Here is a 72,089-nt window from a genome sequence, read left to right as displayed (position 1 = left end):
TTGGTTTTGTTTTGTTGCTTCCCAACTGATGTATTTTTGTTGAACTGTGTTTGAAGATCCATATCCTGGAATTTTCAATGGGTGAAGTTTTGCCGTTAAGTTACCTTTCCTATTATTCCAAAGGGAAGTTTCTTTTTCACTGAATTAATCTCTTTATCTTTATTCAAATCAGCCTTTTCCTTCTTGTATTCTGCTTCAACTTCATTCTATCCCTCCCCACACTGCACTGTTCTCATGTTTTCTGCTGTACTTTCTTCTGCTTTGCGTTTTCCCCATCAGCTTCTCTGGAAGTTGTGTTCAATCACCACACCACAGTATGAACTGTATATTATACTGAGATTTCTGCCCCAAAAGGTCTGTGTCTGTTTCATGTGAACTTGGCCTTGCTCAGATTTCCAGTACACAAGCAGAATGCAGCAAAATTCACTGAAGGATAGAAGTGGCCTCAATCCAATTATAAGAAGCATCCTTATTTGCTTTGAAAGTTCCTGAGCATAGTCCTTACTGTCCACCTTTCTATCATCTGTCTGGCCTTCCACACTCTCACCACAATTGTTCATTAAGCTTTGATTATATCGTCAGGGCTTCTCTAACACACACTCTAAACTAGCTTAGCACATATTCCTCCCATATTCCAAGTCCCAAAGCCTACATGGTCAGTTAGGTAATCAAATAAACAACTTCACTTCTCAGAAACTGATGCTGATATAATTTCTCTAGTTATGACAAAAGGCCTTTCTGAAACAACTTAAGAGATGGAAGGTTTATTATTTTGGCTTACTGTTTCCATGGATGCAATCCATCACACCAGGGAGGTTCAGCACTAGGGGATTATGTTTTAGTGGTTGGTTAACACCTAGGCAGATTAGAAATCACATATCGAAGAGCAAATGAGCTTGATCCCAGCAACTCATCTCTTCCAGAAGGACCCATCTTTTAAATGTTCTACCATCTCTCAAAACTACCACCAGTCTTCATAAGCCAGAAGCTGACATTTGCATCGAAGCTATAAAACTTAGAAAAAAGTGTCCCGCAGGGCCCCCCGAATGGCCGGAAACTGGGGCCAAGTTAGGCAGGTCCTCCAGGGATGGCTGATGCCCAGGGGTGGGACCTAGCTAGGGGTGGTTGCCTCTCTGACTATAACCCCAGGCACTCACCTCTGGTCAAGATGGGAGTTCTGGGTAGGATGGAAGCTGGGGGCTTGTTTCTAAGTCTCCGGAAGTGGCTGTTGTCTGGGGCAGATGGGTGTGGGGGCAAGGCATGGAGGTTGTAGGGTTCACCAGAGTGTCTTGGAGAGGGGGAACCTTTCCGGTGGAGATGGGGGTACTGCCCTATGGCCAGAACCTGGGCCTAGTTGGGCAGGTCTTTCCTGGAGTGGCTGGTGCCCAGGGCTGGGACCCAGGTGCAGGCCTCTCTGGATGTGACCCCAGGCACTCATCTCTGGTCCAGGTGGGAATTGCAGCAATTTAAAACTTCCTTAAACATCCTAAATCCAGATAAATTTATTGCTGAGAATACAAATATTTAGAGCATCTATGATGTAAATCCTTTAGAAATCTCAGAGAGGAAATCTACTTCCCTAGGTATTTTATGCTGATACCTGTCCAACCAAGACTTCACAAGAACAGAAAAATAGATATGAGTATTATTGATTAATATAATTGGGAACATTTCTAGAAAATATTAACTACCAAAATAAAATAATATGTAAGAAAGTATTTGTACGATGAACCAGAGGGATTTATATCAGCTAAATTAGTCTGCTGCCATGTAAAGTAATTCCATATTTATTCTATATAACTTAAATAAAAACAAAACTGAATGCAGCCTGAAAAGGCTAACAAATTACAAAACGTTGTAGTGACAAATTTGCCAACAGAGAAGACTAAAAACTGGAAATTGCTATCAATGATTTGAAATGACATTTAAAAAAGCATGAGAGCATCTAATAAATAAAACTTGGGCTTCCAAGCCCACTTACATTAGCCTCAAGCCAGTTTCTTTTTTCTTTTTTCTTCTTTTTCTTTTTCAAGACAGGGTTTCTCTGTGCAGCTTTGGAGCCTGTCCAGAAACTCACTCTATGAATTCGGCTGTTCTTGAACTCACAGAGATCCACCTGCTTCTCTCTTGAGGGCTTAGATTAAAGGTGTGTGCCACCACCGTTGGGCTAATAAATAAAAGGTAGTAGATTTAACAAGATGATAAATCTTTTCCTCACTAAATGGACTGTTTCCCACCTGTTTATGATGCACTACATGTTCTACTTAATGAAAGGTGAGGAAAAAAATACGTTCAAAGGAAAAGAAGAAAGAAAAAACTGCGTGCGTGCATAGAGGTTATGATCTCATGAATAGAAAATCCTAAGACATACACAACCATTTACACAGCTACTTGAGCTAATAAGCTGGTTTCATTGTGTTCATATTATGAAATATTGAAATAATAACATAATCACATTTCATTATAGCAGCAATGGACCATTTGAAAATCCACTTTATCCACAATAACCCTCAACAAACAAAAGCAAAAGGATAAACTTAACATTGGAAGTAAAAGAATTATAGACTGAAAGCTACAGCACAGTATTGGCAGAAATTAAAACTGTCCCTAAAACAGAGAAACACCATATTTGTATGGGATTGGAATAGCGAATACTACTGCAGTGGCAATTCTCTCCATATTGATTTATGGAGACAACACGATCCACACCAAGTTCCAGCTACTCACTAAGGTGCATGTACAAAAGCAAAGGGAGCACAGTACTGTAATACAATATAAAAAAGAGACATAATAATTATCCATTTTAAATCTTGCTGTAAAACTACATTAACCACACAGTGTAGTTTACTAGAAGAGAGATATGAAAAGCACTAAAAGGAATAACAATACATAAGATAAATACATAAACACATAATACATCATTTGTAATTCAGAAAACTTGTATTTTTATGAAGTACAAGGGGCAAAGGAATACCTTCTAAGACATGAAGCTGGGGTAGCTGTGTGTCCACAAACACAAGGATAACACACATTTCTTCACATCAAATATAAAAGTTTAATCATGCCATTGTCTTATATGAATTACTGAAAACTGAAAAAAATAGGGAAAATATAGCAGTAATTCTTGAAGACTCACACTACACAATAATTTCATAAATATAGTACCAAAAACATGATCCATAGAAGAAAAGAGTTAAATTATCAATGCTTTTGATTATAAATAAGGTTAAAATGCACTGTAAATCATGTTATGTAATAATATAAAGTAGAAATATGTGCAAATGCTCTTACAACCTAATAATAATGACAAATAGAATAATTAAAGTGAGTAAAACTATTAATAAATGTTCCACAAAGAATATAGCAGAAAGCAAATTTTTAGAGAAATTCTTTCTGTGTTTCTGTACAGTTAGGCTTTCTGAACAATTCTATTGAGACTTGAGGCATGGGATAAAAACCACTTTGGAGAATTATTTGTGAATGGTCATACAATAAAAGACTCCAGAGTCTTGTGTCTATGCTAACTAAATGACTGTTTGATATGTATGTCCTGAGGGGGAATGTAGCCAATGAACTTAGGGGCTTTCCTAGGGTTCAAAACTAAAGACAGGGGCCTAGTCTATTATGGGAAGAGATTTATTTGTTTTCTAAAGTATGAGAGTAACAACTCAGGGTAATTTCTATTAAGGTTCCAGTGAGCCTTCCAAACAAGAACAAAAGTTTCCCTTCATTGTGTGTTGAGACCCGAATTCATCAGCATGGAGATCCTTCTCTCTAGTAGTCCTCTCTTTTAAAGGATGAGGCATTCCATCTCTCATCATGTCACTAAGTTTTGTGAATTGTTACAGATCAGAACACTTCAGTTATTGTCATATAAACATACTGAAAACATGTTGCAAACCAGAAATATAGTGTCTGCAATCAATATACATCACTAAGCTTAAAAATTAAGAATGTACCAATCTAAAAATGTTCATTATACACATAAAACTACTTAATATATTTAACATTCATTAAAACCATTAAGGAATATAATTATATTCCCTTATATATAAGTAATTATATAATTCTTATTCATCTACTACCATGATTGTAAGCTAAAAATCAAGAATAATAGATGGTCGGTGACAATCAAGAGAAACCAGAACCTTTACAATAGTGGTTAATGGTCTCTTAAACTATTGCAACCACTAAAATAGTAGTTGTCAAAAGTATACTACATTAATGTTACTGTGCATTCTAAAGTGTATGGCTCTAGGAATCTACACAAGTACACTAAAAACACACTAGTATAGTAGAATGAGTATGCTGCCTGCCAGAATCCGGAGGAAAACTTTCTTCTATTAACTCAGATTTCCAGTGCTGGATGATACTATTGAATTCTCTCTTTGTAGTATAACTATTAGACTTACGGTCTATGACAACTCACAAACTTTATGCACATAAAGGTATTGTAGCTCAGGACTTTCTAAACAACATATCTTAAACAGCATGGGGCAATTAATAAAACATATCTCCAAAATTCTATGTGTTAGTTAAATAAATATTTTTCTGTTACTGTTCTTTTTAAAAATGAGTTTCTAATTAGAGAAGATTTATGTCACTTTCATACTCTGTGTCTTCTCCTGTAGCCTCTCCTGTGCCTTTCCCACTATCAAACTGAAAGTCTCTTTTGCTTTACTGGAATAATTTTGTGTGAGTGTGTGTGTGTGTGTGTGTGTGTGTGTGTGTGTGTGTGTGTGCTTGTGTGTGTGTACACATGCACACATTTATAGATGCACACACAAATATATGTGTGTAGCTGTTCCAGCTTTCACCTTGAAGCAGCACCCCAGTGAGGCAGCCAGGAACTGCCATACCTACCTGGGGCATGGTCAGGACAGGAGCCCTTAAGACTGAGATCCAGACTTGCTGGACCTCTTGGTTCCTCGTGATGCTGGATGCTGGATGGCAGACTGAGTCAGAGTTCTTCAGAGAACCCTGCTGGACTGCACCCCACTTCTCCTGGATCCTGTAACCAACCCCTTTACTAGCTGTAAGTTAGCCCCAAATAAACCTCCTTTTAACTACGTAGAGTTGCCTTGCTTAATCCCCACATTACATGTGTACAACCTGTTGAGTCTGCTTCTGTTGTTTGTGTGTATATGATTTCAGAGATGACTACACTGTGACTGTTGTAAAACAATCTCTCCTAGAAATTGTTAATTAAACAAGACCTGAAAATGGCAATATCAATATGTGTAGTCACATTCCTAGAGAAAGAACTATGGGCAACAATGATTACCCTGAAAGGAGAAAAAATAGCCTCTCCCTGGGAAGCCCGTATCAGTCAACACTTTTACCTAAACATTTAAACATTTTAAGAAGTTATCATTAGCAATTTCTGCAATTTGGGTTTCTGTTTAGTACGTTTTTAATACTAATTTCGTAGATTAACACTAAGAATCAATTATCACTCCAAAGGAAAAAAATCAACAAAATGATACCAAATGATATTCTGCTATCCTCATAGGTTGCTCTTTTCTGTCATCATCAGAGAAGCTTCCTCTAGAGTCATATGAGAGGGTACATAGACCAGACAGTCAGACATCATGTGGAGAGAGAATCTAAACTGGAGTTCTCCATCACAGAGATTGGGGAACCCTGAAGAAGAGGAGGAAGGAAAGATTCTAAGAGTCATAGGGGATGGAGCATACCAGGAGAACATGGCCCACTGAATCAACTGAGCAGAGTTAGTTCACTTGGGCTACCAGAGACTGAAAAGGCAATCATGGGGCCTGCAAGGGTCTGCACCAGGTCCTGTGCACATATGTTATGTCTGGTAGCTTGGTGTTTCTGTGAGGCTCTTAACAGTGGGAGTAGGTGTGTTTCTGACTCTTTGGCCTGTTCTTGAGATTTATTTCCTCCTATAAGATTTCTTTGTCCAGCCTCTATATGAAGTGTTTTGTCCTGTATGGCTGTTGTCTCTTGGTGGTCTGCTCTTTTCTGAAGAAGTAATGAGGGTAGTGGATCTAGGGGACAGTAGAGATTGGGTGGAGCTAGGACAGATGGAGGGAGAGAAAAAAAATGTGCTGGGGATATGTTTTATGAGAGAAGAATCTTAGATCTTTTTATAAAGTTTTATTTAAATTTTTTCTTTCCTTTTACATATCAACCCCTGTCCCCTCTCCCTTCTCTTCTCTTGTTCTCCCTCACCAACTCCATCCCACTCTCATACCATCCTCATAGAGGGTAAGGCCTCCCATGGCAGTCAACACAGGCTGGCAAACCAAGTTGGTGCCAGAAGTTGCCCTCCCCTGTAGCTGAAGTTTTCCTGTGTCCACCTGGCTCCTGCAGCCAGCCTGCAGTTAAAACAAATCTCTGCCACTCGTGTCCCCCAAGTAAACACACACAGAAGCTTATATTACTTATAAACTGAATGGCCAAGGCAGGCTCCTTGCTATCTAGTTCGTATATCTTAACCCATTTCTATTAATCTATAAGTTGCCATCTGGCTTGTGGCTTACAGGTACTTTTACATCTTGCTTCCTCTGTGTCTGGCTGGCAACTCCTGACTCAGCCTTCCTGTTCCCAGAATTCTCCGTTCTCTTTGTCCTGCCTATACTTCCTGACTGGCACCTGGCCAATCAATACTTTATTTATTAACCAATCAGAGCAAAACATTCACAGCATACAGAGCAATATCCACAGCACTCTCCACTACATTAAGCCTGAGTAAGACATCACACCATAGGGAATGGGGTCTAAAAAGACAGTTAATGTACCTAAGAAAAGTCCTGGTCCCATTGCCAGGAGATTCACAAACACATCAAACCATGCAATTTTTCACCCACATTCAGAGGGCCCAGTATGGTTCCATGCAGGGTCCCCAGCTGTCAGTCCAGAGTCCATGAGTTCCCACTGCCTTGGATCAGCTATTTCTATGGGTTTTCCCATCATGACCCTGACCCCCCTGGCTCTTCAACTGAACTCCAGGATCTTGGACAAGTGCTTGGCTGTGGGTCTTTGCATTTGCTTCCATCAGTCACTGGATGTAGGTTCTATGATGGCAATTAGAGTAGACACCAATTTGAGTGCATGGAAAGGCAAGTTCAATCACTCTCTCCACCATTGCTATGAGTCTTAGCTAGGGACAATCATCTGAGTTCCTGAGGTCTTCCCTAACTGCAGATTTCTCCCCATCCCCTTAATGGTACATTCTGTCAAGATAGCTCTTTCCTTGCTCTCCTTCCACTTCTCTCCATGTTCCTACCTCCTATTCCCTCCCATCCCCTCCCCTCTACATCTCCCTCCCAGTTTACCCAAGAGATCTTAACCCTTTCCTCTTCCTGTTATGATCTATGTGTGTCCCACTTAATGAACTCCTCTTTACCTGGCTTCTCTGGGGTTGTGGATTGTAGCCTGATTATCCTTTGTTTTGAGTCTAATATTCACTTATGAGTGAGTACATACCATGTTTGTTATTCTGGGTCTGAGTTACCTCACTCAGGATTAATTTTCCTAGTCCTATCTATTTGCCTACAAATTTCATTATGTCATTGTTTTTTACTGCTGTGCAATACTCCATTGTGTAAATGTACCATATTTTCCTTATCCATTCTTCTGTTCAAGGGCATTTGGTTGTTTCTAGGTTCTGGCTATTACAAATAATGCTGCTATTAACATAGTTAAACAAATATCCTTGTGGTGTCGTTGAGCATCTTTTGGGTATATGCCCAGAAGTGGTATTGCAGGGGCTTGAGGTAGATTAATTCCCAATTTTATGAGATAATGCCATAGCAATTTGCAGAGTGGCTATACAAGATTGCATTCCCACCAACAGTGGAGGAGTGTTCCCCTTTCTCCACATCTTCTCAATCAAAAGCTCTCATCTATGTTTTTGATCTCAACCATTCTTACAGGCATAAGGTGGTATCTCCGAGTCATTTTGATTTGCATTTACACTGATGGCTAAAGATGTTGAACATTTCCTTAAAGGTTTTTTTTCCCCTTTTGAGATTCTTCTATTGAGAATTCTCTGGCTAGCTTTGTAGCTGATTTTTTAATTGGATTATTTGATATTTTGCTCTCTAGTTTCTTGAGTTCTTTTTATACTGTGAAGATATATCAGCCCTCTATCAGATGTATGGTTGGTAAAGATGTTTTCCTATTCTGTAGGCTACCTTTTCCCTTATTTACTGTGTCCTTCACCTTATAGAAGCTTCTCAGTTTCAGGAGGTACCATTTATTAGTTGTTGCTCTCAGTGTCTGTGCTACTGGTATCATATTTAGGAAATTGTCTCCTGTGCCAATGTGTTCAAGGCTACTTCCCACTTTCTCTTCTATGAGGTTTAGAGAAACTGGATTTAGTTTGAGGTCTTTGATACATTTGGGCTTGAGATTTGTTCATGGTGATACATATGGATCTATTTGCATTCTTCTACATGTAGATACCCAGTTATGCTAGCACCATTTGTTGAAGATGCTTTCTTTTTTCCATTGTATAATTTTGGATTCTTTGTCAAAAATCAGGTCTTTGCATGTGTATGGATTAATTTCAAGGTCTTTGATTTGATTCCGTTGATCAACATGTCTGTTTTTATGCCAATACCAAGCTGTTTTTATTATTATAGCTTTATATTACAGTTTAAAAGCAGGGGTGGTAATGCCTCCAGAAGTTTCTTTATTGTATAGGATTTTTTTGGCTATCCTGAGTTTTTTGTTTTTCCACATGAAGTTGAGTATTGTTCTTTCGAGGTCTGTTGTTGCTGGATCCTAATGGCTCCCTCAGAGAAGGAGGTAAGAAGGTTTGATGTCAATGGCACAAACACCAGGAGTCAGTTGAAGGCAAATAATAAATTCATTCATTCAATAACAGGGAAGGCCTTAAATATCCTCCTTCTAGCATTCAGTCTGTGTGGTTGTCCCTCATTGGCTGGGCACAATCGGGAACTCTGACAATGACTTTGCTAGGCCCTTAGCAGAGTCCAGATTGGCCCATAAGGAGTAAGTTATGTGCATGCCTTGGCAACTGGTCTGAGCCAATTTTCTCAACCGTATGGGCCTGTCCTACTACAGTCTATGAATAATTGCATTGGGATTTTGATGGGGATTGCATTGAATCTATAGATTGTTTTTTTTGTTTGTTTGTTTGTTAAGATTGCTATTTTTACTATGCTGAACCTACCTATCCAAGAACATGGGAGATCTTTCCATTTTTTGATATCTTCTTCAATTTCTTTCTTCAAAGACTTAAAATTCTTATCACACAGGTCTTTCACTTTTTTGGTTAGAGCTACCCCCAAGATATTCTATGTTATTTGTGGCTATTGTAAAGGGTGATATTTCTCTAACTTCTTTCTCATCCCATTTATTATTTGTATATAGAAGGGCTACCAATTTTTTTGAGTTAATCTTGTATCCTTCCCGGTTATACATGGCCAGTTTAGGCTCTATGTAACCATTGCTATAATGAGCCTTTATTAGGATTATTCTCCTAGCCATGGAGTTTCCCTTGCACTAAACTTCTACCTTTTCCCCCAAGATAACCGTCACATACAGTTGTTTCCTCTAATATTTTCTCCCTCCCTGCACTCCCACCTGATACTTCTTGTTCCCAACCCCACCTACCTTCAATCCACAAGTGAAATCTCTTCTATTTCTGATTGCCAGGAAGATCCTTGTATTCTTCTCTTAAGCCCTCCTTGATACTTAGGCTCTCTGGTTCTCAGGATTATAGCATGATTATCCTTCACTTTTAAGATAATATTCACTTATAAGTGATTACATACCATGCCACAAATCTAGCCCTACAAAAGTTACTGGAAGGAAAACTCTAATACAAGGAAGTTAATTATACCCACAAAAATACAGTCAATAAATAATCTCACACCCACAAAACCCAAAGAATGGAAACACACACACACACACACACACACACACACACACACACTGCTGCCACCACTACCACCACCAACAAAATAACAGGAATTAACAATATTTGGTCATTAATACCTCTCATATCAATGGACTCAATTCCCCAATAAATAGACACATGTTAACAGAATGGATAAAAAAATAGAATCCATCCTTCTGCTGTATATGAGAAACACACCTCAACATCAATGACACATTACCTCAGAACAAAGGGATAGAAAACAAGTTTTCCAAGCAAATGGACCCAAGAATGAAACTAGTGTAGACATTGCAATAGCTAACCAAATATACTTCAGAAAAAATTAATCAAAAGAGATGTAGAGTGACATTTCACACTCTCAAAGGAAAAGTCCACCAAGAGTATGTTTCAATTATTTCTATTCAATTATTTATTTATTTATTTTACATCCTGGCCACAGTTTTCCCTCCCTCTTTTCTTTGCAGTCAGTTCCCCTAATCCCTTTTATTCCTGTACCCAAATATATTCCTCCTCCATTTTTATTCAGAAAAAGGCAGCTCTGCTGTAGGTATCAACAAAACATGGCATACCAAGTTGCAGTAAGACTAAGCATCTCCCCACGCTTTAAGTCTGGGTGTGTTGACTCGGGTTGAGGAGTAGAATACCAAAACCTAGTAAAAAGATTCAGAGACAGCCCCTACTCCCACTGTTAGGGCTCCCACAAGAGGATCAAGTGACAGAACAGTAACATACATGCAGAGGGCCTAGGTCAGACCCATACAGGCTCCTGGTTGTTAATTCAGCCCCTGTGAGCCCCTATGAGCCCAGGTTGGTTGATTTTGTGGGTTTTCTTGTGGTGTTCTTGACCTATAGGGCTCCTATAATCCTTTCTTCCTGTATTCTGCAGGACTCTTTGAGCTCTGCCTAATGTTTTGGCTGTGGGTCTACATATGGGATGAAGCCTCTCTGATGACAATTGGGCTACGTACCAATCTATGAGTATAGCATAATATTATTAGGCATCATTACATTGACATTTTTCCCTCTAGTGGTGATTGGTTCTATCCTAGGCCTCTGGCTTATCTATCTATTGTTACTGGTACTCCAAGCAGTGTCAGAGGTGGTCTTACAATCTTGGTATGGGTTATAGGCTAGACCAGTCATTGGTTGTCCTCTCCCTCAGCCTCTAGGCCACACTTACCCAAGCACAACTGTAGGCCAAATGTTATATGCCTGGGTTAGTTTCCCCACTTCCTCCACTTGAAGTCTAGCCTGGTCACAGGAGATGGCCAGTTCAGGCTATATATCTGCTATTGCTAAGAGTCTTAGCTGGGCTCATCCATGTAGATTCTTATGTGCCAGGTTACTAAAAGACTCTGAAATGTTCCCTTTTCCAGTAGTCTCATTCACTACTCCCTTCCCACAATCCCACAAGATCTCTCATATTCCCCAATTTTTCAAATCTATTTCCCCAAATGCCAAGGCACTCACATTTGTAAAAGAATCATTACTAACGCTTAAATCACACATCAATCTTCACACATTAATAGTGGGGAACTTCAATACCCCAATTTCCCCAATGGGTAGGTCATCCAGATAAAAACTAAATAGAGAAATAATGGAGCTAATAGTGGCTATGACTCAAATAGACCTACCTAGCAGATAACTATGGAACATTTCACCCAAATATGAAAGAATATACATTCTTCTCAGCATGTTATGGAATGCTCTCCCAAACTGACTACATACTTGTTCACAAAGCAAGTCTGAACAGATACAAGAAAATTGAAATAACTCCCTGTATTCGGTCATACAACCACAGATTAAAGCTAGGCTTCAACAACAATAGAAACAAAAAAGCCCATAAACAAACGAAAATTGAACAACTCCCTACTAAACAACTACTGGTCAAGGCACAAATAAAGAGAGAAGTTAAAAGACTTCCAAGAATTCAATGAAAATCAGTGCACAACATTCCTAAACTTACAGGGCACAATGAAGGTGATGCAGAGGAAAGTTCATTTGGACTAAGTGGCCTCATAAAGAAATTGGAGAGATATCATACTAGCAACTTAACACACCTTGAAGCTCTAGAACAAAAAGAAGCAAGCTCACCCAAGAAGAGTAGAAGACAGGAAATTAAACTGAGTGCTGAAATCAATAAAATAGAGCAATATAAAGAATCAATGCAATAGTTAGTTTTTGAGAAAATCAACAAGATAGAACAACCCTTATCCCAACTAACTAAAAGACAGAAAGATAATATACAAATTAAAAGAAATCAGAAAGGAAGAGAGGGGTATAGCAATAGAAACCAAAGAAAACCAAAGGATCATTAGGTCATAATTCAAAAACCTGTACTTCACAAAACTGGAAAATCTAAAAGAAGTGGAAAATTTTCTTGATATATATTGCTTACTGCCAAAGTCAAATCAATATCACACAAGCATTTTAAACTGACCTCTAGCCCCTAACAAAAGAAATAGAAGTAGTCATTAAAAGTCCCCCAACCAAAACTGCCCAGGGCCAGATAGTTTTAGCACAGAAGTCTACCAGACTTTCAAAGAGAGCTAATACCAATATTCCTCAAATTATTTCAAAATAGGAACATATGGAGCACTGCCAAATTTATTTTATGAGGCTACAGTCACTTTAATACCCAAACAACACAGAACTTCAACAAAAAAGGCAATTACAGAACAATTTCTCTCATGAACATTGAGGCAAAAAGTACTCAATAAAATTTGCATAGTCCAAATCAAAGAACACATCAAAAAAATCATCCACCATGACCAAGTAGGCTTCATCCGAGAAATGCAGGGATGATTCAGCATACTAAAATCTGTCAATTAAATCCACCATATAAACAAACTGAACAATAAAATGGTCATACCATTAGATGCTGAAAAAGCCTTGACAAAATTCAACACCTTTTTATGATAAAACTCTTAGAGACATCCAAGATACAAGGGACATACCTAAACATAACAAAGGCAATTTATAGCAAGTCTATAACCAACATCTAATTAAATGCAGTGATACTCAAAGTAATTTCACTCAAATTAGTTGAATTTTTAAAGTAATAATTTTTGGTCTAGAGAGTAGCTGTATTTAATATTCTAAGATATATTTGAAATCATTTGTTGCATTTGTGGGGAGTGTAAAGAATAAGAAAAGTATCTATTTCTCTTTGGCTCCATGGTACAAATGCAATAACTTTTATAAAATTTTTATGTGTATGGTTCAATCTAGGAACTATAAGACTTTTATTTTATTTTATTTCATTTTATTGGTGAAGCCATGTTAACACTTAACTGTTGAGTCAACACTTACAAAGTACACAGGTATAGGCTAATGTAACCCTAGAGTTGTGCTCTGTGATATGTTCATGCGCCTGGAGAAGTTCTAAAGCATTGTATTCAGTTGTGTTTTCTTTTACTATGCTTTATTATAGCATAATCCAGGATTAAAATATTTTGGCTTGAAAAGTCCACATATATGCAACTCTTTACCTTCTAACTGGAACATAAAATATGAGTTAAAATATATGTTTGTAATATATGTCATAGAGATCAATTCATCAATCAATAATTTGTGGCTCTGTAATGCAGACTTTGACTGATAATGTAGAAAGCTTTTTAAATGTCACAAAACTTCACAGTAATATTGGGTTATGACATGTTTATTTAAAATACTGTATTAAAATGCTGTCAGGTGTGGTAGTACAACCCTGTACGACCCAGCACTTAGTAGGTGAGGAACAGGATTCCCATGAATTCAGTCCTTCCTTGAGCTCCATAGAAAATGCCAAATCATCCAAAGATACATGCCAAAACTCTGTCTCAAAAAACAAACAGAAAAAGCCAAATAGATATAAGTTTTACCATGAATACTATTTATCCTTCATAGAAACAAAATCTAGAGTGATTGCTATCTTATATCTCAATTAAAAAACACTTTGAAATATACCTAAACATGACATTACAGTTGAAGATTCATTGAAAATTATATCAATAGTAATTAATTAGTGAAAAGTTAAAATTTTTCTCTCTTTTCTTTTATTGTTCAGACCCTTTTCCCTCTCATGTAATATATCCTGATTATGGTTTCTCATCTCTTTAATCCTCCCAACTCCTCCCCATCTTTTCTCCCATCAAGATCCACCCTCTTTCTGTCCTCTCAATACAAAAGAAACAGACTTCTGTGAGATAATAAAATACAGTAAGTTTAAAAAGAATGAATTAGTATAAATATTTAAATAGGATGTGATAATTAGTGGCCTATTAGAGGAAATAATTGGTCAGTTGGTGAGACATCGATAAGTTTTAATCTGATACATACGTTCTGTGTTTGGAAATATGATGATATATCACAGCTTTGCTTCAAAAAGCAAATGAAATTATAATGAAACTCCCACCCTAAGAGATGAGCAATGTTTGAAGAAACAAATATAGTTAGTCTGCTTTCAACATACAATGCAGGAGTCAAAGTGTTACCGATTACCCTATTAGTAGCTGAAAAATTACATTTATTAGCTGAGACTCATTTTAATGAATAATACTCAAGCAGAAAATAATAATAATATTGAAATTTATCTATGGTAATCCTCTTTTCCACAGAACCATTATCATTCAGTATTTTATAACTCAAGGTTATCCAGGTCTTCAAGTTAATATACAGGCACTGCTTTTCTGTACCATATAGCTTAAAAACATTTGAAATATGCATGTTGTTATTTACTAGTTAAAGATAATATAAGTACATTAAATGCTACTCCCTGAACAAATCACTGTTAATGCTCTCAGGAAAAAAATGTCATACTGACAGAATTCTTAGGAAAAGTTACAATGCATCTCCTCCCAACTAAGATTAGGGAAAATTCTGGTGCCCCTTGAATCACTTCTACTCATGGCTGAGATGCAGAATCATTAATTAAAATTTCCTATCAAAGCAAAACCACTACAAGGATTTACTGATGAGTTCAAGAAAATATGTAAAGGACATCCAGTATGAGGGCAGGGGATATTCACTGATTGATGGAAACCTAGCATATATAAGAGCTTCACTCTAGCCCACCAAACAATTTGGAGATAAGGTGTAGCATAAATAATTTGATGAAAAGTGGCTCTATACCAAACAATATTAAGAATATTTTGAAAAGGAAAGGAAAGAAATTACCAGGGTCCAGGTCAATATCCCTGATGACCATGATTGCAAAAGAAAACCATATATTAGCAAAACAAATCCAAGAGATAAACCAAAAAGTATTCATGTGAACAAGTGAGATTAATGCCTGGAAGGCAAAGGACTGCCTCACAAATGCCAGTCCAAGCATGTGATATACCATCTCAACAGAGTTAAGGCAACAATTGATCTTACGCTTACATACATACATACATACATACATACATACATACATAACAACAGACATACATATATACATACAGAACTACATACATACATACATACATACATACATACTTACATATATGTGTATGTATTCAGAAAAATAATAAAATCAAAGTGATGACTGGAGGTATAGACACAATAGACTACAGTTGAATTATACCCATTCAACATCATGGGTATAATTGCAGCTAATCATAATAACCCAGTTACAGAGAAGCAAATGTCACATAAACTCACTTATATAGAGAATATGAGAAAGTTGATCTCATATTAGCTGAAAGTAAAACATCTGTTGCTGGGGAAAGGGGTGCAGAGATAAGGATGGGGAGAAGCAGATCAATAGGCCCCACATTACAGTTCACACCGAGAAGCATTGATACACCTTTGAGCAGTACAGCGCTGCAAGTAATAACCCTGTACTGCATTTCTTATGGGAATAGGACAAAGAGCTTTACTATTTTAAAAATAAAGATATGGTCACTATTTACGACAGAGATGGATATAATGTGACTTTTACCATTATACAATTTCTGCATCTACTACATCACTATATATATATTTTTTCTGTATCTAATTATAATTTTCATTTAAGCAGAGTATTATGATTTATGTCTTTAATGCCAGCACTCTGGAGGATGAGGCAAGAGCTTTAGCTCTGGGGAAGTCTGGGACACATAGTGTGATCCTGCGTAATGTGAAATCCAAAATTTGTCATTGTATCTTCATGAAATATCTCCATCTTGTTGTTGAATTTCTACTCAGCTGATTGTCAGAAATCATCTGTCTATTAGAGAATCTGTTACAATTGTGCCATGATGTTTTTAAGGATATCATTTGAGAATGCTATTAAGTCTATTATTTCTAGTATATTATTTGACAATTCCTGCAAAAAATATTTGCAAAGAAAGTCATAGAAGTAATTTCTTATATCTTAATATTAGTCCTTATGTTTTTCCTTAAAAAAATGCAGCTGAAGTTTCCCACTTTACTTCTATAACAGATCATTTGGGATACAGTATATCAGCTGTATTTTATGTGAGCTATTGTCCCCCGTCTTGATATTATTGAACTAACATGCAGTTAAACTGCACCCAATACACATAATGCTTTTCTTGTTCCATTTTAATTTTTTCAAATGATCTACTCTTTTCGTGTAATGTAGGAGTCTGTATGTAAAGGAAGAAACTGAAGAACATTAATTTGAAGCAATTGGGAAATAAACAGAAACACATAGTGGCTCACCTAGAAAGTGTTCCTGGGCATTGTGAGAGGAGGTAAGAGTTGATGGCGACATTTAGATTGTTTTTGCTAAAAACACCTGAACAATGAATGTTCCTTAGTAGAGTATGTTAAAAAGTTTCCAAAAGGATTCTACAGCTTGAGGCAGGTGGATCACACATTCCAACCATGTCTCCACCACAAGCTGCTAACTCACAAAATATTAAGGATGCAAGCAATGACTTTGAAGAACTATAATTCATCTCTTTTAATACTGTTCCATGAGAGACAAATTAGTACTTATTTTCAAGAAAACACAGTTTAAAGGGGTTTTATATTTTTATTGACTTGCTTAAATAAAAATTTTAGCATATACCCATACATATGCTGAGCCATATGCTTTAAGTAAACACATATGCTGAGACATATGTTTTGACTGAATTGACTCATTTTATTTTCACTGTAAGATTCTAAGGTTATACACATTTCACTAGGTCAAAGTGAAAGAATTTGTTGTCATCTTTTTACTATTGAACTCATATGTCACAAGTATTCAATCCAGAAGCTAACTGAAAAAAGTAAAGTGTACTGTCTTTATCAAATTTATTAATGTTTTAAAGGTTTAGTAAGCTAGTCTGCTTAATGACACAAGCTGAATATACAATTGACAGTTACTTTATAACAGGCACAGTCATGTTCTCTCCTCTCTCCCCCTTCCCTAAAATAAAAAGTAAGAAAGAAAATGAAAAACCCAAATTGAAGAGTCATTATAGTCCTCCAATATGTAAAATGATTATTCATTTTATAATATGCACCCTTATTCTGTGTGTTCCATTATGTTGCTTATCACATTCTAGCTTATTCTTGTCAAATAATATAATCTTCCATTTGACAGTGCTTTTTTTTTTTTTACAATGTATTCCTTAAAATAACTTCAAAAATGTATATTACTTTATATTAAAGGAAGCCTCTGCATTTTTTTTATGATCTGGCCACTGGAGGCACTGCACACATACACATACATATACATTTACACACATAAATAAATAATAAATTACAAAACATTCAAAATAAAAGGAAAAGAAAAATCACAATTATGCACATTGATAAAATGTAACAATACTTTAAATGTATGATCACTACATTTCCTAACACAAATCATGTTAAATTACTAGAAGAAAAACAGAGTCAGAGAAGTTAAGGGAAGTAGAGAAGAAACGTGTTTTGTGAGGAGTCATTGTTGTGGGAATCAGTGACTTATTTGTGCTGAGACAGTTTTGAGAAACTAGAATATACACTGTAATTACCTCACTGCAAAGCAAGAAATACTACTTATGTCTTTTCCTCATGGGTACAAAGGTCCTTTCAGCAGCAGTAATTTCAGTTCATTTTCTTCCATGATTTCTCCAGGCTTTTATAGATATAGGAAAGTTTAAGAGAGAAACAAGAGAGGGGAAAATTTAGGAAAGGCACAAAGCCTGGAGTGCAGCCACCAACTGTTCCCTGGGATGGTCCAAAGGCTGGGTAAGATCTCAATGATTCAGCAAATAATTCATATGAAAGCATAGAAATCCAATTAAGTTCTAAAATTATACAAAGTGTTTTATTTTATTGTTGTTTAAGACAGCATCTCAACATGCAGCTCTGATTGACCTGCAATTCAAAAATATAGACCAAGCTGGTTTCAATTCACAGAAATCCTCTTGCCTCCATCTCCCAAGTATTGGGATTATAATTAGGTGTGCGGCACCGTATATGACTGAAAGCTTAATTCCTATGGTAAAATTATAGTATTCAACTAAAATTATTACTCATTAAGAAAAAAAATAAAATTTAAAAGGTTGTTAAACTATAAGGATAAACCTATTGCATGTGACTTCATTTTTAAAAAAGGATTTATTTATTATTTATTATGTATACATTGTTCTGCCTGCATGACAGAAGAGGACACCAGATCTCATCACAGATGATTGTGAGCCACCATATGGTTCCTGGGAATTGAACTAAGGACTTCTGGAAGAGGAGCCAGTGCTCTTAACCTCTGAGCCATTTCTCCAGTTCTGAATGTGACTTCTTAATTGAATATCTATAACCTGTATTTTTAATAGAAGTGACTGAATTCTTACATCTTGCTGGAAAGAAATTAGTTCAAGGCCTTTCATGGTTTTAGAGTTCAGAAATTTAAATAATAATAAGTCACCCACACACATATATAAATAGATATAAGCAGAAAGGTCTGTTTTGGCATCTGAGTAGTGTTTAAACTTCTGAGTAAGGAATCAAAATTGCATACTCATTAACAGAAGTTCTCTAATAACTTCATGATCATTGTTTATCTTCCAATATTATTGACATACAAGTATTACAAACTGCCAACTTAGAAAAATACGTAGTATATCATCCTCAGAGACAGCCATTATCATAGCAAAAGGATTCAATAGGATTTATCAATGGAATTCTAATTAGAGATGCTATGTTTTCCTAAGGCACTTGGTTAGTACGACACGGGCTTTCAATGCTACATTCATTAACACATGACGATTTTGAATCTATAAATATGTCGCCTGTCTGGCACGGGAATTCTTACTTTCACAATTCTCGCCTTCTTTCTCCAGATCACCGCTTTTCTGATTTTAGTTTCACTGATTAAAACCTCAAAATATGTGCAGGAGACTGGAGAGTTACAGGAAAGTTTTGCTTAATGTATGTCACACATATAAACATACAGTAATTGCAAAGCTTTAATCATCTGCCTGGTTGTTTTCTAACGTGGAATGATGATGACATTGGGGTAATGTGATCATTGGGTCCTAAATTATAGGACCCATTGTTAAGGAATGTCAAGTCTCGGTGGGCTGTTTCATAGTAGTATGGTAATGTACTTTGCATTTCAAAGAGATGAAAGAAGGATTTAAATGTTTTATCCTAAAGAGGTGTCTTACATATTCGAGGGGGTATTTATTCTAATATAATTATTATACAATATACATATGTGTTAAAATAGTACATGAGTATGCATCAGTATAACTTTTTGTTTTCTGTATAAGCTGTATATTTTACATATCAGTAAAAGTAAATGTAATTTAAATAGTGAATGCATTAATATTTTCCACTTTTGAAAGTGGAGTGTGTTTTAAAAAGTGCATGTGTACATATTTCTCAGTGGTTTTTGAATGTATGCTTAATACTCTATTTTAATGCAGAACTTCTCTCAAAACATCTGATCTTGAACATATTTTGAAGACAAAAAACTCATTTAATGTAAGACCATTTATCACACACTTCTCCGCTAAAAAGCATAAATATTTTAATTAGCATAATTTCCCTTCAGAATACTTTATTGCTCATTGGCATAAAAAATGAGGAATGATGTAACAGAGTAGTGTGGAGAGCTACTCTGAAGGTTCCAGACATTTGCTCCTTTCTGGTCTCTTAGTAGTACCATCTCTGGCACATGAGCAGCAGGAATCCTCTTTAGTATAAAATGGAGCATGTAATATAATATCATATACATATACATGTAATATAATATCAACACATGTAAAGACAAGTCCTTGGAACAGAGCACACCAATGGCAGACAGCTAAAAGTATTAACTACTACACTACACTTTGAACTAAATGACTGATTTAGTTGAAAAATTTGTGCTTCAGTTGAATTACAGATAGTTGGGACATTTTAGTTTGCAGGGATAAAACCTATTGTGACTTCACAAACTTCACTGTGGACAAAGATTTCTCTTAACATAAAAAAGATCTGATAACATTTCTGTTTTGTAAATATGTATTACTATGAATACTTTTTTAAAGAATAAAATATTCCCCAACTTAGTTAAATGATACCATACTGTAGTTATTTCTTCATTCATTAAATATTTCATTTGATCTTAAAAATTGGAGTTCACATTATAAGAGGCAAAGGGAAGAAAAAATAAATAAAAGGAAGGAGAACACTGTGTAGTGCCCTGACCTGGAGACTGTCTGGAAGAAGAGCATCCTTGAGTTTGACACTGGGAACCTGACTACAACAACTCAAAGAGCAGGGCCCTTTGATGAGCTCAGCAGATTGGTCGGGTGGTACACAGGAGGCCACTGTTTGCCATCCACAGTCAGTTGTTAGTTGGGACTGCTGAGCTGGCTTATTCTGGAATTTACTTTAAACCCAGGAGGTTCACAGGACTGCTATTATTGCATTAGTTTGGGCACAAAGAGGCTTGCTTTTGCTTTTCATTATTCATAAGCTAAAACCCTTGAGCCTCAAGGCAGCAGCCAGGACCTTTGAGATAACTATTTATAGGCAGTCATGGTCCCTGTTTTCTAAGCAGAAATTGAAGTGAGTGTAAGGGGAGAGGAACAATGTATTAAATATAGATTATCTTCTCTCTTTGTCCTGTCATAAAGGAGCTTTCTTGGTGTCATAAAAATAACAAAATATAAAATACCAAACATATTATGTAATAGAACTTTTTAAAAATTTAATTTAAAATAAATTTAGACTTACAGAACAGTGGCAAAAATAATACAAAAATTTCTGCCTTCCCCTTTACCTAACTTTCCTTTTAATGTTTTGAATGCCAATTTTACAATGATCAGTACAAGGATTACTGATACCTGTCCCTGTGAGTGTCAACTTTCTACTGGGCATAGCCTAGAATCATCTGGAACAAATATGTAAGTTAAGGAATTAACTGTATCAGATGGGCCTGTGGACAAGTTTGTGGGAATTTTTTTTCTATGTTAATTGGTATAAGAAGGCCCAGCCTACTCTTGGTGCCACCATTCCCTAGTCAGGTAGTCCTGAAAAGTATAAGAAAGCTAACTGCGAATAAACATCCCTGTCAGGCAACAAGGAGCATCTTCCATGGTTCTGGTTGCACTTCCTTGGCTGAGCGAAATGTGGTCCTTGGTCAGAAGTAATACTGTGTAGAATAGCATGCTGGACTGCTTTCAACTTCTTTTTGAGTTACCAGCTCAACTTCACTCAATGAACGACTATAATTGGGAATTGTATGCCACATAAACTTATTCCTGGGCATTTTATCATATGAACAAAGTGACATCACAAGAGTATTACACAATTTATTAGACTACAGAGTCTATTTACATGTGTCCTTTCTTTTCATCATCATTGAACTATTACATAGTAAGAGGCCAAGTTTTTAGCATGGTTATATAGATACATGATAACTTTGAAGATAACATATATTTACCAACTGGACTGTCAAAGAATGTTCTATGTATTGTCTTTATTATATTATCTTAATTAGTAGGTAAAAGTTCTCTTCAGATGTTTTCTCATCATTTGTGCTTTTTAACATAGTGATATTATTTCTATGATTTATTTCACAAACTTATTTCTTTCCACTGTGTTCATTAGTGATTGAATTTGCTAAATGAAGACTTGTAGACTTCTGTCACATAGGTGTTTCATTTTCATACACTCACAAATCTGTTATTTTCTTTTTATTTATAGCCTACTTTCACCAGATGAATTTCATTTTGGCTTTTGATGCTGCTATTTTAGCCTGTTAAAATTTCAAATCCTTTCTATCTTACGGGTTTGAGGCCAGATTGAGGAATATTTTTTACGATTTTTCTTCTAATAATTTGTTGGAGTGTGGCCATGCATGGGAACCCATGTAGAGATGAGAGGACAGCCTATGCAAGTCAGTTTTCTCCTTCTACCCTATTAGTACCATGGATTCAACTTAGGACATGAGGCTTGGAGCAAGTGCCTTAGCCTGCTAAGAAAGCTCACATTTATTTATATGTAAATATTTTTCTTAGCAATATTTGTCATTCCTCATTATACATATTAGTTTACTAATACTATTTTTCCAAAATATAATTTATTTTTGGTATTGTATAAAGGGAAATATTATCTAAATTTAGTTTTCAGAGTAGTGACTGTTATATACATATGAAATGTAAAATCTTTTCATCTTAATATGGTGTCTATTTAAAACTCTACCATAGATGAAAAGGATTTTAAATTGGAAAGTATAGTGATTAGTACTCATATACATATTTACATAGTATACTAAAATATATGAATTAGAATATAAATAATTTAATCTGGTGCATGGCTTTTGATATTTTTAATGTCTAGTAGATTATACAATTCTTTGTAGGTTCTGTATGGTTTACAGTATCCATGGTTCTGGACTGGATAATACAGGAGCATACCATTACCAATGCCATAGCCAACTCTAAATCCTGTATTATGCTGAGTGCTACCTAAAAGATACCATCATATTCTGATAAATTACTCAGCTCACTTTACCTTGATGTCCAAGCTTGTGTCCCCCAAACAGTATGTTTCATTTATATAAGTGCCTTACCCAAATTCTGACAGGCAAGAAACCTGGTAAATTACTTGCATTGCACAGAGAACTTGGTATATGCACTAAAGGTGCTACATTTTACTGGAGATGACCTTTGAAATGAAACTTGTCTATACTTAAATACTAATGTGTTGTATATAAGGGGGACATTTTGATCCTTTTATTATAAAGATAATAAAGACTGAGAGTGTGGCTTCAAATTTTAATTAAGGATAAATATCAATTTGATATGAGGTACTTTAATATGTAGACATAATTAAGATCATGTAGTTGAATTGAAAAGTTAGAATAGAAATTCCATCTATCATATTATACTCATGGTTATCAAGGAAGTTTTAAGAGTTCTGCTGGTGTTTATTAGTTGATTAAGTAGAAAAACTAATTACAAAGAAATCTCTGTTCTGTTGGAAAACTATAAGTTTTAAGTGTCAGACAGATGTGCAAAGCTTCCTCTTATAAAGGCCTATAGAAAAGTGTAATTTGCTTACAATATTTAATTAGTATTTCACTTAGACTAACTATGATGGGATATTTGAACTTGGCAAGTGACTTATCTAGGCACAGATGAAACAGTTCTTCAACATTCTTGATATAGCTCTATTTTTCTTTAGAAACCATGTTGACAACTTTGTGTTACATCCTTTAGTCATTAGTAGCCTTCTCAAAATGCGATGCTCAAAATGAAATATAATCTCAAAGAGTTTCTAGTGGAGCACATGTAGTGCTTTGTCAAAGCAATAACCACACTATTTGTTGATATTAATTTATTTGCTTATGGTTCCTTATTTGATTAGAAGTTTCTTGTTGATATAAACTTTATCTTAGTTTCTCCTGTATGGTGAATTAGAAACCAAGGAGTGCTACATTCTTCATATAACATCAAACTGTGTGTCCATATTTCATTCTGGTATTGATTTTGGAAGACTAAGATTTTGATACTTTTTCAATAAGGCAATATAAAATCATTCTTGCTATGTTAGTACCATATTGATTGTTTATCTCTTTTTCACAATTGTGCACAGACTTACTTGATTCTGAATGTTAAAATTACTGCTGTACCAAGCTGTTCACGATTGAAACACATGAATGGAGATGATAATTTCCCTGGGAGACTTCATCCTTGCATAAATTCGATCAAAATGTTTAATCATAGTTTTACTTTCCTGATCAATTTGAAAAACCAAGTTCATCGGAATTGTCTGAACATTCTGATTGCTCAGTGTTTCAGACCACATAAGTGTGATCTCCATAAGCTTAATAAACATAGTCTTTGTAGATAAATCAAACTTTATAGTTCATATTTTATTTAAGTTTATTTTCAGTCTAAGATGTTTGCTGAACCTACATGATTTGGATAAACCTACTAATTATTTGTCATCCCTGCACTTCTGGATCTTTTTAAAAAATATAAGATTGTACAATTTGTGTGTACTGCCCAGGCTCTGTTGACTTCGTTGTGTCTCTTTTATTTTCCTGATTCCATTTTACTTGTTTTTGTTTTTTACTTTGTTATATTTTAAATTTTATTTATATTTTTATTACTGAAAGCAATTTTATATTTAAATATAATTTGGTTATATTTTCCCCTCCCCCAAGTCCTTCCAGATCCTTTTCCTCTCCTTACCCATCTAACTCTGTTAGTTCTCAAAAGACAAAAACAAACCAATATAAAAACAACCCCAATACACAAAATACCCACGCCCTCAAATAATACCATACTCTAACCAAATAAAAGCACACAAAACAACAATGGAGTTCCTTTATATGTTGGTCAACTACCCCTGAACATAAGGCCTGCCCAGGAATGGTTGATATACCCAGTGTCACTCTACTTCAGAAAACTGATTTTCCTATTACAGCATATATAAATGTTGGTTTAGTTGTTAACTTTTATCCCAGTGGTTACGTTTTTCATTCATTCATTAACTCATTCATCCATTTTCTAAAACTATAGCAAAATAAAATGTAATAAGATAAAGAACTTGGAAATCAATATGATGCTTTCTTAGAAAATTGGGAATCAATCTCCCTCAAGGCCCAGTTATACCACTCTTGGGCATATACCCATGGAATGCTCAAACATACCACAAGGACATTTGCTCAGCTATGTTCATAGCAGCATTATTTGTAATAGCCAGAACCTGGAAACAACCTAGATGACCTTCAACTGAAAAATGGATAAAGAAAATGTGGTACATATACACAAATAAGTACTACTCAACAGAGAAAAACAATGACATCATGAGGTTTGCAGGCAAATGGATGGAACTAGGAAATATCCTCAGAGAGGTAACCCAGATTAAGAAAGACAAAAATGGTATGTACTCACTCATAGGAGGATACTAGATGTAAAACAAAGGATAACCAGACTGCAACTCACAACTCCAGGGAGGCTACCCAGTAAAGAGGTCCCTAAGAAAAACACAGGGATCACCCAATGACATTAAAATAGATGAGATCTACATAAGCAACCTGGACATGAGAGGGAGCAATAATGGAGGGCAAGAGTTGGAGGAAAGAGAGCTTAGGGAAGCAGGAGGTCCTAGCTAGATCTGGAACAGAGTGGGAGAACAATGAAAGAGATACCATGATAAATGAAGACCCCATGGGAATAGAAAGAAGCAGAATGCTAGAGAAGTCCCCGAAACCCACAAAGATACCTCCACAATAGACTACAGGCAATGGTTGAGAGAAAGCCTGAGTTGACCTACTCTGGTGATCTGATGGCCAAACACTCTGTCATGATAGAATCCTCATCCAGTGACTGATGGAAGCAGATGAAGAAATGCACAGCCAAACCCCAGGTGGAGCTCCAGGAGTCCAATTGGTGAGAGAGAGGAGGGATTATGGGAGCAAGAGATATTGAGACCATGATTGGAAAAAGTACCGGGACAAATAGCCAAACTAATGGAAACACATGAATTATGAACCAATAGCTGAGGAGCCCCCATGGATCTGGATCAGGCCCTCCAGATAAGTGAGGCAGTTGATTAGCTTGAACTATTGAAGAGGCCCCCCAGGCAGTGGGGCTGGGACCTGTTCTTAGTGCATGAGCTGGCTTTCTGGAACCTAGGGCCTATGCTGGGACATTTGCTCAGCCTTGGTGTCAAGAGAAGGGGACTGAACTGCCTCAACTGAATCTACCAGGCTGAGCTGAATCCCCAGGGGAGACCTTGCCTTGGAGGAGGTGGGAATGGGGGGACAATTGGGAGAGAAAGCTGGAGGGTGGGAAGAGGGAGGGCAGGGGAATCTGTGGCTGATATGTAAAATTAAATTAATTATAAAATTAAAAAAAATTAAAAAAGAAAATAACAAACAGAATTTTTTTTAAAAAGATAAAACAGACCTGTCCTTAGTGCATGAGCTGGCTGTTTGGAACCTTGGGCTTACACAGGGACACTTTGCTCAGCCTGGAAGGAAGCGACTGGACCTGCCTGTACTGAATCCACTAGGTTTAAATGAATCCCCAGGGGAGTCTTGGCTCTGGAGGAGATGGGAATGGAGGGGAGGGGCTGGGGGGAGGTGGGTGTGGGTGTGGGAGGGGGGAGGACAGGGGAACCCATGGCTGATGTGTAAAATTAAAACACAAATATAATAAATAAAAAAGGAGAAAAAATAAGAAAAAATGATTAAAAAAACTACCACATTAAAGTTTGATAAGACAAAGACATAGAAGGAAACAGAACAAGAGCAGGCATAAGAATCAGAGACACACTCATGCTCACACACAAGATTCCCATAAAAAGACTTAACTGGAAGCCATATTATAAGTAGAGAGGACTTGGTGCAGACCTGTGCAGGCCCTGTGCATAATGCTTCAGTCTCAGTGTGTTCATATGAGCTTTGCTCATGCTGATTTAGAGGTTCTTGTTTCCTTGGTGTCCTCCATTCCTTCTGACTCTTACACACTTACTGCTTCCTTTTATGCAGAGTTCCCTGAGCTCTGAGGAGAGGAATTTGATGGAGACATCCCATTATGTATGAAGGCTTCAAGGTCTCTCATTCTTTGTGTAATGTCTAATTATGGTTCCCTGTATTTGTTCCCATCAGTTGCAGGAGGAGGCTTCTTAGTAAACTGTTCATTACATAGTCTTGGATCTAATATTGACAACTGTCCAAGATTATAATCTCACTCTTTTACACATTCTACTTTTATTTGTTCTTATTAGAACTTAGAGAACTCTCTATCATGTCCACCTCACATTCCTACCCCAACTCCTTCCAGGTCCAACCCATACTCTATTTGTATCCTCTATCTACTTATTTTGTTTTAAACTATCTTGCAAGAGAGTCCTGGTTCTGTGGCTCTTACAACCTTTCCAACCCCTCTTCCATGATGTTCCCTGAGATTGAACTTTGGAGATTGTGTAAAAGAATGAATTGATTAATTGAGAGAGCATCTCAGAGTCTGCTGATCTCTGCATTTTAACAAGTTGTAGCCTTCTGTAATGATCTCTGTCTGCTGCAAAAAGAAGATTCTTTGGTGAGGGTGGCATGCTATATTAATTTCTGAATATAAAGATAACTGTGTACAATAGGGATACAGATTTTACTGGTTTAGGAAAGTGACAGGGTCGGTTATTCTCTAGGTTCCATGACTAACCAGCCATAGATTTGCTGTATTTATTATTCCAGGAATTTCCATTAAGTAGACCTTAGGAATAATTATGCATATGTTATTTACTTCTAAGATATAATGTAACTCTTGATGCTTTCAGAATATGTAACCCTGTGGGTACTAATATGAATCATTAGGATTGCAGATGGATAGGACTATTGACTGCTTTTCTCCATGGGCAGCTTTCATGGCTTCTAATGAACCTATGAGAGGCAGTCTTTGGCAACAAGGCTTCCAGGTCAGATCCATTTTGATTTATTAAATCCTGTCTCTAAAGTGCATGATGTCTTCAGCAGTGGGGGTCTCATCTTTTCTTGAAGCCACCAAGGACATCAGAAATATCATATATTGTTTTGGGGGTATCTTGGATACCCTGACAAACAACTACAATGAAGTCCCCTATATATGACCCTAGCATTGAAACTTTTGTTATATATTATATAATAATTAAAATATTATCACCCCAGTATTTAAATATTTTGTCCCATTTTCTCCCTATTCTCTTTAATTTAATGTTCTCTCTCTGTCTCTCTTTCTGTCTGTCTCTCTCTCTCTCTTTCTCTCTCTCTCTCTGTTGAATCACCTGGCATGTGAAAATTTTTTTCGTTTTTTCTCCTTTTTTATTTATTATATTTGTGTTTTGATTTTACACATAATCCATGGGTTCCCCTTGATCCACATGAAATAGCAATATTTATCAAAAAATTCAGTTAACAACTCAGTAAATCCTAATTTATCTGTGAGTGTATATATATTATTGTTTATAAACTTATTATACTGGAACAATTGTTTAAAATGTTTCTAGATTATAAATTCAATTTTGATTTTATGCAATATAAGATTAGTAGGAACGATATGATATACTCATAGAGAATATCCTTAATTTATAAATAAATCTTTGGATAATAATTATATATAATTGGTCAAATCCTGTGCATTTATTAGGAATACCCAACTGATAAAAATAAAAACTGATAAACACCTATGGTTGTTTAGTTCTTTGATATTTGATTTTATGGATTTTTTTGGATTCTTTTTCATTTTGTTCAAAATATTAGTATTTTTTTTACCCTCCAGAAGCAAGTCTCTGAGGATGTTTCTGCAGCTACAAAACCCAGACACGGTTTTCATTAAAGACAGCATCCAAACCCCTGAGTGGAAAATTCCATCTAGTCAATTTCTCGCATGATTTGTACTTAGCTTACTCAGGAGGTTTTAAGGGGGCACAAAAACCTTTGAAACAATAATTCTTGAAAAATGCATTATGTATTATTTGTTCTGCCCTCAATAAGTGACTTCACTCACTATAATATTTGTGAAACTACTTTATTTCCTTAAAGTTTCTCTTACTCTGCAATGTCTTGAAGTATATAAACTTTTCTTCACAAACACAGGCACAAATACAAAGCCAACCACATAAAAATTAACAAACATCTTTATATTTACAGTGTCGTGAAATGTAGAATTCTTACTAATGTTATTGACCTAAATAAATAAAATGAAAAGGGCTTTCTTAGATTCTATTCCACTGAGCTTAATTATAATACCACAAATGGATCATAAGTAACATGGTTTCAGATAAGCCTCTTATTATTTTATAGCAGTATATCCACAATGAAATTGCTCAGTATACAATAAATCTCAAAAATTTTTGTAAAATATGTATTAAATCAAACCTTTGGAACATTGGGTTTATTTTGCACATTTATTTAAAGCACATCGCAACCCAGAGGATTCACCTGGGGCTGATGGCTCCTACATCAACAACACATTAGAATACATCTGAAAACAATAATTAAACTTCTTAATTATTGTTTTTCAAAAAGTAACTATAGTTATAGTGAAGGAAAATTTGTCCTGGGGTTTGGAAGCAAGTTATTTACCTTTTTAATGAAGCAAATGAGAAACATATCAGAGATTTTTGAAAGGACATGCTATCATATGCTCGATATATTTGAGGAACAACCATCTGAGAGTCAGAACCATTTAGTAAGTGTCATTAATGCCTTCCTATTGAAAATAGGTACCACTTCAGATTAATGGACATGTATAATGTTGTGGTGGTGGCACTTGAAGGGAGCAACTGAAAATGTAGAAAGAAATCATTGCAATTTAGCAGGGAGGGATCTGGAGAGACTGTTCAGCGGATAAGTGCACATGTTGCCTTTTCAGGGCACAATCATGTTTTGATTCCCAGCACCCACATAGTGATTTACAACCATCCTTAACTCCAGTTCCAGGAGATTCAGTTCTCTCTTCTGATAACAGCAGGTAACAAGCAGGCAATAAGTATGCACATAATGCGCATAATTGTATGCATTTAAAAGACAAAATAAAACAAAAATCTAATAAAAAATGTAAAAAGTAATAATTTGGCTGAGAACAACATCATGGTGTGGATATCACTCTTTATGCTGTGAATGTGTTGCTCTGATTGGTTAATAAATAAAGTACTGATTGGCCAGTAGCCAGGCAGGAAGTATAGGCAGGACAAAGGGAGGGGAGAATGCTGGGAACAGGAAGGCTGAGTAAGGAGTCACCAACCAGAGACAGAGGAAGCAAGATGTAAAAGTACCAGTAAGCCACAACCAGGTGGCAACTTATAGATTAGTAGAAATGGGTTAATTTAAGATATAAGGACTAGCTAGCAAGAATCCTGCCACAGCCATACAGTTTAAAAGTAATATAAGTCTCTGTGTGTTTACTTGGGTCTGAGCAGCTGCAGGAGCCAGGTGGACACAGGAAAACTCCAGCTACACATCATAGCAAAAGAAATCCAGTTTGAAAAGAAACAGAAGATATTTGAAAGCATCAGATATTTTACTTGGATGTATTGGTATACAAATAAAATACAGATAGACTCTTATGAAATACTCATTAACTTGTGCTAAAAATCTAGCTGCCCACATCCTCTCTTCCCCAGAGATTTCCAGTATTTAAATAGATATATGAGAAACCAGATGTCCATGAAAGCCCAAATCCTTCTCCCTTTCCTCCCTATTTCCCACAAATGTTTCCTTCCCCAAACCCCTGGATCATCTTCTGAGGATGACATGTCCTGATGAAGAGCTGATCATGTCTGATGTGCTAAGTGATCATTTTATCTTCAATCCCTCAATTTCAGTTTTCAGTTCTATAGGTCTCTTTTCTTCTTTTGGCAGAGCTGTTAAGGATTCACTCAATCTAATGGTGTTTCACCAGGAAGAAGGATTTCCTTTCAATCTTGGGTCTAGAAAATTGACAAATTTTCAAGGAAATAATAATTCACAATTACCATGGTTTTGTGACCTCCTCTTGTGCATATCACTCATTGTTATTTATACCAGAGTTGCTAGACATTTAGGAGGTTAATGCCTTAGAAACAAGATCCCTCTTCCTAGTGGCCCTTGGTTTCTCACAGGGACTGTTAAAGGCTCTCCAACTTGCCCTTGCACTGGAAATCCTAAACAAACCAGATTTCCCCCAGCATCTGCAACCTTCTGTCTAGATTGATGCCATGGGCAGGAGCTATCCCAGAACCACTATGACACCATTCCTTGACATAGTTGTTTAATAGTCAAGTATATTTTCTTTCTCTAGCCTAAAGATTATTGTGCCATAGGAAGTACTAGTCACCCATGAATTAATATTAGCAATATTCATATCCAACTGATGCAGTTCCTAGTTCCTCAGTTGCATTCCAAAACCCTGGTGGCATGTTGTGATGATTTATTCAATAAAAATACAAGGACAGAGGGCTTTTCAATGTTGCTGATGCTGTTCCTAAATTGGCTGAATTGCTGTTAGTCCCTAATCATGCTGCTCTGAGCTTTCTTTCAAATACTCATGAGTGCCCACAGGGAGAGCACTCCTTCTGCTTCAGAGTCTAAAGCAGACCCTGGTGTAGATTCTGATGAATATGTATTAAACACAAGTCTTCATGCTGTTATTTAGCCTTTGGAAGTGAGAAAGTGGCATGATCCTTTACAGTGAACTATGTTTTTCAAGATTTTAATTGCTAGAGCAGTTTAGTTTCACAAAAAAACATTGCTAGTAGAATACAAACACTTTGTTGCTAAGTGCAGCACTGGCCCACACAGTCATGGCTGCATATTATTTATGTTTGCCTCCAAAGTTGTTCATTTGACAAACCTGCTCTGATACATCAATACTACCAAAAGTCAGTAGTCTTTATCAGGGATCATTCTTGGTGTTTCTTACTCCATGGATTTGGAAAAGTATACAGAGATACACAATCAACAATATACTGCTATAAACAGCAGTCCAAAAAGCTCGAAGAAACATAGATTTTAATCTCTTTATTATAAGCTCATATAGTTGAATGCTTTGTCATCATGGAGCATCACTACTTGAGAAGGATTAAGAGGTGTGGCTTTTGAAGGAAGTTTGTCAGTGAGGGATAGGCTTTGAGATTTCAAAGCATAAGGCAGGCCTTTATAATCTCTCTCTCTCTCTCTCTCTCTCTCTCTCTCTCTCTCTCTCTCTCTCTCTCTCTCTTCTTTCTCTCCACAGATCAAGATGTAGCTCCTCATCTGCCTACCTGTTACCATAATCCCCACCATGATGATAATGTTCTAAACCTCTGAAACTGCTATTTTTTTCTTTAATCAAAGTTGCCACGTTCATAGTGTCTCTTTACAGCAATATACCATTAATTAGAATGAGTATCTACTAAGTACTGAAGTTTTTATCTTGTTTATATAATGAATTGTAAATTAATTTTTTAGTCATGTGTATGCTTGTGTGTGTGCCTGCATAAGTTTATAAGCTCCATTAAGGTCAGAGAGCATCAGATCACCCTGAAACTGGAGTTAGAGTGTAGTTATTGGCAGTTGTTAACCATCTGATGTGGGTGCTAGGAACTGAGCCTACATGGTCTGCAAGAGCAGTCAGTGCTCTTAACTGCTGAATCATCTTTCCAGCCTCTAGATCAGCAGTTCTCGACCTTCCTAATTCTACTATGGTTAATTCTTTAATACAGTCCCTCATGGTGTGGTGATTCCCAACCATAAAATTGTTTTCCTTGCTATTTTATAGCTGTAATTTGCTACTGTTATGTATCTAATGTGAAATGCAGGATGATCTTAGGTGACCCCTGTGAAAGGGTCATTTGACCACCATAGGAGTTGTAACCTTCAGGTTGAGAACAGTGTACTACTCTAGCTAATGAATATTTAAAATTAAAAAAAATTAGCAAACAGAATTCTTCTATGAAATAATACGGCCTAAGAAATGAATTCTTTTACAGGTTTTAGTAAATTATCGTAATAAATGGAAATTATCTGCTATGTTGTTAGGATTACTGTACAAATAAGAAGACACATGTTCATGAAAGTCCAAAGAATAAGTCAGAACTTGTTTCTCAAATTTGTTGGCTCCTCTATTTTCTCCTTCTCTGCCTCCTCCAACTCTTCCTCTTCCCTCTCCTTCTTCCTCTACCACCTTCTGTGCAATACCTAGGGGTTCACTATGCTGGTTTTGTATGTCCTCTTGTGAAACACAGTGTAACTTTTCCTGTTTCTAATAAAAAAAAATCCAGCAGGAGTGATATCTATATATCTTCCTCTTTGTTTAGCTCAGATGTAGTAGTGATGGAGCTAAGTCTTTGAGAATATAATTCACATGTTTTGCTCTCATCTTTCTACTTGAAATCTGCTATAAGATTACACTGGTATCCAGAGTATTGAAAGAAGAACACCCAGCCCTCCCAGTGAAGAGGAGACAAGCTCCTGAAACCCAACCCCTCCCTCAAAAAAGAAAAAATAAAGGAAAGAAGAAAGAGAGATGGGGGATGAGGGAGAGAGGAAGGAAAGAAGTAAGGAAGGAAAGAGAAGAGTTCAGATGAGATTTGTTCCTCATACTGCTCCAGAAGGCTGGGCCTGTGTTTTTCGTGAAATCCCTCAGTAGTCCCAGAGCCAATCCCTGAATGCACCAGCCTAAGCTCAATAGTGTGCACTAAAGTTCTAGGTTTCAAATCTGACGTCTCAGGGATTTTGAGAAGAAATAAGTTGTCATAAATTTTAAGATGACCTCAAAATGGACATATGAAAGCAAAATTCCATTTTGAACTGTGGTGACATTTTGAAGGTGCTGCTGTTAGCCTCTCCCATCAGCCTCACAGGTATTATGCTTCATGACAAAGAAAACGTGTAGATTTCTCCATTTCAATTTTCATAGGTTTGTCTGAAATATTACATTTTATTTATTTATTTGTATGGTTAAAATTAAATAATCCATGCATATTGATCATCTAAATGAAAGATAACTAAACTTAAATGTTGATAAACTTTCTGAGTGAACAAATTATTAGTACTAAATTGATGACAAATAGCTTTCGTGCATGGAAGAACACACCACAATCAACCTAAAAGTTAGGAACGATTTATTTTTGCTTCACAGTTTCAGAAGTTTTACTCTATAACTCCTGACTCTTGATTCTTGGACAATGATAAGAGAAACATCATGTTCGCAGAGCATATCTATACCACAACTCTACCAGGAACCAGAAATTACAAGATGAGAATGGGAAGAGGGACAGGTTAACCTTTAAAGAAAATTTTCAGGTACATATTTCTTCTTTGAACCCCACTTTCTGAAGTTCCCATCACTTTCTAAAAGACCTGGAATAACTTTTTTTTAATTTATTATATTTGTGTTTCAATTTTACACATCAGCCATGGGTTCCCCTGTCATCCCCACTCCGGCCCCATCCCACCCTCCCCCCCAACCCCTCCCCTCCATTCCCATCTCCTCCAGGGCCAAGACTCCCCTGGGGATTCATTTAAACCTGGTGGATTCAGTATAGGCAGCTCCAGTCCCCTCCTTCCAGGCTGAGCAAAGTGTCCCTATGTAAGCCCAAGGTTCCAAACAGCCAGCTCATGCACTAAGGACAGGTTCGGGTCCCACAGTCTGGGTGCCTCCCAAACAGTTCAAGCTATTCAATTATCTCACTTATCCAGAGGGCCTGCCTGGAATAACTTTTTTAAGAGATCAAATTCTTGCTAGGAGGCAGTGCCACAGCACTCAGAAGCAGAGCCAGGCAGATCTCTGTGAGTTCCAGGCCAACCTAGTCTACAGAGCGAGATCCAGGAAGGACACTGAAACGACACAGAGAAACCCTGTCTTGAAAGAGAGAGAGAGAGAGAGAGAGAGAGAGAGAGAGAGAGAGAGAGAGAGAGAGAGAGAGAGATATCAAATTCTCAATACCTAAGCCCAAAGGAGACATTGAAATTGAGTGCATAACAATATTCAATCAATTAAGTGTTTCTTCAATATTGAAAATCAACAGACTATTAATGCATGAAACAACAACGTTAAATCTCAGATGCATTGGGATAAATATGAAATCCACATATAAGTTCTTCATAATTCCAAAGGTATATTATTATTTACAAGGAAATCATCAAAGTCAGAATCAATCAAAACTGATGAATGACTGAAGGATTACTGGTGAGTGTATGGGTGTGATGATTTGGATGATCACCAGGATGTAGAGGTGTTTGGGAAGGATTAAGAGGTATGGCTTTGCTAAAGGAAGCCTGTCACTGGAGGCAGGCTTCTCTGAGGAATTAGAAGCCTTGTGTCATTCCAAGTGTGCTCTTTGCTTCTTTGATTTTGGTTCTCAGTTGGAACTCCGGTTTTCATGCCTGCATCTTCCTATGCTTCTGTTGCTATGATGGTGATGCCTTTTGGAACTCTAAGCACTGAATAAACCCTTCTCTTACTTACCTTGTCTATAGTGCTTTATCACAGCAATAAACAAAAACAACCAACGCAATGTATTATAAGAGACAGGGGAGAAAGTTCAATAGTTTGAAATGATGGAGCTATTATATATTCTTATTGGTATTAGTTACAAAACATAATGCATTTATTTCCCCAAACTCAAAGATCTACAATGCAAAGGTAATATGCTTCAGTAAAATAAATATTTTCTCTAACTTATAGCACTTTTTTGAAAATCTCCCTTTAATAATTAAAACAGGAAACCGGATTAAAATGTTTCCTTGATACATCATAAAGATGTGCTTACATGGCCTGCTATTTTAAAAGACAGTTTAATATTTTAGTGTGTGTAGGAAATTGTGCCAGCTATGTAAAAATTGATGTGATCATTATAGTGAGAAAGACAACTGTTCCTTTAGAGTCAATGAGGAAACTGATTGGTAAAGATGTTTTAACATAACAAGAAGCTACATACAACTTGTCATCAATTTCTACATGTGCTTTCTAGTGAATATCTTGGGAATAAATAAATAAATAAATAAATAAATAAATAAAGTGGTACAATGCTTACTCAAAATAGTATTTGTACTGTAGTTTGTTTAAAAATAACAAAAATGCTTAGTCTAAAGATTATTTTCAAATTAATTAGTTGTAATATATGTATCTAAATGCATAAAATTGTACATATTAAGTAAATACAATTTTAATAGTCAAATATACAACAAAAATGCAAGTTCTTATTTCTTCTTCCAAAATAAATTGGAAGGTTTTGATTCCAGGATTAAGCATTGGATCAAGAATAGTAATTTAACTAAAAATAAGAACATATTAATAATGAAAAAGAAATAAGGATTCTTAGTCCTAAGAACTTTTTTCCTAGAACTTCCATTTAGGATCATTGCTACTTATTAAAAGTCATTAAATTCAGGAAATTCTGAATTATTTTATTGTAACATGTGCTTTCTTTCAGACTCTAAGAAACTGCTTCTTTTCATTCACAATGAGATAAAACTGATTTAAGAAATAGATAATTAGTCCAATGTTGTACTTTTGAAACATCTAGGTAAGGTGAAATGTTGGAAAAAATCAAAAATAATAGAAATAAGAATAACATTGAAACCACTCAGAGCAGACACTGCTCTTTGAGACAGTGGAAACCATCATTTTGCTAGCTTTTCATCATATGGACATAGTTTCTATCTATCTATGTATGTATCTATGTATCTATAAATCTATGCATCCATGTATCTATCCATCTATCTATACATCATCTGTTTACAACTGTCCATTTCTTTTTCTGTCATCTCTACTATCTATGTATCTTTTTATCATGTGTCTACATCTATCTATTTATCTATCATCTATCTACCTACCATCTACTTACCACTTATCTCTCTATCTATTTGCCTTCCTATTATAGCAGCTGCTATGTGAAGAATGGTTTTTGAGGGTGAAGACAAGAATCAGAAAGGTTGCTTGTGAGACCAATGCAATAACTGTAACAATTCTAGATAGGTTATAATTGATATCTTGACCAAGTAACTGAGGAAAATCTAGAATAAAACAATTGTAAATGGAGAAGCCTTGGAATGGTCTGTGTGGAATAAATGCATTCAAAAAAGAGAGAATGTAGGTATAATATAGAAAAAGAGTAAATTAATGGCTATGAAGATAGAGGAATTGAAATACACAATACTTGCCCAGATAAATTAAAATTGGAGAATAGGGAGCTAGACACATGGGATTACTACAATTCTAAAAGGGAGTCAAAGTGGGCAAAATATATTTCAGAGTGATTACTGCTTCAGGAAACCAATTATCTTGATTACATTGGTCAGACACTCTTGCCCAGAAATGTGGCTCCTGTCAAGTTCATCTGTGATGGTCACATGAGTTCCCTCAAAGTGACCAGTTTCATGGTCCATGGATGCCATCCAAAAGTGGCTTGCAATATCATTCTGAAAATATAGCAACTTATCCCTAAAAACAGTAACAAAGGACGTTTTTCCCAAAAGTGTCTCTAAGTGAGTTTTGCAAAAACTTTTGAATTTTGTGAAAATATAGTGAAGAGCATAGTTCGCTTTTTTTCTTGAACTTTTCAAACCCCTTGGGACCTGTAGGAATTACTAACAAGCCCTTAACTGTCTCCACAGCACCATATCATTTTTAGAAAGGCCAATTTGTCACCATTCTGGGCAAGGTGCTATACACAAACATTTCTACTTTATGTTTCTTTTCTAATTTGTCTCTGCACAGCCTGTGAACTCTAAGTTCTCAGACCAGCATCAGGCAGACATAGACGGGGAGAAGCCTTTCTATTTCTAGCAGAGTGCAAACAGTTCCAATCATCTTCAAGGGCTTTCATTCTCATTTTTGGAAGTTTTTATTGGAAAGTGAAGACTAGTCACAACTTTAAATGACCCACCTGCTGTAGACACTTGTGGTTAACATAAAGGGTTAGAAGTAGCATTACTGGATCATTCAATAGACCTGTTTTTAATGTTTTGATGACCAGCACACTGTTTTCCCTTGTGGCCTTACTAATTTAAATGCCCACCTAAAGTATATGAGTTCCTCTGACTCCACATTATCACTCATGTTTGCTCTTTCTTGCTTTTGAAATAATATTGATTCTAAATGGATATGAGATAGCATGTCATCATAGATTTTTTTGCACTTCTTTCATAACTATAGTATATAATTATTGAAATTAGAACAAGTTTTAAAATATTTTCATGAAACTGAAAAATGAAAAAAGCATTCTACTGCCTTGATCCACTTTGTTTAGACTTATTAGGAGTTACATGGTAACACAGTTATTATAATGCTGTCATCCTGATAGTTCTCTTTTACATTGACATCTTAAAACACTTTATTTTTCTATGCATTCTACATGCCTATCATATTAAATTACTATGAAGAAGTTCATAATGTCACTGTGTATAATTTAACACTCTAGCTGTGATAATAATATGATTTTAAATTTTACTTCCTGTATAATGTTAAGTGATATATCAGTGACACCATACCTTTTTGTCTAATTTATTTAGAAATGTAAAATTCATATTTTTTATTATTTATATACTATGTTAACTGTCTCATAACTTACATTATAGAAAATCTATTGTTCTTCAAACTCTGTGCATCTATCTGTTCACAAATTTGGTTAGATTCAACCATCCATGCAGCAATAGGTGAAAACCAGATGTTGACATCAGGATATCGTCATTTACCACTTCTCCATATTAATATTTTTAAACAAGATCTCTCACTGACCGTGGAACTCTTGAATTTTATAAACTGGATATCCAGAAATCCCCCATAATCTTTCTGTCTCCAATGCTGAGATGACAGATATGAGCCAAAATATCTTTCTTCTACTAAGAATCCAAATTTAGGCGCTCATGGTTGCACAGCAAACATCTTAGACATCAAGTCATTTCACCCACCCCCTGCTTGAGTAGTTTTGTATAGTTGGCAGATGCCCCTCTAAACGAATACTTAATAGTTTCCATTGCACTAATTTCCAAATTAGATACCATTTATAAAATTTCAGTCTCGTCAACATAAAAACCCTTAGACTTATTTTCACTTTTTTGATTAACAATGTTACTAACATTAGTGCTACTTATCTTTTCTAATTTAGAATGGATAAGAAATTTTCAGCTGTTTATTGTTGCTGGTAGACAACTTAAATACTAACTTGTTTAATTTATAATTATCTGTATTTTCATGACACAAATTACTAAAACAAAGACAAGTAAACAAAAACAGTGACAATTCTATTATGAAAATATCTTTTATTCTTTAAGCACTTAGTGAATTTTAGTTTCTTGGTTGTCTGACATTAAATTATTACTTATCATATCAAAGAGTATTATGTAGCTTTGGAGTAGGATTCTCTAAAGAGTATGACACTTTAATGAGCATGACTTATGATTCCTTACAAGTTTGATATTTAGCAGATCAAGGTAAATTAAATATGAAAGAGACGGGTACCATATGGTAAGCTCCCTAGGAGAAATTACAGTACACTGCTGCTATTATGATAATGATTTCTTATGTTCATTTTTATACAAAAGAAGAGGAAATGAGGAATCATTATGAGCAAAGTAGAAAGCATGGTACAGAATAATATTAGAGTTAACTAAACCTATCTTCTTGTACTTACCCAATTTAAGCACTTGTGAAGAACTAATACACTGGATTATAGCAAAATCATATATAATTTAAAGAACTTTTTTTCTTATACCTACAGGATTTCCAGCTCATTGCTGCCAAAATTATATTATTGCCTATTAAAGAAACTGGCTTCAAAAAATGCATGTAAAAATTCTTGTCTAGATTTAGGTAGCCTTACTTATCTAAATTTATTCAGATCTTCACTTCTGCTCCCCATGTATCAGAATTAGATTGTGAAACTCAAAACAATTCAAACATAGCTTCCTTTTCTGGACAAGCCACATGTCAATTCTTTCCATTTTTCAAATTCTATTTTAAGATACTGTTTCCTTATGTATTCATATATTACTGCTACTGAACTATCACAAATTCAGTGACTAAAATTATCAGTAATTATTTTATTGATTTTTATGCCACAAATATATGAAATTTTATTGATATAAAATAGTTTAAGATAAACAGAACTCAACTATGTTATATTTATTATAAGATATGTGGTCAACAAAAACTACAAAAATATGATGTAATGATTAGCAATTAACATGGCATAGAAATATCATACACAATACACTTAATTTCAAGTTGCAGTGGGGTTAAAATAATTTCTTTTGTTCATTCTATGTCTAAGCTATAACACTATCATATAAAGGCATCTTATGTTTTATTTTCCCCCTTGAGGTTGTATCTCCCTATGCAACTAGATTTGGAGTCCAATTACTATTTCGTCAGCCCCTAGTTCCCTATTTCTAGGCCTGCAGATGTGGACCATCAAACCCAGCCCTCAGCCCCCATTTGTACTTCTGTGTAATGGAACGTGTTTTGACTTTTGTTTTTGTTTGTTTGTTTGTTTGTTTGTTTGTTTATTTGGAGACAGGTTATACTGGGTCTCGCTCTGTAGACCAGGCTGGTCTCAAACTCACAAAGATCCACCTGGCTCTGTCTCCAGTGTGCTGGGATTAAAGGCATGCACCACCACCGCCCAGCTGTGTTTTGACTCTTAAAACTCCTAAAGTAATTGGACTGTTGGGCATTTTGATGTCTAATTTCTTCAGTTCTTTATATGTTCTGGATATCAGCCCTCTGTCAAATGTGGAGTTGGTGAAGACATTTTCCAATTCTGTAGGCTGTCACTTTGTCTTGTTGACTGTGTTCTTTGCTCTACAAAAGCTTCTCAGTTTCAACAGGTCCCATTGATGGCTTGTTTGTCTCAGTGTCTGTGCTACTGGTGTTATATTTAGGAAGTGATCTCCTGAGCCAATGTGTTCAAGAGTACTTCCTACTTTCTCTTCTATCAGGTTCAGAGTAGCTGGATTTATGTTGAGGTCTTTGATCCACTTGGATTTAAGTTTTTTGCACGGTGAAAGATATGGATCTTTTTGCAGCCTTCTACACATTGACATCCAGTTATGCCAGCACCATTTGTTGAAGATGCTTTCTTTTTTCCACTGTACAGTTTGGGCTTCTTTGTCAAAAATTATATGTTCATAGGTGTGTGGGTTAATGTCAGGGTCTTCAATTCGATTCCATTGGTCCACATGTCGGTTTTTATGCCAGTATCAAGCTGTTTTTATTACTGTAGCTCTATAGTAGAGCTTGAGGTGGGAGATCATGATGCCTCCAGAGGTTGTTTTATTGTACAGGATTCTTTTGGCTATCCTGGGTTTTTTGTTTTTCCATATGAAGTTGAGTATTATTCTTTCCAGGTCTGTGAAGAATTGTGTTGGTAATTTGATGGGGATTGCATTGAATCTGTAGATTGCTTTTGGTAAGATTGCCATTTTTACTCCGTTAATCCTGCCTAACCATAAGCATGGGAGAGCTTTCAATTTTCTGACATGTTCTTCAATTTCTTTTTTCAGGGACTTAAAGTTCTTCTCATATAGGTCCTTCACATGATTACTTAGAGTAACCCCAAGATATTTTATATCATTTGTGGCTATTGTAAAGGGTGATGTATCTCTGATTTCCTTCTCAGCCTGTTTGTCTATTGTATATAGGAGGGCTACTGATTTTTTTGAGTTGATCTTGTATCCTGCTATGTTGCTGAAAGTGTTTATAAGCTGTATCAGTTCCTTGGTTGAATTTTTAGGGTCACTCATGTATACTACCATGTCATCTGCAAATAGGGAAAGCTTGACTTCTTCCTTTCCAATTTGTATCCCCTTAATCTCTTTATGTTTTCTTATAGCTCTGGCTAGAACTTCAAGTACTATATCGAATAAGAATGGGGAGAGGGGACAGCCTTGCCTTGTTCCTGATTTTAGTGGTATTGGTTTGTGTTTCTCTCCATTTAATTTGATGTTGGCTGTTGGCTTGCTGTAAATTGCCTTTATTATGTTTAGGTATGTTCCCTGTATTCCTGATCACTCCAAGACCTTTATCATAAAGGGGTGTTAGATTTTGTCAAATGCCTTTCTGCTTCCAGTGAGATGATTATGTGTTTTTTGTTTTTTGTTTTTTTGTTTTTGTTTTTTTAGTTTGTTTATATGGTGTATTACATTGACGGACTTTCATATGTTGAACCACCCTTGCATCCCTGGGATGAAACCTACTTGATCATGGTGGATAATTGTTTTGATGTTCTTGGAGTCTGTTTGAGAGTATTTTATTGAGTATTTTTGCATCAATGTTCATGAGGGAGATCGGTCTATAGTTCTCTTTCTTTGTTGCATCTTTGTTTGGTTTAGGAATCAGGGTAATTGTAGCCTCATAGAAGGAGTTTGGTAATATTCCTTCTGCTTCTATTGTGTGGAACAATCTAAAGAGTATTGGTATTAAGTCTTCTTTGAAGATCTGGTAAAAGTCTGCACTGAAACCATCTGGTCCAGGGATTTTTTTGGTTGGGAGACTTTTAATGACTGATTCTATTTCCTTAGGGGTTATTGGACTATTTAAATGGTTTACCTGGTCTTGATTTAACTTAGGTATGTGGTACCTATCCAGAAAATTATCCATTTCTTTTAGATTTTCCAGTTTTATGGAGTAGAGATTTTTGAAGGATGACCTGATGATTCTCTGGATTTCCTCATTGTCTGGTGTTATGTCCCCCGTTTCATTTCTGATTTTGTTAATTTGGATGCTCTTTCTCTGTCTTTTGGTTAGTTTGATTACCAGCTTGTCTATCTTGTTGATTTTCTCAAAGAACCAACTCTTTGTTTCATTAATTTTTTGTATTTTTCTCTTTATTTCTATTTTATTGATTTTAGCTCTCAATTTGATAATTTCCTGGTGTCTGTTCTTCCTGGGAGACTTTGGTTCCTCTTGTTGTAGTTCAGGTGTGCTGTTAAGTCACTAATGTGAGATTTCCCCAACTTCTTTATGTGGACATTTAGTGCTATGAATTTTCCTCTTAGCACTGCTTTCATAGTGTTACATAAGTTTGGGTATGTAATGGATTCATTTTCATTGATCTCTAGAGGTCTTTAATTTCTTCCTTAACCTATTGGTGATTCAGTTGAGCATTATTCAGTTTCCATGAAATTGTAGGTTTTCTGTAGTTTTAGTTGTTGTTTTCATAGTTCTTGTTGTTGTTGTTGTTGCTGAAATCTAACATTAAACAATGGTGGTCTGATAGAACACAGGAGGTTATTCCAATTGTTTTGTATCTGTTTAGATTTGCTTTGTGGCCAAGTATTTTAGAGAAGGTTCCATGGGGTGCTGAGAAGAAGGTATATTCTTTTTTGTTCAGGTGGAGTGTTCTGTAGATATCAATTAAGTCCATTTGAGTCATAACATCAGTTAAGTCCGTTATGTCTCTCTTAAGTTTCAATTTGGCAGATCTGTCCAGAGGTGAAAGTGGGGTGTTGAAGTCTCCCACTATTAATGTGTGGGTTTCTATATGTGATTTAAGCTTTAGCAATGTTTCTTTTACTTATGTGGGTGCCCTTGTGTTTGGGGCATAAATGTTCAGAATTGAAACTTCATCTTGGTGGATCTTTCCTGTGATGAGTATGTAGGTTCCTTCATGAACTCTTTTGATTGATTTTAGTTTGAAGTCTATTTTGCTGGATATTAGGATGGATAAACCAGCATGCTTCTTAAGACCATTTGATTAGAAAGTCTTTTCCTAACCTTTTATTCTTAGGTAGTGTCTATCTTTCAATTTGTGGTGTGTTTCTTGTATGCAGCAGAAAGATGGGTCCTGTTTTCATATCCATTCTGTTAGACTGTGTCTTTTTATAGATGAATTAAGTCCATTGATATTAAAGGATATTAATGACCAGTGATTGTTCATTCCTGTGATTTTTTTTTTTTTTTGGTGTTTGTGTGTCTGTACTTGTCTTCTTTGGGGTTTACTGCTGTGGTGTTATCTGTTGCCTGTGTTTTTGAGGGTGTATCTGCCTTCCTTAGGTTGGAATTTTCCTTCTAGTGATTTCTGTAGGGCAGGGTTTGTGGATATGTATTGCTTTGTCTTGGAAGGTCTTCTTCACTCCATCTATGATGATTGGAAGTTTTGCTGGGTATATTAGTTTAAGATGGCATTCATGGTCTCTTAGTGTCTGCATTATATCTGTCTAGGTCCTTCTGGCTTACAAAGTCTCCATTGAGAAATCAGGTGTTATTCTGATGGATTTGAAATGGGCTATAGAACTAAACAGAAAATTCTCAACAAAGGAAGCTCAAATGGCTGAAAGACATTTAAGGAATTGCTCAACATCCCTAATTATCCAGGAAATGCAAATCAAAATGACTCTGAGATTCCACCTTACACATGTCAGAATGGCTATGATCAAAAATACAGAAGACAGTTTATGCTGGAGAGGATGTGGAGCAAGGGGAACTCTCCTCCACTGCTGGTGGGAATGCAAGCTTGTACAGCCACTTTGGAAATCAATATTGTGCTTCCTTAGAAAGTTGGGAATCCATCCCCACCAAGACCCAGCTGTAGCACTCTTGGGCATATGCCCAAGGAATGCTCAATCATACCACAATGGTATTTACTCAGCTATGTTCATATCAGCTTTGTTTGTAATAGCCAGAACCTGGAGACAACCTAGATGCTCTTCAACTGAAAAATGGATAAAGAAAATATGGCACATATACACAATGGAGTACTACTCAGCAGAGAAAAACAATGACATCATGAGGTTTGCAGGGAAATGGATGAATCTAGAAAAAAAATCATCCTAAGTGAGGTAACCCAGACTCAGAAGGACAAACATGGTATGTACTCACTCATAGGAGCATACTAGATGTAAAACAAAGATGATTAGACTGCTGCTCACAACTCCAGGGAGCCTACCTAAAAAACAGGACCTAAGAAAGACACAGGGATCGCCCAATGACAGAGAAATGGTTGAGATCTACATGAACAACCTGGATGACAGTGGGAGTAATGAAGGGCAAGGTTTGAGGGAAGGAGAGCTTAGGGGAGCAGGAGATCCCAGCTGGATCAAGAACAGAAAGGGAGAACAAGGAATAACAGACCATCATAAATGAAGACCACATGAGAACAGGAAGAAGCAAAGTGCTAGAGAGGTCCCCAGTAATCCACAATGATACTTCCACTGTAGGCTACTGGTAATGGTTGAGGGAAAGCCTGAACTGGCCTAGTCTGGTGATCAGATGGCCAAACGCTCTAATGGTTGCGCTGGAACTCTCATCCAGTAACTGATGCAAGTGGATGCAGAGATCCTTGGCCAGGTCCCAGGTAGAACTCCAGGACTCCAATTGTCGTAAAAGAGGAGGGACTCTAAGAACGTGAATTGTTGAGACCAAGATTGGAAAAGCACAGGGACAAATAGCCAAACAAACACATGAATTATGAACCAAAAGCTGTGGAGCCCCCAACTGGATCAGGCCCTCTCGATAAGTGAGCCAATTGAATAGCTTGAACTGTTTGGGAGGCACCCAGGCAGTGGGACCCAGACCTGTCCTTATCTGGCTGTTTAGAACCTTGGGCTTATGCAGGGACACTTTGCTGAGCCTGAAAGAAGGGGACTCGACAGGCCTGTACTGAATCTACCAGGTTGAGCTGAATTCCCCAGGGGAATCTTGGCCCTGGAGGAGATTGGAATGGAGGGGAGGGGCTGGGGGAAAGGCTGGTGTGTGAGCGGGACCAGGGATGACAGGGGAACCCATGGCTGATATGTAAAATTAGAACACAAATATAATAAAATAATAATAAAATAATAATATAATAATAATAATAATAATAATAATAATAATAATAAAAAACTCCTGAAATAACTGATTTGTGTGGTAACATGTCTTACAAAACTCAGGCATTCAGGAGGGGTTCCAAATATCATGGAGGGCCACAATGCCAATTCATAGAATCTGCTTATTAAATAATTGAAAGAGAAGCATGATTTTCTGGGGCTGGTAGCTGGTGTGTGATGATGTTTAAAGGAACAAAGAAATGGTAAAATTAGAAGGACTCCATTTATCATTTCTGACTTATGGTCATCTAGCTTTGGGCCTGAAGACTGAAATGTGGTTTGATTATTTAATGTAAAAAATAAATTTATTATCAGAATAATTAAATATTTTTTGTTAAAAATCAAGTTATTTGGTGAAAGTACATGTAAGAACTATTTTCTGTGTTTCTTAGAAGTGTATATGTCACTGAAATTTAAAAGGGATTCTTTCTCTTCTTTTCTACTTTGAAAATAAATTTATTTTTATACAATATATCCTGTATTATGTATTATGATTTCCCCTTCCTCTCCTCCTCCCAGTTCTTTCTTGCTTCTCCTGACATCTGGATCCACACCTTTTCTAACTCTCATTAGAATACAAACAAGAATCTATGAGATAATAATAAAATAAAATATAAACAAATCAGAATATAGGAAAAAAACAAACAAAAGGAAGAGAGCCCAAAAAGGCATAAGTAGCAGATATAAATGCAGAAACACACTCATTTGCACACTCATGAATCCAATAAAAAATGAAAGCTATTATACACACACACACACACACACAGAAACAACCTGTAGGGTAAAAAGAAAAAGAAATGAAGAAAAAGAAAGTTAAATTGAAAACAAAAGATAAAAACTAAAAAGCTTTGTAATGACCTCATAAGACAAGAAATCTCTGAATATACCATTGAGTTCATATTCTTTTGGCCATCTACACATAGGCATGTAACCAACCTGTAACAGTAGTTTGTTTCCCAAGTGAGACTCCTTTATAGAAAACCTTTTTTCCCTTTGCAAATGTTTATCATTTGGAGTTGAAGATAGCTTTTGAGTTATATTGGGTGTATGTGTCCACTTTTCCACTGGTGTCTAGGACCCATCTATTCTAGACCCTACAATCCCTGTTCCTGTTGCCTGAGCCACTCTGAGTTGTTATGGGCATGGTCTTGCTGTGTTTAGAATATCTGTTTCCTTTGTGTCCTCCACCATCTGTGATTCTTACACTCTTCCTGCCTCATTGGACACATTGGAAGAAGATATCCCTCTTAGAACTGACTGCTCCAAGGTCTATTTGCATAGTCTCTGGCTGTGGCTCTCTGTATTTGCTCCCATCTGTTGCGGGAGGAAGCTTCCCTGGTGATGGCTCAGCAATTTACCAATCTATGGTATAGCAGAAAGTCACTGGGAGTCATTTTATTGCTAAGATTTTTAGTAGAACAGTAGTATTTCTTTTTTTCCCTTGGCCCCAGGGATATCTAGTATCAGGTTCCTGGTCATCCAAACAGTGTCAGGTATGAGTTCCTTCTGGTGTAGCATACCTTAAGTCAAATCAGATGTTGGTTGTTCCTCCATTGCACTAGTACACCAATAGATCTGTAGCTGTGTTGGTGTTTACATTTTTTTTCTTTCATAGCATGCAGAATGCCTTCTTGTACCAAGAATAGTAAGCTCTGTGTAGGCTGCAGTTCAACTTCCCTGTGTTCAATCAGTTGTGCAGGTGTTGTCTTCAACAATGAAGCCTTGTTGTCAGATTGTACAGAGCAAGGTATAGGTTTGACACCAGCCTAGGTTGTTTGGGGGTTTTCATGGGAACCCTCTGGTCAACAACACCATTAGATGTAACCAGTTCTTGGTATAGGAAGCTTCATTGGTGATGAGAGATGTTCAATTTGGGCTCTGTTCCTCTGCTATTTGGTGATTTCATTTAGATCACCTTCATACATGTATTTATTTCAGAAAGCTTCCAGTATATTAGGTTCTCATATGCCCACTCAAATGGTCCTTAAGTTTAGCTGTCTCTCCCCTTATTCCTTGCCATGAACCCCTCTTCCCTCACCTGACAACTTGATGTTCCCTTACTTGTCACCCCCATTCATCCATAACTTCTTATTGTTTTTAGCATTCCTAGGATGAGGAATCTACCCTTATTCTGTACCAAATATTAATTATATCATGTAATGTAGCTTTTGTATCATAAACTTAGGGACTAATATCCACATATAAGCAGATACACACCATATTCATCATAATATGTCTGACATCTCACTCAGGGTGATTTTTCTCATTCCATGTACTTGATAATTTCATTTTTAACAGGTGAATAATATGGGATTGTATAAATGTACTACATTTTCTTTAGAAATTTATCTATTGAAAGACATCTAAGTTGTTTCTAATTTCTTGTTATTACAAATAGAGCAGGAACATATTTGAGCATGTGACTCTGATAAAATGAACTCTCCTTTAGATATATGCAAAGGAATGGTAGAGCAGGACTTGAGGTAGATCAATTCCTATCTTTCTGAGGAACTACCACACTGATTTCCATAGTGACTGAATAATTATGCACTCTCACCAGCAGTGAATGAGTGTTCCCTTACTCTACAATGTCACCAGCATGAGCTGTCTTTTGTTTTTATTGATCTTGGACTTTCTGAATGGTATAAGATGAAATCTCAAAGTAGTTTTGATTTGCATTTCCCTGATGGCCAATAATATGGAATATTTCTTTAAGTGTTTCAAGTTTCTTAGCTATTTCAGTTAACTCCTTTGAGAATCTCTGTCCATACATTTTAATTGGGTTATTAGTTTTATTGACACACATGTATATGACAAATATATATATAAATATATACAGAGAGAGATAATAGATGATAGATACATAGATGATAGATACATAGATACATAGATAGATACATAGATAGATAGATAGATAGATAGATAGATAGATAGATAGATACACAGAGTAGTTCTCTAAATTGGATGTGTAGTCAGTGAAACCTTTATCTCATTCCATAGGCTGCTGCTTTGTCCAAAAGATTTTGTCCATTCCCATATACCATACAGATTTTTGATATCATGAGGTCCCATTTACTAATCGTGGGTCATTGTGCCTGTGCTAAAGGTGTTCTGTTCAGAAATTATTTCAAGAAATTTCAAGGCTTTTTCCCAGTTCATTTCCTATCAATTTCAGTGTATCTAGTTTTATGTTGAGGTCTTTGATCCATTTGGAGTTGAAATTTGTTCAAGGTGATAGGTATGGATCTATTTAGATTGTTCTAAATGCAGACATCCAGTTTAAGCAACATCATTTGTAAAAGATGCTGTCCTGTTTTCAGAGTGTATTTCTGGCTTCTTAATAAACAATTCAAGTGTACATAAGTGTGTGGCTCTATTTCTCATTGTTCAATTTGATTCCATTGATAAAAGGGTTTTTGAACAAATACCATGTATTTTTTATTACTATAGCTCTATAGTACAACTTGAAATCAGATATGGTGATACCTCCAGCAGTGATAGTTTAGGATTTTTTTTTTTTTTTTTTTTTTTTTTTTAGCTGTCCTTGGTTGTTTGTGTTTCCACAAGAAGGGGAAAATTATCCTTTCAAGATCTGTGTATGATTGTGTTGGGATTTTGATGAGACTTGCTTTTTGGTAGAATGGCCTTTTTTTTTTTTTTTTCTACATTAAACATAGTCATCCATGAGCAAGGGAGATCTTTTCATCTTCTGATATTTTAACTTTGTTCTACAATGACTTGATATTTTTTATCATAAAAATACTTCATATGCTTGGTTCAAGTTACAATGAGACATTTTATATTTGAGGCTACTGTGAATGGTGGTTTTCCCCTGATTTCTTTTTCAGTCTGTCATTTTTATATATGGGGGCTGGAGAGAGAGATGGCTCAGTGGTTAAGAATACTGGCTGCTCTTCCAGAGGACCCAGGTTCAATTTTCATCACCCACCTGACAGCTTACAACTGTCTATACAGACCTCCAGGTCTCTATGGTTGGTAGTGGGATTAAGGGCTCATGTCACACTGGCTATGTCCTTGACCACACAGAGACTCTGTCTGCCATGTAATCGGATTAAAGGTGTGTGCAACCACTGCCTGAATCCTATTTATGGCTATGTAACCTTGCTAGGTGACCTCTGATCTCCAGGCAAACTTTATTTCTTAACATACAATTAAAATAACATTTCAGCACAATTAAAATATCACCACAACAGCCTGGCTGGGGTCACTTTTATATACTATTATATCATCTACAAATAAAGATACTTTGACTTTAATATATCTTTAATATGACTTTGATTTTAAGGCTGTGAGAGAAACGGGGGTCTGAGCTTAATTTGCACAAGAAGCAAAGCTATGTACCTAAGGTCCACCTGGCCTAGGTGCTATCTCCTTATGGATATTTACCTAGCAGTTTGTCTGGAGGGCTTATTCTGTCTGTCCTTTGTCCTTGGTTGCTTTTGTGTGGAGCTGGCCCTGGCTTTGTGTGCTTGCTAAAGGAGATAGTTGCAGAAAGCAGATATCTGAATTCTAATGCTAAAATAAAGAAGCAAAAAGCTTGGAAACAGAGAGACTTGCCTGCATGAGTGTATCCAAATACCCTAGTTGTATATGCCCAAGAAATGATCAATCCACACTGTTTAGAAATTCTTAGAAAAGGAATCAATTGAGAAACCTGCCATAGCACACAAGAAAAATCATTGTAGGAACCAGCTAATATATATTTAAAAGCCAACATCACCAAGACTCCTTGAGGCTTGGCTTTTCCTCTGGAAGGGTCCTGCTTCTTCCAGGTATTAGCCTTTGCTAGAGTTGTTAGTTTTAAGCAGGTGCAATGTTATTCATTAAGCAGCACTGCAAACCTTGTGAGAAAAGCCACGAGGTACAACAAAACCCGTTTATTACAGGAAGGAGACAGAAGAGAATGTGCTTAGGCCTGTGGAGATTATCCAGGGAGAGAGAGGAAGAAGAAGAAGAGTGGGGAGAAGTTTGTGACCTGCTTTTAATGGATTTCTCCCACACATGTGCATATGGGATTATGTAGCTACACCATGTATGCTCATAGATGACATGATCAAGCTGCATGCATATTATGTGACCATGTAGCACATGGATTACATAGGGCATGAGGCCCCAAGATGACTAAGCCTCTTGCTTGGCTACTGGATAGCACAGTGGTCATGTCGCTGGGAGAGTGGCCAGGAATTCCAACATTCTAGACTCTTTGCTTATTATAAAAAAAATGGTGGGTGACTGGGAATGGGGACACTCTGTCTCCCAAAATGGCTTCTAGCTGACTCAGTGAGCGTTGGTTATTTCTTGGGGAGTAGGGAAGGGAGTTTCTGAGGTAGCCAGATGTCCTGGGATAGTGGACTATCATCTGTTTCTTTTAAGTCATCCATCATCTTCCTCAGCTTGGTACTTGGGTCTGAGAAGGTGCTGTCCCGGTGGATTCAAGATGGCTCTGGAGCTCAGAAGAATTTTTAAACATATTAAGAAGCAGCTATGTGGAATTTAAAATCTTGAGCTGATAGCCACAATATTATAATCTTTAGTACTCTGCTATATTGTTTAGTGTTGATGTGTATGTATGTATGTGTGTGTGTGTGTGTGTGTGTGTGTGTGTGTGTGTGTGAAAGAGAGGGGGGAGAGAGAGAGAGAGAGAGAGAGAGAGAGAGAGAGAGAGAGAGAGGTGGAACATACTTTTAATTTTTACCAGATATAAGCCTTATCTGAGACAGATTTTAAGGCACCTGTTTCCTTTATTAGTTTAGCATCCAGGAGACACAGATGATCACTTGCCAAGGGCATTTAACAGTACTGGATTGTTATATAAAATCTGTTTTTTGTTTGTTTGTTTTTTGTTCTTATTGCAGGGACCATACCATTTTGGGTCTAGGGGTATAAATACATCTGGACTGCTACTGTTCCTTACATCCTCGGTTTACTTGGTGGTCCTTGGCCTCTGGCTCTGTGATGGTCCTGTAACAAATAGCTGAGTAGTTAATTAGGAGAGGGAACCAGAAAGGAAATGCTTGTCGGGTAAAAACTCATTCTTCTGGAATTGGTGACAAAGCAGTGGATCCTGGTGTCCTTGAGACACCAGGAACTTGGGAGAAAGCAGGGCCCTGCCTGTGTCATTGTGCATGAGGAGGAGGAGGAGGAGGAGGAGGAGGAGGAGGAGGAGGAGGAGGAGCACTTCTGAGGGGTCAGGAGTGAGGCACATGGAGGGAGTAAAGAAACAAAAGGTCTTACCTTAGCTAGAAAATCTCTTCCCATTAGGGACCCAGGGTAGGTTGGCACAACTGAAACTGTATGGATGAAAGTGACACCCCTGAAAACACAATCAAGTGGTAGGGTCTGATGAGGTAGGTAAGGCTGTCCTCCTATGACTGAGTAAGTGGCTCCACTGTCCAAAAGGAAGGAAATGTGTCACTCCAAATGTTATTGTGACTACCCTGGGTCCCCTTTGTGAGATGGGTGTGGTTGGTCTGGGAACCAGCCAGCTTTAGTTGTTCTAGAGCCAGCTTGAATCCACTGAGACAGCATCTTCTCAGACCCAAACAGCCACAGGGACCCAAGTCAAGGAAGATGATGGATGACTCCAGAGCAGCAGATGAGATTCCACTACACCAAGACATCTGGCTACCTCAGAAGCCCCCTTCCCTATGCCCCAAGAATTAACCGACATTCACCAAGTCAGCTGTAGGCCATTTCAGGGGACACATCAGCCTCATTCCTGTTCACCTACCATTATTTTATAATAAACAACGAGTCTAGAATGTTGGAATTCCTGGTCACTCCCCCAGCTACATGACTGCTGCACTATCCAGTAGCCAAGTAAGAGGCTTAGTCATCCTGGGGCCTCATGTCCTACATAATCCACTCATTGCATGGTCACATAATTTGCATGCAGTGTGATCACATAATCAATGTGCATGTATAGGCATAGCTGCATGGGCTCATATGTGCATATGTGGGGGACTCCATAAAAGACAGACCCCACGTACCCTCCTCCCTCTTCTATACATGTCTCTCAAATAGGCCTAAGCACACTCTTTTCTGTCCCTCCATTCTCCTAATTCACTCTTATGGTGGGTTTTGTTGTGCCTCATGACTTCCTCACAGGGTAAATAGCGTGACATAAAACTAAACAATAGTCAGCTGAATTACTGCTTCATATTTCTATAGTCCACAGCACAACAACATCTCTTTAAACAAGAGCAATAATTTAGGGAACATGTTTTGTTAATGAATACTTCTTTTGTGGAATAATTTGAGAAGGTTTGGCATTAACTCTCAGCTGAAAATCTGTTGGAGAGCTGTGGTAAAACCATCTGGCACTAGTGATTATTTTGTTGTTTTGTTTTCTTTATTGGGAGACTCAACAACTGCTTCTATTTCACTAGGGATTCAAGGTTATAAATAAGTTTAAATTGATTATCTGATCTTAATTTAAATTTGATAAATACCATTTATCAAAATATTATCCATTTCCTTTATTTCTTCCAGTCTGGTGGAGTCCAGGTTGCTAAAGTATGTTCTTAAGAGTCTCTGGAATTCCTTGGTGTGTGTTGTTATGTCCCTTCTCATTTCCAATTTTGTTAATTTGGATGTTTTCTTTCTGCCTTTTGTCTTATTTGTATAAAGGTTCATCAATCTTAGTAATTTCCTCAAAGCACTAACTGTTTGAATAATTTATTGTAGTTTTTGTTTGTTTGTTTGTATTCTATTTATTCCAAGCCCGAGTTTGATTATTTCTTCCCATCTATTACTTTTGGAAGTGATTTCTTTTTGTTCTAGATATTTGAAGTATGCTGTTAGTATGATATCACTCCAATTTTTTATACAGGCCCTCAATGGAATGAATCTGTGTATTGGAATGGATTTCATTGTGTTTCATAAATTTGGGTATGTTGCATATTTATTTTCCTTCCATTCTAGAATTTTTAAATTTTTAAAAATTGTCTGCCTTTACTCATTTTCATTCAGTTCTGAGTTGGTCATTTTCCATGAGTTTGTAAGATTTCTGTTGTTGTTGATATCCAATTTTCATCCATGGTGGTCAGATAAGAAGTACGGCAGTTTTTCAATTTTCTTGTACCTATTGAGACTTGCTTTATTTTCTATTATGAGGTCAATTTTGAAAAATTCCATGAGGTTCTGTGGAGAAGAGTATATTCTCTTCTGTCTGGGTAAAACTTTCTGTAATTATCTGTTAGGACCATTTGGTTTAGATCATCAAGTAGCTTCGGCTTTCTTTTTTTAGGTTTTGTCTGTGTTACCTGACTTGGTGAAAATTGGGGTATTGAAATTACTCACCATCCATCTGTGAAGGTCATTATGATCTAGGCTGTTGTAATGTTTCTGTTATAAAAGGTTCTAAAGTGGTTCAGGAAAGCTGAACATCATTTTCTTGTCTCCCTGGATCCTGAAAGATTTATGGCCTTGGGGTCCTGAAACAATTTGGCCTAAGTCGTCGTCGTCATCTTCTTCTTCTTCTTCTTCTTCTTCTTCTTCTTCTTCTTCTTCTTCTTCTTCTTCTTCTTCTTCTTCTTCTCCTTCTCCTTCTCCTTCTCCTTCTCCTTCTCCTTCTCCTTCTCCTTCTCCTTCTCCTTCTCCTTCTCCTTCTCCTTCTCCTTCTCCTTCTTCTTCTTCTTCTTCTTCTTCTTCTTCTTCTTCTTTGTCACATTGAATCCTCTGATGCTAATCTTTCTCTTCTCATTTGATAGTATTGCATCAGGCCAATCAGACAATACATGATAAAACTCAAGTTACGCAATGCAATTGATATAACATTTGAATAGTCCCTTCTTCTACTTAAGATGGCACAGTCACTCTGTTAGGACTTGTCTTACTTAAGGACAGCATTTTGGGCCCCTACCATCATCCTTTGTACCAGTTTGTCTTAGTGCCACTCTTTCTTCCCGAGAATGTGCATCTGTCACCAGCAAGAGGAATTTTTTTCCACCATGGAAAGGGGAGATTTTTGTCCATGTTCCTGTCTTTCTAGGCCTGCCCTCTTTATTTTCACTCATCAAATCTGTTTTTCTTGTTTACATTATGGTGAATTCTCTCAACGTCGCTGTCTCATAAGCTCTCTCTCTCATCTACTTTATGCTATTAATGTTTACTTTCCGTGATACACAGCTTCCTTGTATAAAATTTTACTATATATAAACAAAAGGAACCATTTTATCCATTTATTAACTCAAAAATGAGTGACAATTACCAAATTATTTAAAGTGGGTAAGATAATTTCAAGTAGAAACAGAAGACAAGAATCAGCACTAGCTTGAATACCCACTTTTTCTTTCTTGAGCCTCACATGAAAATGTGATGACTGTACTAGTGTTACATAGCTAAGAACCCATTATAAACACTGATATCAAAATTTACTAGTTGCCTTTAATTTTATTATAATATGGAACCAAATGGCTAAGTGGACCATGCTCCAATTTTAATGTCTGACAAATAGTAATTTATATGCCTACTCACTCAACTAATTAATATTCTACTTATTAATCAGTATTTCTCTCTGGAATCTTTTTTTTCTTTCATTAAAATAATACTTTTACATAATATATCTGGATTATGGTTTCCCTCCCTCTATGATTCCCAGTTACTCCCTGCCTCCCCCTCTATCCTCCTGATCCACTTCCTTTCTGTTTCTGATTAGAAAACAGATAGGCCAGACATGGCAACACATGCCTTTAATCCCAGCACTCCAGAGGCAGAGGCAGGCAGATCTCTGTGAGATTGAGGCCAGCCTGGTCTACAAAGCAAGCTCCAGGACAGCCAAGGCTGTTACATAGAGAAAGCCTATCTTAAAAAAAAAAAAAAGAAAAAAAAGAAAGAGTGAGCTAGAGAGGGGGGCAGGAACTTCTGAGAGATGACTAAAACAAAATAAGATAAGATATAAAAATATAAAACAAACAATAACAATGAAAATGACAAATAAATAACAAACAAAAGAAGAAACAGATAAAATTTTAAAATGAAAATTTAATAATGAAAATGAGTTTATCTAAATAATAAACAGATAGAAAATACATGCATAGAAATCCAGCCAGCTACATTTTACATTTTATGTGTTTCACATAAAGCACATTAAGTCATTACTTCTACTGTATTTGTAGCAAAAATTTAAACTGATGTCATCAATCTAATTCACTGTTGTAGAAATGCGGAAGTATATTCCAGATATCACAGGAACTTTCCTAGACACTTAACTGTGTGTTTATCACACAGTTCAGTGAGGCCACAGCCATGTGTTTGTCTCAGAGAAATAAAATCTTTGATTTGGGTACAGGAGAGAGTGTTAGTGGCTAAGAGCACTTGCTGTTCTTTGGTGTAAGTAATATTATTTTTAAATTATATAATATTAATACTATTCAATGAAGCAAGTATTAAATTCTTCCTTTTGAAAATTGTCCTATTGTTATAGTGGATGTTACCACTGCAAAACCAATAGAAAGCACCAAACACACATTCTTCACTATTTAGGCCAATTAAAATGACAAGTTATTTTTCTTTTAGCCCCTTGGTCAAATAACTTTATTTTCATTTTGAAAATTTCTTCATAGAAAATTGCTTTGGCTCTCAGTGACCCATTCCTGAGCTCTGAGGAAGCTTGCCTTCTTTTGAGCAACCCAATCTTTCTTCTGGGCAGTAGACATTTTGGATCACTTCCACCTCTTCTTAACTTTTCTCAGGCTTCTTCTCATAGACTGGATTCTCACTGATAGCAACATGAGCTTTCATATGCATCTCCTCCATCATATATGTTCTCGATGTACTGAGAGAACTGTATCTTATAAGCATCTCCATTTTCCTTCATTAGGTAACACATGTAGTTGGTGACATTCTGACCTATGCTGTGCTTATGATGTGTTTCTGTGTTGAACTCCTTGTTTTCATAATCATAACCAGAAAATCCTGTGTTACTAGGAGGAAAAGATAATCCTTCAATCCACAGCTCCCTTCAGGGCCCCCAAACCTTTATTGCCAGATGTAATTTCGGGCAAGTTGTGCATGCAAATAGCAAGTGAAGGCACCAGGCTGACCATCAATGCTTTCCACATTGTGTTCATCTCCAGTCACCTCCACTTGGCCTTCATAGATATTGTCTCTACCAAACCTGTTGAGAAGTCTGTGGGCCAGCAGCCAGACAGTATAATAGACTGCAGCATAATTTGTCAAGCAAACTTTCACACCATATTTTGGTAGTTTGTGTACATGTATGCCCCTTCTATTCTGGCATATGCTAACTGGCAGATGGTGTCTCTGTTTATTACATGAACTATCACCTTGCCTTTGAATATGTTGTACTTATTTCTGTCCTGGATCACCAATCATTTCTGAGCGTAGTAGCCATTTACCTGCTCACCATATTCTAAATCTCACTTGGTGCCTCTCAAACTAGTCCTTATTCTTGACAACTTTCATAAACCCTGTCCTGTGGAACAGAAACTTGCAATCGTGGCACCACACAGACCGGCAGGCATGGTAGCACTAGAGGAAAAGGACTGGAGTGCCATATACCAAGTTATCTTTGAAAGATAATGTAAACATAAATGAAACTTTAAATGAGTATAAAGCAACACCATGCAAACTTAGATGTCATTGTGAAGATTGCTCTGCTTCTGCTAATATCCCTGTCAGCTTCCTTAACTGTTCTTGATGTTCCCCACTACCTCCTCTGAGGCAATTATCTCAGACAAAATGATATTTCATAGGAAACGATGCGTTATAATCTTTTAGGCTATAGATGCTGTTCTTGCTAATTTCCTGTGTAATCTTCTTACCTGAAAGAAAAAGCTGAGAAAGAAAAAAAACAACAGAACCTGAAATAATTTTATCAGCATTTTCCCCAAGCAACAAACTGGTTGAGCTTATTTTGTCGCAGTTTAAACTCCCGCTGAAGCAGTCAATGTTATCTTTCCAATATACAACTACCAGTGTTATGGGAGAAAACAGATTTAATGTTTAGAGTAAAATGAAGGAACATATATCTTTGTGTGTACTAAAACCAAAGAAATGGAATTGTGCTTAACGAGTTGTGGAAATAAATAAATAAACCTGACACTGTACTCAGGTAGGTTTCAGGGATCATATATTGAAGGATACAAGTGGGCATACTTACAGCTTCTGAAATAAAAAATGAAGCAGTTGAAAATTATGGTTATCAGGATCATAGGATGCTTTCCTTAAATAAATTTAATGAAGGATAGGAAAAAGACTGCCATCGCTTCAAGCTTAGGCACAACAACTAAAGGCCATAACACAGTCTGGAAGAGTGGGAGGAACCAGAGGTGTCATGCTGAAACACACAAAGGGAATATGCATCTGGAACTTTCTCTTAAGAAGGCTATTGGTAATTCTTTAACAACAGCAGCAAATCTCAGAAACTGATTACCTGTGGTAGGATGTTCAGACAGTAGATTAGATCTTGAAGAAAGAATGTATAGGTCAGTTACTAAACATCTTAGACTTCCTGTTATATTTTTCTCTGTTTTCCACTAATGAGTATATAAGACAAAGCATTAGAATTGCATGGTTAGTGATTAAGAGATTATATTTTTAAACAATTAACCCTTATATCTAACAACATTTTTCATCTTCAATATTATAATTGTTGCTAAAAGTGTCTCTAAAACAGGACCAAGCAATTTTCAATGGCATTTTCAGTCCCAGAAAAAAAAATGGGATTAACTCATCAAGGTTTCCTTGATACCATCTCAAAAACAGTAAAAGAAGAAATTTCTCATTTATGTTTTACCACAGGAACTTCCAATACCTGTTTATGTGTAAGACTGTTTATCTTTGATCATTTACCAGGAAGGTAAAACTGAAACAGAAACTATCATTGGCTCAAGTAATGACACAGAAATCTGGAGAGATGGTTCAGTGGTTAAGAATGCTTGCTACTCTTCCAGAGGACACAATTCATTTCACAATTGCCGTGTAGGACAACCAAAGCTCCAGAAATCTCTGCCCTCTTATGGACTCTCTAGACATCCACTCACAAGTTTCATACATTCACATATATGCATAAATAAAATAAAACTTAAAAAAGAAATGAAAGAGGAAAAGGGAAAGATATCATTGTCCACAGATTAGAAAAAGAATATTGCCAAAATGGCCATTCTTTTTAAGGCAGTCTACAAAGTCAATGACACCCATATGAAAATTTCATTGATATTTGGCATAAAACTAATAGTTTTTAGGTAATCACAAAAGTCTCTAATAGACAGAATAATCTTGAAAAGAAGGAATGGAACTCAATTTCCTCATTTCAATATTTAAAGTGTGATACAAAGTTGTAGAAACCTAAGCACTAAGGCTTTACCACAAAATAACCATAAATGGTTGTATTTAATACACATCTTAGAAATAAACACATATTATGTAAGAAACAAACATGTTTCTTTACAAAAATGAAATTTTGTATATCGAGGAAAGATAAGTCTCTTTCATAAAATGTGTTGGTAAGTTCAATATGCAGTTGTTAAAGAGTTAAATAAAACTGTATCTTTCATCAGACAAAGAAGAAACATTCAAAGGAATAAAGATTTAAATGTAATCCTTGGAACTCCATTGCTGTTAGAAGGAAGTAAAGAAAAAATGCAGCATGACATTTGGCTGGGCAAGGAATACTTGGACAGTGTCAGAAAGATACCTGGACACAATTATTAAAAGTATAAGAAAGTAAAATAAGACCAGACAAGGAGGTGACACCAAAGAGAAAGATTATTTATACCAAAACAAACAAACAAAAAACAAACCAATCAATAGATAAAGGCAAAAAACACAGGATGGGAGAAGATATAAAGAACATAGAAATGGACCACAGTTCAGTTTTATAGGAGAAGAAAAGATAAATGGGAAAGGGAAATTTATTCCTACACCAATTCTTAGGAGGATTTCTGCAGGCTATGGAAAGAGAAACAAGGACTCCAAGCCAGCCACAAAACCCTCAACCTACAGCATGTCCTGCCTGCAAGATGTGCTGGGGCAATGGAGGCACAGAACATTTGAAAGTGGTCAACCATTATTTGTTTTAACTTGAGGCTAGTGCCATGAAGTCACAAGAGAAAGTCCCTTCCCGGTACTGCCATGATGGGTAGGAACTGGAGACTGGATAGCCCAGAAACCTAGAGTAGAAACAAACAGAACTGGCAGAAAAAGTAAACAAGTGAAATGATTCCTAGAGATATTCTGCTCTACTCATTGATCAGTGCCTTGCTGAGTTGTCATCAGCGAGGCTTCCTTTGGCAGCAGATGGGAGTGGGTATAGAAAAACCACAGCCAGACATTGTACAATGCCCAAGTTGGATATTGTCATGCTATCCCACCCCTCAGTGATAGGGGAACCCTAAGGAAGAGAGGGAGGAAAGATCAACTAAGTGGGGCTCACATGAACTCACAGAGACTGAAGGGGCAAGCATGAAGCCTGCATAGGTCTGCACCAGGTCCTCTGTGTATATGTTATGGTTGTTACCTTGGTGCTTTTGTGGGACTCCTAAGAGTGAGAGCTAATGTGTCTCTGACTCTTTTGCCTGCTCTGGGAACTCTTTTCCACCTATTGGGTTACCTTATCCAGCCTCAGTATGAGGGTTTTGCCTCATCTTATTGTATCTCGTTTTGTCAGGTGTAGCTGTAATCTCTTGGAGGAGACCTTCTCTTTTCTGAAGAGAAAATGGAAGGGGATTGGATCTTGGGAAGAGGGGAGAAGGGGCCAGGAGTGGAGAGAAGGGGATCTTTGGTAGGGATGTATTGTATGAAAGAATCTATTTTCAATAAAAATATTAAATAAATCAAAAAATAAAGAAGTCCTGTGGCACAAGGACTCTGGTACAGGGAAGCACTTGACATTGATTGCAATGAGGTCACACACACACACACACACACACACACGCATGCGAGTGCACACATGCATGCACACATAGGCACAGGCACATATATAGGTTTTTGTGAAGAATTAAGTCAAAAGATTTACTGTCTTTCTCTCATTTTCCTGTCCTATTTTATAGATTCTGTATTTAAAGTCCATATGTTATTTTATAAATTATCGAATATACTGTCTTTCAGGCTGTGATGTTTCTTTTTGTTTACTCATTTCTTCCATTAAAGGCCTAAAATGTGTTTCTTTTTCCTGATTCTCTGTTTCTTATTTTATAAAGTCCAGCAACACATTTAGACAGTATTCTTAAAATTGTATCTAAGAAATCTGAACTAAAGCCAGAACCCATTTAGTTATTTTGTACATCCATTATTGATAAATATTTATAATTTCATGTTCACAGTTACTTTTGTAATAAAATTCTACAGATTCAAAATTTATTTGAGGAACTATTGTTTAATATGAGGAATGTTCCAGAACTTCTATTGGTTCTTGTCAAGAATTTTCAGTCAAATGTGTTAAAGTAGCTATAGTTTCCTGTAGAATTCATAACATAATTGCTGCTTTGCAACCTCTAAAATATCTGTTTTGTTTTTCTGTGATTTTTTGGCTCTGTGTTTATTATTTGTCATTGAGACAAAGCACTTAAATAAGACATCTTAAATAAAGGAAGCATTTTGCCTGTGAATGCTTCATAGATTTTAATCTGATGAACTCTGGCTGATTTCAGGAAAATATTATGGCAGTGGAACTGTGTGGCCAAGCAGCTTGCTCACCCTTGTAACAATCAGGAGTGGGGAGGGAAAGAGAGAGAGGGAGAGGCATACAATGGTTTCTAGGAAGAAGTTTGGCCTTCAACAGCATGTGACCTACTCTTGTACATCCTCTAACTAGGATCCACAAATCAATAGCCCATTCATGAAATAAGGTTTTTCCGATGCCTCCACCTCTCAATAGCTTCACCATCAGGGACTGTCCCCTCAACACAGGTACTGTTTAGTGTCACTTCACAGCCAGACCATTACAGTTTCATTGACATTTTCTCTGGCACTCACTTTCTTCTCAATTTTTTATTGATTTTTCTGGTATCGCAGTTTGTGTATATAGTTCCCTTGTGGCAGATGTGGTTAAATTAGCCTAGTCAGTGCACTGTATTTTAATGTGTTATGGTTATTTCAGCGCACAAAAAGTCACAAAAAGGTCTGTCTTTCCAGGATGTTTATTTTGGAAGTTGAAAAGCTGAGAATGTTGCAACTCAGTGCCAGTTTCAGAAGGCGGTATTCCTTTCTATATATTTGTGGTTTAATTAACAACTATTGACAATCTCTCAACTTTTTTCTAAGTTGTCAAATTCTTGACACTAAAAACAAATGCTTATTAGTGCAATTTGGGAAACATGTTTGAGCTTCCTGTTAATCTTATACAACTTGGACTCCAGTTCTCTGTCCATGTTTTTCACAGTACTTATGTGTAAACACTTCAATATAAAGTTTTTCAGATTTAAGAATCTCCCCTATGAGTTCAGCTATCTTGGTAATAATATATGTAAGTGGCTTGGCCACTTAGCATAAATAGGGTTGAGTATTCTTTGGTGAAATTAATGGTTTATTGATAAGGTATGTGAGAAGTGAGACTCTTTAGCCACATTAATAATATCCAATACATGTGAACTGGTTAAAATAGATTTGAGATACATGTAGCACACACATCCAGCAACAACTGCATATGAACCCAGTTCACATGCATATGTCTATCATACTCTGATGTCATTATCAAATCTGATTAGCAACAAACAGAATTTGATCCAATGCATTTTTTTTCTTTTAAAAATCTGTCTATGGGGGTTGGGGATTTAGCTCAGTGGTTGAGTGCTTGCCTAGCAAGCACAAGGCCCTGGGTTCGATCCTCAGCTCAAAAAAAAAAAAAAAAAAATCTGTCTATGGGAACATACCACTTTTTGCCTTCAAAAATATTTCTTGCAAAGTATAGTAAAGTCAGCTAAAAGCCATTCTTCACCGTATTTGCAAAGTAAGTTAATATTCCTACTTGCTGATGAATTTCTGTGTGAAGAAATTAGTAGAGGCACCTAGTAGGCTAGAATTGTTACTAATTCCAAATATTACAACTCTACCAAAAGTCTAGCTCAAGACAATAGTGGGGATGAAAGATGAAGATGGCGGAGACAGCATATCTAGGAAGATTCACAGAGCACACAATATTTTAAACAAGAATTAAAATCTGAATAAAATTTGTGCGTGGATAAGACATTTAGGAACAGGCCAGCAAAAATAACATTATACAGGCTGATTTGGAGAATAAGATTTATTTACGAAATGAAACCATGCCTGAAACTTAAGTATCATTTTTGTAAAGATGATATGGAGTCAAGGTGATAGAAGAACCTATGTGGCATACTTTTGTGGTTTTCAAACATTTTTGTGCACAACTCAGAGGAAATTTATTTTTATTACATGACCCTGGATACAGACAAACACACAACTGCAAAAGAAAATTCATAAAATAATTTTATCCCTAGTAGTTAATATTCACACTATAAATCATTTTTTTTATATTCATCTGATCTGCTCCATTCTTGTTAGTTGGAATCCTGACTCGAAATAATGAATTTATTTAACAAAAAATGAACAAAATGTAGTTGTCTTAAAATATACAACTTCTTTCAGGAATGTGCAGTCATTTCAACCGAGAGTAAGAAACCGAGAGTAGGACCTTAAATTATATGGTAACCTTATAGAAGTGTTCTGTCAAGTACACCTATTGTGCAAACTAATGTCAGATTTACAGTAAGTGAAAAGAAGCATAGAATTAGTACTAGTTACAAAAAGTATTTACAAGTCTTTGGTCAGAATATTATCATGTCATTGAGTAATCACCATGAAAAATATTGAGCAGATACTTTATTTCTAATTCTTATGAAGTTTTTTTTTCATTTATAATTACTGAAATGGTTATATATCAGTTACAATGTATATATCAGTCCTGTGAGATGTGTTGGACAGTAGGCAATATGGCTGATAATGTGGGATCACTAAAATGCTCTAAATTAATAAGTTTGGTGCTAATGTGCATTTTGGAAGAGTCTATCGTCTATTCTCACAAAAGGGAAATAGATTGTGTGATTACAAGCCAGGAAAGGAACAGGGTTGTCATACTACTCTAACAGAACACTATAGGCATCTATAATTACTGTTAACTTTGTGTACTTTGAGATAGACATAAATGAGTAATAAATGGGTAGAATTATTAGGACATGGTGGCTGGTTGCATAAAAGTATTTGGAGGTAACAATAAATGAGGAGAGTGTAAAGGATGGGGCTTGGAAGGATGACTGGGTTTCTGTGAATTGTGAATAGAGCTGTTGGTGCCAACCATTAGGATAATGTATCAAGGATGAAAACTCAGTACAATTGGGCCCATACTTGACAAACCACATTATTACATTATGTGATAATCTAGATGGCCTGAGATTATCCAAAATCAGAAAGGTTTGAGTAGATTTATCATGCAAACACACTGGAAATGTGGCATTAAAAGCAAGCCTTTAATTTATTTGCCCAGTGGTTCTGTCCAAAAATATTCTGAGGGTGGATTTAGGGTAAATGCTACAACTAGACCATTGTTATCAATGAATTTGACAAAGCTTAGAGGATAAACATAGGAAAACAGATATATTGAGACTAGGGGCCTTTGAAAATCTTCTGTGTTTAGGGATAAGCAGCAACTCAAATTTGATCTATTTAGTACCTCCCACCATTTTTTATTAAAGTCTGACAAGTTCAGTTTATTTTTGTATTTTTAACTTAGTTTAATTTCTTTCTTTATTCATCTTTCATATATGAGATTCTGACTACATTTACCTCCTCTCCTCTCATCCCAGATTCTTTCAAAATATCTGCCCCATACTCCTGATCCACTCCTCCTTTTCAATTCAGAGAAGAGCAGACCTCTCAGGGATATCTACTGAACATGGCATAACAAATTAAAATAAGACTAGGCACACACCCTCATATCAAAGTTGGTTGAGGCAAAGAAGTGGGAGGAAAAGGGTCCCAAGAGCAGGCAGAAGAGTTAGAGACAGCCCATTTTTAGGAGTCCCACAAGAAAACCAAGTTACACAACCGTAACAATATGCTGGAGACCTAGTTCAGACCCATACAGGCTCCCTGATTACTGCTTCAGTCTCTGTGAGCTCCTATGATCCCTGGTTAGTTGTTTGTGTGGGGCGTATTCTTGTGGTGTCCTTGACCCCTCTGGCTCCTACAACCTTCCTTGTCCACCTTTACAGGCTTCCTTGAGTTCTGCCTGATGCCTGGCTGTGGATGTCCACATCTGCTGATGGATGAAGCCTCTCTGGTTCTGATTATGCTAGGCTCCAGTCTATGAGTATAGCAGAATATCATTAGGAATCATTTAACCCATAGATTATTTTTCTTTTGCTAGTCATGTTTGGTTTTATCCTAGGTCTCTGGGCTATATCCACCCTCTAGTTCCTGGCCAGCCATGAACATAGGCTCCTTCTCATGGTGTGGACTTCAAGTAAGACCAATTGGTTGTCCACTCTCACAAGTTCTGCACCACCTTTTACCCCAGCACATATTGCAGGCAGGACAACTTGTAGGTTGAAGCTTTATTCATTTCAAATTAGCTTAATGCAGTGAAACTATAATTACAAATTCATTTTTGTAGTACAAACCATGTTTTTACTCTAAGTACTGATCACCTAAGTTGTATCATTAACATTTAGTTGAGAAATTTTAAGCATTTGTTTCATAATTCCTTTATCTCATTGCAAATATAAAGAGAAAAATTTTTATACTGTATCTTTTTTTTCTTTATTATTATGTGTTTTAAATTTTATACATCAGCCATGGGTTCCCCTGTCCTCCCCCCTCCCACACCCACCCCCACCATTCCCCCAGACTCTCCCCTCCATTCCTATGTCCTCCAGGATCAAGGCACCCCTGGGGATTCATTTAAACCTGGTGGATTCAGTACAGGCAGGTCCTGTCCCCTCCTTCCAGGCTGAGCAAAGTGTCCCGGTGTAAGCCCAAGGTTCCAAACAGCCAGCTCATGCCCTAAGGACCAGGTGTCCAACTGTCCAGAAACGGGAGGGTCTGCAAGAGCGTGAATTATTGAATCCAAGATTGCAAAAAGCACAGGGACAAATAGCCAAACGAATGGAAGCACATGAATTATGAACCAAAGGCTGTGGAGCCCCCAGCTGGATCAGGCCTTCCAGATAAGTGAGACAACTGAATAGCTTGATCTGTTTGGGAGGCTCCCAGGCTGTAGGTTGAAGCTTTTGTGGCTGGTTGATGTCCCAGTGCTTCCACTGGAAGCCTTGCTGGCTAGTGAAGCCTCTGAGTAATGGGGACATGGAGCCTGCATAGGCTATCTTCTGTTTAGTACTTTGCAAACTGCTGGGGATTTCATTAAAACTTTTCACTCTGTGGGGCTTACTTTGAATTTTCAAAGTACATATTATTTGATCAAAATTCTTCTAGTTTCACCTTAAAACCTCTCCACACTTTCATGTTTACACTCTGCTTCATTCCTCTCAGCAAGGTGCTCCGCACTTCTTCAGCAGGGCTGATGCTTCTCTCTGTCCTTCTGCCTCCACCTGCTTTTCCCTCTTTCCGATCAATGTGCTGGTCCATTTGCTTTCTTTTCAGATCAATATTTTGAGATGCTTCAGCAGCATGCACTCTTTCAGAACCTCCCTTGGCTATCTGCACTCTGTACCTTTGTTTAAAAGCTGCCATTCTGTATTGAGCAGATCAAGGAGAAAGAAGAGGGATGCTGCCTGGCTCTAGGAAAAATACATTACACACTTATTCTGAACAGTTCAGCCTTGCCACTTGGAGAACGGTATCAATACTAAAAATTGAGCATAAGGTTAAAATATAAAATAATTCTAAGGGAATACTGACCATTCCAATTGTAAGAGTAAAGACTAAATGCATAATATGTCTGTGTTAGGGCTTTTTGTGACTTGTGATGTACTTCTGTTGTGTGTCCTCACACTATATAATACAGTAGAAGAAAACAAAATAAGTATGAATGAGTTATTTACAATTTAGACACTGCATGTATAAGCCTTTTCATTGCCTTGGATAGATACCTGAGAAAACAACTGGACCGATGGAAGCTTTGTTTGGCTCCTGGCTTTTCAATGCTTGGTTAACTGGTGTCATTGCTGAGGGACAGAAGGAAGAATGAACATCACATGGGAACCATGGGTTAGAACAAAACTTCTCAACTCATTGTGACCAAGAAGCAGAGAAAAGGGGGCTGTAGGGAATAAATTACCTGTCCAGGAAATGCCACAGTGACATGCTTCCTCCAACTAAGTCTGACCTCATATTTTCCACAACAAATAACCATTTTATCCAGTAATTTATAATAATATTAAGTTTCATCATAAGTTGTTGTATAGTTTATAATAATAATTTCAATAATAAAAATATTTTATAATAATACCATTATATTATAAATCCATCATGGATGAAGTCAGAATCCTCAAGACAAAATCATTTCCCCAAACCTACCTCTGACCCCTGATTTAGTGAGACATGAATCTAGGTCATAGTCCTTGGTCCTCAAAGTTCCTATCTACCTTATTATGGAAATGTTAACTTAATAAATAAAGAAGATGTCTGTGTTAAGAATTATTCTCCTTAGTCTGAATGGGTGGCTCAGTTTTTAAGAGCAATTACTGCACTTGCAGAGGACCAGAGTTCAGATCCCGGCACTGACAACCACTTGTAAGTCCAGCTTTAGAGGATTACAATGTCTTTGTCTCCATGGGCACTGGCACTCCTTTATGTATACATATATAGACACACGCATACATATAATTAAATTAATATGAGAATAAATAAATATTTTCATTAAAGTCTTTCTCTTTGTGGGATGTACATTAAGTCTCCTAGAAGAATTCAGTAGCACATCCAGAGGTTCTGAACTTTTGAAATGCTTACTAATACATTGAAATAATATGCACTGAAAGCATTTATACTGAAGAAAAAATAGTTTTATTTTAAGATCTTTTCAATTGAACACATTTGTGTAACTGTAAGCCTTTTGTAAACTTCCCAGGGTTGATTTGGAATGCTAGCTTATATAGAAGAATTGAATTCAGATACACTTTCCATGTCAGAGATTAACAGTTCCATTAACAACTACTCAATGTTTTGGGGAAGTGCACATTTAAACCAAGAATGACCACTTAGGTTAATGTTTTAATTTCTGGCTTATGTTATCAGTTACAGTAAGTGCTATACATTCTTCTAATATTTTACTGAGTGATCTAGAAGTGTTATTCTCTACCATATAAAATCAAATAAGAAAAATAACCCTAAAAGTTCTTTATCTATCTATCTATCTATCTATCTATCTATCTATCATCTGCCAATCATCTATCTACCTATCTATCATCTACCTACTTATCTATCAGTGTATATAATACTTTATGTTCTCCTTTTTGCTAAACAGCAAGGGTGTATTTCACAGTGATATAAATGATTGCTTCAGATTAGATATTCAAATAGTAAATTTAATAATATTTGATCTTACATTATCACACTAAATAAGTTGATCCATAAGGACAATAAACTACCTATCTTAATTTGCTACTCAATCTATTGATTACCCAAAATGTTAGAAAATGATTAAGTTATGCCCTTTGAGAATTCAGAATGTAATTAAACTTTATTTTATAATAAATTATTTATTTTCCAACAAATATTACATATGCACAAATGCAACTTCAATAACAACACTAGCACATTTTCTATTATTGATGTGCATGCTTTCCTAAATGGGCACTCAACTCAAACACAGACACTAATTCTTATGAACAGAAGTTATTACATTTTGGAAAGTGTCAGAGAAAGTTAGTTTGATATTCATACCTAAGTAGGTAAAGTAAAACTCTAGTAAGTATTATACCTTCAACAGTTTTCCCTCCTTGAATCCTTAGTTATTTTCAAGCAGTTTTGGCCTTTTGAATCAACTCTGATTGTATGTATTAATAAATATGTCAAAACTTATAACTTTTGTTCTGCCAATACATTTACATTTATTTATAAGATTTTGAAATCACATGTGAATAAATATGGCAATAATTTTTACAGTATGGATTGAAGATGAAGGAATTATGGTCTTCACAAAGTGTCCTAGATTATACAGTAGAATTAATAGAAAAAGGCAATGATGAAGAAAATAGAAAAGGAATAAGGAAAAACATAAAGGAAGAATAAAAATAGTTTTATTGATTTTGTCCTACTAGTTTATTTTTTAATGAAACACAAAAAAAATCTCATCTTGTACCACTCTTTTCCTACAAAGACAGGGAAATGATATACTCTCAAGCAAGCACGGATGAAGCGGCATCTAGAATTTGAATGGATATAGGTAAGAAAATCTTATTTGTTGCAGGATGTAGCAGTAACAAACATTTGTAAAGATTCTGAATATTTTTTGTTTCATAAAAATTTCAGTGAAATTTAAAAAACATAAGTCCATCAATATAATTAAACAAGGGTGTTCATTACAGTATGTGTGTTTGTGTGTGTGTGTGTGTATGTGTGTGTGTGTCTGTGTGCATGTATGTGTGTGTCTGTGTGTGTGTGTATGTGTTAGCTTATTCAAGGACAACTTCATGTAATTGAATACATAATTGATTAAAAATTATAGTGATATTTTATTTGTATTGAAATGTGATATTATTTGTATGTTAATAAAGTTGCCTTGAGGTCAGAGCAAGCCAGAGCAGAACCTGAGCTGTAGTGGTGCATGCCTTTAATCCCAGCACTTGGGAGGCAGAGCTAGGTAGATCTCTGTGTGTTCAAGTACACAGCCAGCATGGCAGACACACACCTTTAATCTCAATACCAACCATAGAAGACCTGGAGGTCTGTACAAACAGGCAGTGACAAGGAGGTCATGTGGCTGGGTTTACAACCAATGAGAAAACAGAACAGAAAGTCTTTAAATAGACAGGACACACAGAAGTAGGTCTCTTGCAGAGAGGAAGGACAGCAGAAGCAGAGAAGGGTAAGGTTTTCCGCTCTTGCTCTGACCTCATGACTTTTAACTCTGCAACTGGTTCGGTGTTTCTTATTTAACAAGACAGTTACATCTACAAAAAATTATAAAGATTTGTTTTCTTTTAGAGTTTAAAGAAAATAATTTTTCTAAATAAATTTCATGTTACTTAAATATTGATGACACAATAGCTTTGGGTTAAAATCCTTTTCCTTTTTTAGTTTTGCTTTTAATTTTTTGTTTGTTTGTTTGTTTGTTTTTCTAGACAGGGTTTCTCTGTGTAGTTTTGGAGCCTATCCTGCATCTTGTCTGTAGACCAAGCTGGCCTCAAACTCACAGAGATCTGCCTGGCTCTACCTCCCTAGTGCTGGGATTAAAGTCATGAACGACCACAACTCAGCTTCTCTTCCTTTTCGGTTGTTTATGATTTTCTGTCTTCTATTGAACACAAGAATTGATGCTTTGGAGTTTAATCACTTGCATATTATTAAAGGAGGGACAACATAATTTGAAACTCCTATAGGGAATAAAATGAAAATTCAAAGATTATTTTTATTATAAAATGAGGCTTGCAGCATTATTCATAATAGCCAGAACCTGGAAACAACCTAGATGCCTGTCAACCAAAGAATGGATAGAGAAAATGTGGTACATATGCACAATGGAGTACTACACAGCAGAGAAAAACAATGACATCTTGAAATTTCCGGCAAATGGATAGAACTAGAAAATATCATACTGAGTGAGGAAACCCAGACTCAGAAGGACAAGCATGGTATGTACTCACTCATGAATGGATACTAGATGTAAAGCAAAGGATAACAAGACTACAACCCATAGTTCCAGAGATGGTAGCTTAGAAGGAGGACTCTAAGGGGGATGCATGGATTGCCCTGGGAAGGGAATATAGATGAGATTTTCATGAGTAAACTAAGGGTGAGAAGGGGCAATAGAGGGTAGAGGATGGGGGATAAGAACATAAGGAAACTGGAGGGTAGAGCTAGAACAGGGACAGAGTGGAAGAACAGTGAAAAAGATATCTTGATAGAGGGAGACATCATGGGGATAGGGAAAAACTAGGTGCTAGGGAGGTTTTCAGGAATCTACAAGGATGAAACCAGCTTAGACTACTAGCAATAGTGGAGACAGTGCCTGAACGTGCTTACCCCAGTAATCAGATCAGTGAATATCCTGTAATCATAGAGACTTCATCCAGTAAGTGATGGAAGCGGATGCAAAGATCCACAGCCAAACACCAGGCTAAGCTCCAGGAGTTCAGTTGAAGAGAGAGAAGAGGGATTATATGAGCAAGGGGCATCAAGATCATGATAGAAAAACCTACAGAGACAACTAAACTAGACTAATAGGAACTAATAAACTTTAGACCAATACCTGTGGAGCCTCCATGGGACTGGACTAGGCCCTCTGCATAAGTGAGACAATTGTGTAGCTTGATCTATTTAAGGGCCACCCTGGCAGTAGGATCAGGATCCTTCTCTGGTTCATGAGCTGTTTTATTTGGAGCCCATTAACTATGGAGGGACATCTTACACAGCCTTGGTTCAGGGGAATGGGTTGGACCTGCATCAACTGAATGTACCAGCCTCTGCAGGCTCCTCATGTGAGGCCTTACCTTGTCAGCAGAGGGAATGGGTGGTGGGCTGGGGGAGGGAAAGCTAGGGGGAACCAGAGGAGAGGTGAGAGGGCAATTTGTGGCTGATATATGAAAATAAATAAATAAATAAATAGAATGATGCTTGCAATAATCATTTTAGAAGCTTCTTCATTGTAGCAATAAAAATATGTGAATGAGCTGGGCGGTGGTGGCACATGCCTTTAATCCCAGCACTCAGGAGGCTGAGGCAGGCAGATTTCCTGTGAGTTCAGGGCTAGCCTGGGCTACAGAGTAAGTTCCAGGAAAGGCATAAAGCTACACAGACAAACCCTGTCTTGAAAAACCAAAAGAAAAAGTGTTAATGAATTTTTGACTCATTAATGTATATAAGAAAACAATAATCTAAACAGAACACATTTATTTCCAAAATTGAATTTAAAAAACCTTTACTCCTGAAGTCACTTGAAATCTGCAAAAAAGTGAACAAATTTTATATATAAAAGCCCATGGTAAGAATACAGAATGACACACTATTTCTATAGCTACTTAAAGTACTATAGGTAAGGTTTTATAGTAAAGTTCAGTTATTAATTTTCAGTGTAGCTATATAATAGCATAAAATAATGATGAAATTATAGCAAAATCTACCTGGTTCTAAAAATATCAGTTGACTAGGTTCCAATATTTGTAGGTTCAAAAACAATAATGCATGATAATCAGCTTGAAGGGCACTGTGGTACAGGCACATCAGCAATCAGGAGTCAGACACAGATGGATACCTGTGAGTTTGGGGATAGCCTCATGCAGTCAGATTTCTCCTGGGTCCTACCAAGCCTCTGCAGTCCCACAGCTTGCTTATAAAATCATCGCTCAGAAGCTTATATTATTTACAAACTGTATGGCTATTATCTCAGGCTTATTACTGACTAGCCCTTACACGCAAATTAACCCATAATTCTTATTTATGTTT

At 36.5% G+C, this 72,089-nt stretch overlaps 1 pseudogene; it reads right to left on the bottom strand.

The window, feature by feature from the left end:
* Window positions 1-56,110: 56,110 nt before the first annotated feature.
* Window positions 56,111-66,218, bottom strand: LOC118580032 (annotated as a pseudogene).
* Between the last annotated feature and the right edge of the window lie 5,871 nt (window positions 66,219-72,089).

The sequence above is a fragment of the Onychomys torridus genome, chromosome 3, assembly GCF_903995425.1.
Source record: "Onychomys torridus chromosome 3, mOncTor1.1, whole genome shotgun sequence".
Taxonomy (NCBI): domain Eukaryota; kingdom Metazoa; phylum Chordata; class Mammalia; order Rodentia; family Cricetidae; genus Onychomys; species Onychomys torridus.
The sequence above is the reverse complement of the archived record's forward strand: the minus strand, read 5'-3'. Positions and strand labels throughout refer to the sequence as shown.